The sequence below is a fragment of the Pseudophryne corroboree genome, chromosome 10 (assembly GCF_028390025.1).
Source record: "Pseudophryne corroboree isolate aPseCor3 chromosome 10, aPseCor3.hap2, whole genome shotgun sequence".
NCBI lineage: Eukaryota > Metazoa > Chordata > Amphibia > Anura > Myobatrachidae > Pseudophryne > Pseudophryne corroboree.
In genome coordinates this window covers 287923825-287995913 of record NC_086453.1, presented here as the reverse complement: position 1 = coordinate 287995913, position 72089 = coordinate 287923825, and positions in this window count along the sequence as shown.

The following is a 72089-nucleotide window of genomic DNA, read 5'->3' as shown; positions in this document are numbered from 1 at the left end:
CTTTGGCCACGTCCAACAGCCCTCTGGGGTGTCTACCATACAACAAATCAAATGGAGAAAACCCCGTAGAGGACTGAGGAACTTCTCTGACGGCCATTAACAAGTAGGGCAACAAACAATCCCAGTTTTTCCCATCTTTATCAACCACCTTTTTTAACATACTTTTAATGTTTTATTAAACCTTTCCACCAACCCATCAGTTTGGGGATGGTAAATGGACGTCCTGAGATGAGTGACCTTAAATAATTTGCACAATTCTTTCATGACCCTTGACATAAATGGAGTACCTTGGTCAGTCAAAATTTCTTTTGGTATTCCCACTCTACTAAAAACCTGCACCAGCTCCCTAGCTATCGCCTTGGTTGTGATAGTGCGTAAAGGGACAGCCTCAGGATATCGAGTGGCATAGTCCATTATTACCAGGATATACTGATGGCCCCGAGCGGACTTTAACAAGGGCCCCACGAGATCCATGGCTATTCTGTCAAACGGGACCTCTATAATAGGCATGGGAACTAGTGGGCTCCTGAAATGGGGTCTAGGGGCATGATACTTGCATTCAGGACAGGAAGAACAATATTCAGACACTTCTTTATAAACCCCTGGCCAAAAGAACCTTTGTAAAACTCTTTCAGTGGTTTTTTCTGCCCCTAAATGTCCTGCTGTAACGTGACTATGAGCTAAATCTAGTACCGTTCTCCGATAAGGCTGGGGTACTACCAGCTGTTCCACCACATCCTCACCCTTTTTGACAATGTGGTACAAGAGCTCATTACAGATGGCCATGTGGGGATACGTAACCCTGTCACCTGGTACCACAGGCTCCCCATTAACAATCTTAACATTCTCTCTAGCCTTTATCAAGGTAGGATCCTTTAACTGTTCAGATGCAAACAGATCCTTTTTTACCTCCAGGTCAGGCACACTTTCGTTTCTAACCACTATGTCTCTGTTCCCAGCAAGAGGGTCCTCACTGGACTCCCCGTCTGTCACTTCCCCAGCCAAACTGGCAAAAGGCAAAGGGTCAGAAAGTTCCGAAGACACACGTACATCCATACAATCACCGGTATTACCAACTGGCTCTTCACTTCTCACATCTGTTGATAAACGTGATTCCCACAGTTTCCAAAAATGAGGAAAATCCCTCCCTATTATGGCCTTATGCACCAAGGTGGGGACCAGTCCTACTTTAACCATTGCTGACCCACAACAAATTTCTATATTCACTTCAGCAGTGACATAATATTGGGTATCCCCATGTATGCAAGTTACCCCAATAGGTATTTGCTGGACCTTTAAGGGGTTCACTAACCCAGCTTTCACGAGGGTAACTAAACTTCCTGAATCTAGCAAGGCCTCTACTCGGTTACCCTCTAAGAACACATCACACATTTGTTTTTCCAGCTCAGGTGAAGGTACCACAGTACAGGCTAACCTAGCAAAGAAAGACATTCTGCGACATTCAAAGGCAGCATCACATTGCATGGGTTCTTGCATGACTGGGCAATTGGCAATAACATGACCTGGCATACCACATCTAAAACATTTAACCACACGATTATCAACCCGTTTGGGCAACATAGACCGTTCTAGCCCCATTGGCCTGTCTCCAGGGCCAGTGTTTACAGTCTCTCCAGCCATGCGTTCTCTTAACCGCCCAGCAACGTTTTCCCACGGAACAGTCTTACCAGTCTTTACTGAAGGGCGCTGTCGAGGATCTATGGGTTGCTGGGTGGTCATCAGTAGTTCCTCTGCTGCCAAATACCGCTCTACCATGTCCACTAATTGGTCAGCAGTACCCGGGTTTCCATGGCTCACCCACTTGCGCAGGACCATGGGCAAAGATCTCAAGTAGCGGTCCATGACGACTCTTTCAACCATCTGGGGACCAGTTAATGTCTCTGGCTGTAGCCATTTTTTTGTTAGCTGAATAAGGTCGTGCATCTGGGAGCGCGGAGGCTTCTCCACGGCGTACACCCAACGGTGCACCCGTTGTGCTCGTACTGACAGCGTGACTCCCAGGCGGGTCAGGATCTCAGTCTTTAGTTTATCATAGTCCCGAGCCTCAGCAGGGCTTAAATCAAAGTACGCTTTTTGGGGCTCACCTGACAAAAAAGGTGCCAGCAGACTGGCCCACTGCGCTTTCGGCCAGTTCTCATGCTCGGCAGTCCTTTCAAACGTGGTCAGGTAGGCCTCTACATCATCAGCCTCTGTCATTTTCTGCAGGAAGTGACTGGCCCGTATAGAACTAGAGCTGGTCGGAGCACTGACGGCCACACCTCCAACCCGAGCTGCAAGTCTCTGCACCACTTCTGCTAAGGCCTCTCTATCCTGACGCTGTTGCCTCCAATTTTCCTCCATTGCCACCTGCTGCTGTCTGTTGGCCTCCTGCTGTAGTCTACAATTTTCCTCCATAGCCACCTGCTGCTGTCTGTTGGCCTCTTGCTGAGCCGCTGTAGCTTGCAGCAGGGCTTTAAGCAGTTCCTCCATGTCGACAGATTTTTCAGGCGGCTTTGTAGCTGCTTTCACCCAGGACATATATCAAACCCCCGGGGTGAGTCTCAGCAACTTCACACTGGGCTGTATCTGCATAAACCACCGTTTTCTGCAGGCCTCATAAAGCTGCTGCTTTCACTTATGCGCAGAGCGGCATGCTCGCATTCTCCACCAAGTTGTAACACTGTAGGGGTGCAAGGCGCCTCTTCCTGGGGAATATGGCAGCACGCAGCAGCTGAGGAACAACACAAGTCCAGTTTCTGGTACAACTGGCCCCGGCCAGTTTTATTGAAACAGAAAATAAAACAAACACCAAAAGAAAATACCTTGCCTGTCCGGCACTAACTAAACACAAGATGTTCCTAACTATCACTAAACAAAACACAGGGTTCTCCAGTAAACACTGTATAGCTCACTTGTATCCGGAAGCGTGTTTCTCTCACACAGATCCCTCCAGTCTTCCCAGGCAGTCTCTCATACTAATCAGGCTAGCAGCTCTATAACACTCTTACACAGCTGAAACCCTGATTAGCCCTCTGTGAGGCCAAAGACCCGAACTGGGCCCAATGTCTAGAACTCGCCTTATCTCTCTCTCAGAGCCTTTACCCAGCTTTTTCAGCAAACTGAAAAGGTTCTGACAAAACAAAAGCATTTTTCCTAGAAGTTTTCATTTTCTAAAACATGTAAGACAAGAACCTGGGACAAACATACTTGCCCTCAAACACTATCCCAGTGTTCTTGTCACAATACACATAAATGTCTTCTTCCTGTCAATCTCCTTGCGATCGGTTGTGCGAATGGATTCTTCGCTAGAAGCATTGCCCAGCTACGATGCTGTTTGTACCCGTACGACGCGCCTGCGCATTGCGGTGCATACGCATGTGCAGTTTTGCCATTTTTTAACTGCTCGCTGCACTGCGAAAATCGGCAGCTAGCGATCAACTCGGAATGACCCCCAATATTCCTACATTGGAGGTATATACCAGGCAGTAAGGTTCTCCAGCACATGGAAAACTATTGTTAATGTATGTACCGGACGGGATCCGACGGTCGGGATCCCGGCAGTCGAAATGGCTATTACCCTCAGGGTGGGACTGGCCCACAGGGGTACAGGGAAACCACCGGTGGGCACCACTGCCTGGGCCCCCACCTCGTCCTCTAGGGATCAGGTTCCAGACTGTGCACTTGAATTGTACATTATACATATTATCTACAGTGCATTGCAGTTATTAATCTGGTACATTATCATGCATGCACTAGCAATATTTACTATATATATTTGTCATGGGGCCCATACCATGGTTAGCCAAGCCTCTGCGGCAGTTGGCCACATCCCTAAGCACGGGCCTCTACCACTGCATTCCCCCGGTGGGCCCTCCGTGCCCCAGTCCCACACTGATTACCCTGCAAATCACAGAAGCTGGAAACTAGTGATTTCTGCAGTTATGGGCAATTGACAAGAGACTTGAACAAGAAAAGCTCCAGAATACGGTGATCTGGGGGGTAGCATCCCACCATCATTGGATACTTCAGTGGCAGGCAAGTGGCCTTGTTAGTTGTCACTAGTTCCCAGGTAGCCAGCATCCCTAAAAATATATTGAAAAATGATCTCTTACTATTAGTAGTGTAATATTTTATTTATACAACACCACAAGTTGCCCGCAGTGCCATACATTATTAAGCAAACAGGGTACACAGGGTAACTAGAATACAATGACATAATCAAAGACAAGGTAATGGGGAAGGGAAAGTAGAGATTTGGGAAAACCGACAGGATCATTTAATAGATGGGAAAAGGAAGAAAGGGAAACAAGTGTTATGCACACCAGTGCCTGCAGGAATGTACTGGTGTCAGAACTGCTATGCACTCCAGTGCCTGCAGGAATGTACTGGTGTCTGAACAGAGAGGGATGCAAAACAAATGAACTCACAGACAGACTGGGAAATATGACACAACGCACACAGAAGGTGATAGGGTAACAAAACCAACACAGAGTGAACAGCGAAGCCCAGAGGCTAAGAAACTGGGTGTCTCCCTAGTATTAGAAATGCTCAGATGGGAAAAGCAAGATGTTGTGTTTTAATACGTAGAGAACCCGAAATGCTGTTGCTAAGGGCAACAGCAAAACCCTAAAGGGTTACCAACGGGTGTGGCAGTAAGCTCCTTGGTCAGAGATGGAATAATAGACACAAGGAGAGTCTCCACAATCCTTATTCTCACTTGCAGGGCCCAGGTTCAGCTTACTGCCACTAAACTGACACATGGACGCCCTGCACAGTGAGAGAGGATTAAGCAGGCAGGTCTAAAAGTACAGCCACAAACCTGCTGGGTTCACAGAATAGCAATAGAACCTCAGCAGGCTAAATGACTGACTCCAGTCTTACTGCTAGGTCTGGATTGGCAGAGTGTAGTACCAAATTCCCAGGCCTATTTGCAGTAAGCAACAACGAATACAAAGCTACACAGTACTGGCTAACTTTCAGGAACTGACTAACCAACAAAGATTCAGCAGCATCTGCTTACCCTGAGAAGAGGCCTTATAAAGCAGGTGCTGACCACGCCCCCCTCAGACCTCACAGACTGTGAGCACAAAAACCAGCACCGGATCCCCTGCCTGTAACCACTGCACAGCAAAAGACCCGAACCGGAGTATCAGCTGCGCTCAGGTTACTCCGCTAGCACTTGTCTCCCGGTTGCCATGACGACGTGGCAGCACAGGGCAGGAGACCCTAACAGTACCCCCCCTCTGATGAGGGGTCAAAGAACCCCTACCACCGGGTTTATCGGGGAACTGCGAGAAGAAAGAGCGTATCAGTCTGGGGGCATGAAGATCACAACTGCGCACCCACGACCGCTCCTCCGGGCCATACCCCTTCCAGTGCACCAAAAATGACAGCCGACCCCGAACCATCTTGGAGTCAAGAATCCTTTCAACAACAAACTCCCTCTGGCCACGTATCAGAAGAGGGGAAGGTCTTCCTCTGGAAGAAGGATTACTAATCGCCCGTTTTAAAAGGGAACAATGAAATGTTTTATTGATACCCAAAGAACGGGGCAGATCTAACTGAAATGCCACCGGATTGATAACCCTGGTGATCTTATAAGGGCCGATGAACCGGGGGCCTAACTTATGAGATGGCTGTTTCAACTTCAAATTCTTGGTAGACAACCAGACGAAGTCTCCTAATTTGAAGCTGCAGGGTCTTTTCCGCTTATCAAAAACCCTTTTGGTCACTAATGACACAGACACAAGGGCTTTCTTCACTTTCCTCCAAATACCTCTAAGGACCGAAACGACAGAGGAACCACCAGGCGTGGAGTCCAGGGGGTCAAAAGAATTTGCCTTAGGATGATGCCCATACACACAAAGGAAGGGAGAGATCCCTGTAGCAGAGTGAGCCGCGTTGTTATAGGCAAACTCCGCCATGGACAGATGAGCAACCCAGTCAGTCTGACACTTGGAGACATAACACCTGAGGAACTGCTCCAAGGACTGGTTCACCCTTTCAGTCTGCCCATTAGACTGCGGATGGTAGCCTGACGACAAGCTGACAGAAATCTGGAGATCGGAACAAAATGCCCTCCAGAATTTGGCCACAAACTGGGATCCGCGGTCAGAGACCACATCAAGTGGCAACCCGTGGAGACGCACAACATGCAGCATAAATAATTCAGACAGGCGTCTGGCCGATGGCAGCCCAACCAGTGGAACGAAGTGCGCCATCTTCGAAAACCTGTCAACGACAACCCAGATGGCTGTCATCCCCGAGGATTTGGGCAAGTCCACAACAAAATCCATTGAAATGTGGGTCCATGGCTTAGATGGAATAGAGAGTGGATGTAATGGGCCAACAGGAACCCCTCTAGGAGTCTTATTTCGGGCACAGATGTCACATGCCCGAACCCACTGATCCACATCCTTAGCCACCGAGGGCCACCACACCGCCCTAGATAGCAACTCCCGAGTTCTGGCAATACCCGGGTGACCTGCCGACTTCTTGGCATGGAATTCCAGGAACACTCGCTGTCTTAACCTAGGAGGCACAAACAAAAGACCTACCGGAAGATCTGGAGGAGCTTGCTCCTGTGCTCTAAGGACTAATGATAAGAGGTCCTGGGTAATGCCCACTTTAATACATGATGGGGACACAATGGGCAACGGCTCCTCGGTGGTCTCCTGGATTGGAGCAAAACTCCGCGAGAGCGCATCAGCCTTGATGTTTTTTGACCCAGGGCGATATGTTATCAAAAAATTAAAGCGAGCAAAAAACAAAGCCCATCGTGCCTGCCTGGCATTGAGACGCTTCGCTGACTCTAAATATGCCCGATTCTTATGGTCGGTGAGAATTGAGACCACAAACTTAGCCCCCTCAAGCCAGTGTCTCCACCCCTCGAGTGCATCCTTAATAGCCAACAATTCCCGGTTACCCACGTCATAATTCATCTCGGCAGGCGAAAATTTACGGGAAAAGTAAGCACAGGGATGAAGGCGATTATCAGACACTCCCATCTGAGAAAGCACTGCCCCAATACCCATCTCAGAGGCATCCACCTCCACCACAAAAGGACGCTCTGGATCTGGGTGTCGCAGCACCTTGGCCGATACAAATGCCCTTTTGAGACGGGCAAAAGCCGCTTTAGCCTCACAAGACCAGTGAGCAACATCCGCCCCTTTCTTAGTGAGTGCCACCAAGGGCGCCACTATAGACGAAAATCCAGCGATAAATCGTCTATAAAAATTCGCAAAGCCCAGGAAACGCTGAAGCGCCTTCAAACTAGTGGGCTGCACCCAATCCAGGACTGCCTGTACCTTGGAACCCTCCATTTGGAAACCTTCTGGGGAGATTATATATCCTAGAAATGCGATTTGCTGAACTTCAAATTCGCACTTCTCCAGCTTCGCCCCAAGCCGGTGGTCTCTGAGTTTCTGGAGGACTAAGCGTACATGCTTCCGATGTTCCTCCAGGGAATGGGAGAAGATTAGGATGTCATCTAAGTATACAACTAAGAATCTATCCAAATATTCCCTGAGCACATCATTCATGAAATCCTGGAAGACTGCCGGGGCATTACAGAGCCCAAAAGGCATCACCAAATATTCATAATGCCCTGAGTGGGTATTAAAGGCAGTCTTCCATTCATCCCCCTCTCTTATTCGGATTAGATTGTACGCACCGCGTAGGTCAATCTTAGAAAAAATAGTGGCAGTACGAAGCTGGTCAAACAAGACCAAAATGAGAGGCAGTGGGTATGAGTTTTTAATCGTGATACGGTTCAATTCCCTGAAGTCGATGCAGGGTCGCAACGAACCGTCCTTTTTACCCACGAAGAAGAACCCCGACCCAACTGGAGACTGTGAAGGTCTGATAAATCCCTTAGCCAAGTTCTCCTGAATGTACTCTGCCATAGCCTGAGTCTCAGGACGTGACAGGGAGTACAACCTGCTCTTGGGAAGCTTAGCATTTGGCAACAAATCAATGGCACAGTCATAGGGGCGATGGGGAGGTAGTACCTCTGCAACTCTTTTGGAGAACACGTCCGCAAAATCTGCATAACACCCTGGCAATCCTGGCAAACTTAGCTGCGAGAGCCTGACTGGAAGGCTCAAGCAACTCCTGAAACAATCAGTACCCCAACTAAGAATCTCCCCAGAGACCCAGTCAAATTGAGGATTGTGGGCCCTTAACCAGGGTAACCCCAACACCAATGGGGCAAAAGTACAGACAGTCACATAAAAGGACAATTTTTCAGAGTGTGTGGCTCCAATAAACAAAGAAATCTGGCTAGTGCAAGAGGTAATTTTACCTTGGGATAATGGTTCCCCGTTTAACCCACAAATCTCAATTTCCGATGCCAAGGGTACTAAGGGAACAGAGTGTTTCAGGGCGAATTGGCGGTCCATAAAAACCCCGTCGGCCCCACTGTCCACAAAGGCCTCAGTCTTGACAGTTTGACCGAGGATCTTCAAGGTCACCGGAATGATAAAAGTCTTCTTGGGAAATTCTGACTTCTGGCCTGACAGGATATTTCCCATCACCCTCAGGCCCTGAAGTTTTCCGGCTTTTCTGGGCATGATACTACCACATGACCTTTATTCCCACAGTACAAACACAACCCCTGCTGTCTCCTCCGCGTCTTCTCACGCGAGGAGAGGCGGGTAGCCCCAATCTGCATAGGCTCCTCGGAAAATTCCTCAGAGTCTGAGGTTCCCTTGGGAAAGAAGGAAATCTCAGTCTCCCTTTCAAGCCTACGCTCTCTCAGCCGTCTATCCACCCGGATGGATAACTGCATGAGCTGATCCAAGCTATCAGGCAAGGGATATTGTACCAGTTGGTCCTTTATCTGGTTAGAAAGACCTCTTCGGTACTGGTGTCTCAGGGCTGGTTCATTCCACTGGGTATCATGGGCCAACCTCCGAAACTCCGTACAGTAAACCTCAACTGGCCTTCGCCCTTGCTTAAGGATCGAAATCTGAGCCTCGGCTGAGGCCGTCTTGTCAGGGTCATCATACAACATGCCCAGTGCCGTAAAAAAAGCATCAACACTTTTAAGCGACAGACAGTCAGGCTGCAACCCATATGCCCAGACCTGTGGGTCTCCTTGTAGCAAGGAAATCACTATGCCCACCCGCTGAATCTCCGACCCAGAAGACTGAGGCCTAAGCCGGAAGTATAGCTTGCAGCTCTCATTAAAACAAAAGAACTGCGAGCGATCTCCAGATAAACGATCCGGGAGATTTACTTTCGGCTCCTTAACCCCTGAAGGTGCTGCTGCTGCGGGAGCTCCGCCAGCGGCCTGGGAGGTGTGCATTTTAATGGACAAATCATTAAATTGTCGAGTCAGGACCTGCACCTGATCGACCACCTGTTGCAACGTATTTTGAGGGGTATGCTCCATATTCCCACAAAATTTCAACAGGAGTATGAGGCTGCTGAATATGTTATGCACACCAGTGCCTACAGGAATGTACTGGTGTCAGAACTGCTATGCACTCCAGTGCCTGCAGGAATGTACTGGTGTCTGAACAGAGAGGGATGCAAAACAAATGAACTCACAGACAGACTGGGAAATATGACACAACGCACACAGAAGGTGATAGGGTAACAAAACCAACACAGAGTGAACAGCGAAGCCCAGAGGCTAAGAAACTGGGTGTCTCCCTAGTATTAGAAATGCTCAGATGGGAAAAGCAAGATGTTGTGTTTTAATACGTAGAGAACCCGAAATGCTGTTGCTAAGGGCAACAGCAAAACCCTAAAGGGTTACCAACGGGTGTGGCAGTAAGCTCCTTGGTCAGAGATGGAATAATAGACACAAGGAGAGTCTCCACAATCCTTATTCTCACTTGCAGGGCCCAGGTTCAGCTTACTGCCACTAAACTGACACATGGACGCCCTGCACAGTGAGAGAGGATTAAGCAGGCAGGTCTAAAAGTACAGCCACAAACCTGCTGGGTTCACAGAATAGCAATAGAACCTCAGCAGGCTAAATGACTGACTCCAGTCTTACTGCTAGGTCTGGATTGGCAGAGTGTAGTACCAAATTCCCAGGCCTATTTGCAGTAAGCAACAACGAATACAAAGCTACACAGTACTGGCTAACTTTCAGGAACTGACTAACCAACAAAGATTCAGCAGCATCTGCTTACCCTGAGAAGAGGCCTTATAAAGCAGGTGCTGACCACGCCCCCCTCAGACCTCACAGACTGTGAGCACAAAAACCAGCACCGGATCCCCTGCCTGTAACCACTGCACAGCAATAGACCCGAACCGGAGTATCAGCTGCGCTCAGGTTACTCCGCTAGCACTTGTCTCCCGGTTGCCATGACGACGTGGCAGCACAGGGCAGGAGACCCTAACAACAAGGCACAATGGTGTCAGGCATATAGTGCTATGAAGAGAGAACAAGGCAAGGAGACCTTGCCCGTATGGGCATACAGGGGGTTATTCAGAGTTGTTAGCAAACAAAAATGTTAGCAATTGGGCAAAACTACTATATGTTGCACTGCAGGTGGGGCAGATAGATGGCTAGATTTGGGTGGGTTATATTGTTTCCACATGTTATATCTGCCCCCCCCCCCCCCCCCCCCTGCAATGCACATGGTTTTGCCCAACTGCTAACAAATTTGCTGCTGCTATCAACTCTGAATTACCCCCAATGTCTCTTTCTTCAATATGGAAAGATAATTGATGATGAGTTTATGCTGTCACATAGTTACATTTCCTGTGGTTCGGTTCTGACCCCGCTATTCTGAGTTTCTGGCGTTCTTATCCTGCAAACCTGAGTTCATGGCACCCTGTCCCCAGTAGGCAATCCTGAGTTCCTGACAACCCAGCCCCAATGTGATATACTGAGATTCCGACATCCTGCTCCATTGTGCTGTCTTGAGTTGCTGACAAACTGTTCCCATAATGCTATCCAGAGTTCCTGACATGCTGTTACCAGTGTGCAATCCTGAGTTCCTGGAAAACTGTTCTTCTGAGTATGCAGTCATGAATTTCTTGCAATGAAGAAACTGCAGAGGAGAACTATTTAAGTTCCAACTTGGCAAAGTGTTTATACCTGTATAGGTTAAAAGTAAACCCATAGATGTTTGCAGAATTGTAGAGTTTAGAGGCCTTGTATTTGATTTGTACAAATGCTGAACTTATTGTGGCTTGAGGTTTAGTGATGGTAAAAGAGTTCCAAACTAGCTAATTTGGCAACACATCAAGTTGAGTAACCGTAAAGTAGCCCAGTGTGATCCAATCAAGTGACTGCTGAAAAAGTTTCAAAAAAAGGGTCTGACTTCCCGGTAGGTGCGCAAAGTGGTAAGGAGCAGCCTATATCCAATACACAATAGGGGTATTCCCTTCACCCCCAAAACTGACTACAATGATACAAAGATATGTGGATTGGAGAATGGCGCCCTTCTATTTCTATGTGATACGTGATCTTTATAAATATAAAAGAATATACGTTCCTTTATATAACTTGTATCATCAGCATGTAATACGTCAGGCTTCTCTTCTGTCCATACAGCATTCCTTCTTTTGTTCTATTTTCTCTCCAAATGCCCAGAAATAGAGGGAAATGGACAAACGATAGTATAATACTGTTTTATTTAATTTAAAACACATCAAATTTCCAATCCAAATAAAAACTGACACACAAGTGATAGAGAAAATCCCAGATAGTGGAGGTAATGCAATTACCGGATAGTAGGAGAACCGGTCAAAGTTCTCAAACTCGCATAAGATGTGATAGCTATCACAGGCAGCCACCCGGGTAACAGCTCCCTGGAACCGGCAATCACCCACGTCCACAATCGTCTGGATAGTCCTCCTCACAGCACCAACGCGTTTCAGGTCTGTTCTAGACCCTTTTTCAAGGACACTTACCTTGAAAAAGGGTCTAGAACAGACCTGAAACGCGTTGGTGCTGTGAGGAGGACTATCCAGACGATTGTGGACGTGGGTGATTGCCGGTTCCAGGGAGCTGTTACCCGGGTGGCTGCCTGTGATAGCTATCACATCTTATGCGAGTTTGAGAACTTTGACCGGTTCTCCTACTATCCGGTAATTGCATTACCTCCACTATCTGGGATTTTCTCTATCACTTGTGTGTCAGTTTTTATTTGGATTGGAAATTTGATGTGTTTTAAATTAAATAAAACAGTATTATACTATCGTTTGTCCATTTCCCTCTATTTCTGGGCATTTGGAGAGAAAATAGAACAAAAGAAGGAATGCTGTATGGACAGAAGAGAAGCCTGACGTATTACATGCTGATGATACAAGTTATATAAAGGAACGTATATTCTTTTATATTTATAAAGATCACGTATCACATAGAAATAGAAGGGCGCCATTCTCCAATCCACATATCTTTGTATCATTGTAGACTGCTGAAAAAGTGTTTTCATGATAAACTGTTCAAATAGAAGTCTGTAAACTATAATAATTTCTAGTGACGTGCACCGGAAATTTTTCGGGTTTTGTGTTTTGGTTTTGGATTCGGTTCCGCGGCCGTGTTTTGGATTCGGACGCATTTTGGCAAAACCTCACCGAAATTTTTTTGTCGGATTCGGGTGTTTTTTTCAAAAACCCCTAAAAAACAGCTTAAATCATAGAATTCGGGGGTCATTTTTATCCCATAATATTATTAACCTCAATTACCATAATTTCCACTCATTTCCAGTCTATTCTGAACACCTCACACCTCACAATATTATTTTTAGTCCTACAATTTGCACCAAGGTCGCTGGATGACTAAGCTAAGCGACCCAAGTGGCCGACACAAACACCTGGCCCATCTAGGAGTGGCACTGCAGTGTCAGACAGGATGGGCGATTTAAAAAATAGTCCCCAAACAGCACATGATGCAAAGAAAAAAAGAGGAGCACCAAGGTGGCTGTTTGACTAAGCTAAGCGACCCAAGTGGCCGACACAAACACCTGGCCCATCTAGGAGTGGCACTGCTGTGTCAGGCAGGATGGCACTTCCAAAAAATTGTCCCCAAACAGCACATGATGCAAAGAAAAAAAGAGGCGCACCAAGCTGGCTGTTTGACTAAGCTAAGCGACACAAGTGGCCCATCTAGGAGTGGCACTGCAGTGTCAATCAAGACAGGATGGCACTTCCAAAAAATTGTCCCCAAACAGCACATGATGCAAAGAAAAAAAAAAGGCGCACCAAGGTGGCTGTTTGACTAAGCTAAGCGACACAAGTGGCCGACACAAACACCTGGCCCATTTAGGAGTGGCACTGCAGTGTCAATCAAGACAGGATGGCACTTCCAAAAAATTGTCCCCAAACAGCACATGATGCAAAGAAAAAAAGAGGCGCACCAAGGTGGCTGTGTGACTAAGCTAAGCGACACAAGTGGCCGACACAAACACCTGGCCCATCTAGGAGTGGCACTGCAGTGTCAATCAAGACAGGATGGCACTTCCAAAAAATTGTCCCCAAACAGCACATGATGCAAAGAAAAAAAGAGGCACACCAAGGTGGCTGTTTGACTAAGCTTAGCGACACAAGTGGCCGACACAAACACCTGGCCCATCTAGGAGTGGCACTGCAGTATCAATCAAGACAGGATGGCACTTCCAAAAAATTGTCCCCAAACAGCACATGATGCAAAGAAAAAAAGAGGCGCACCAAGGTGGCTGTTTGACTAAGCTAAGCGACACAAGTGGCCGACACAAACACCTGGCCCATCTAGGAGTGGCACTGCAATGTCAATCAAGACAGGATGGCACTTCCAAAAAATTGTCCCCAAACAGCACATGATGCAAAGAAAAAAAGAGGCGCACCAAGGTGGCTGTGTGACTAAGCTAAGCGACACAAGTGGCCGACACAAACACCTGGCCCATCTACGAGTGGCACTGCAGTGTCAGGCAGGATGGCACTTCCAAAAAATTGTCCCCAAACAGCACATGATGCAAAGAAAAAAAAAGGCGCACCAAGGTGGCTGTTTGACTAAGCTAAGCGACACAAGTGGCCCATCTAGGAGTGGCACTGCAGTGTCAATCAAGACAGGATGGCACTTCCAAAAAATTGTTCCCAAACAGCACATGATGCAAAGAAAAAAAAAAGGCGTACCAAGGTGGCTGTTTGACTAAGCTAAGCGACACAAGTGGCCGACACAAACACCTGCCCCATTTAGGAGTGGCACTGCAATGTCAATCAAGACAGGATGGCACTTCCAAAAAATTGTCCCCAAACAGCACATGATGCAAAGAAAAAAAGAGGCGCACCAAGGTGGCTGTTTGACTAAGCTAAGCGACACAAGTGGCCGACACAAACACCTGGCCCATCTAGGAGTGGCACTGCAGTATCAATCAAGACAGGATGGCACTTCCAAAAAATTGTCCCCAAACAGCACATGATGCAAAGAAAAAAAGAGGCGCACCAAGGTGGCTGTTTGACTAAGCTAAGCGACACAAGTGGCCGACACAAACACCTGGCCCATCTACGAGTGGCACTGCAGTGTCAGGCAGGATGGCACTTCCAAAAAATTGTCCCCAAACAGCACATGATGCAAAGAAAAAAAAAGGCGCACCAAGGTGGCTGTTTGACTAAGCTAAGCGACACAAGTGGCCCATCTAGGAGTGGCACTGCAGTGTCAATCAAGACAGGATGGCACTTCCAAAAAATTGTTCCCAAACAGCACATGATGCAAAGAAAAAAAAAAGGTGCACCAAGGTGGCTGTTTGACTAAGCTAAGCGACACAAGTGGCCGACACAAACACCTGGCCCATTTAGGAGTGGCACTGCAGTGTCAATCAAGACAGGATGGCACTTCGAAAAAATTGTCCCCAAACAGCACATGATGCAAAGAAAAAAAGAGGCGCACCAAGGTGGCTGTGTGACTAAGCTAAGCGACACAAGTGGCCGACACAAACACCTGGCCCATCTAGGAGTGGCACTGCAGTGTCAATCAAGACAGGATGGCACTTCCAAAAAATTGTCCCCAAACAGCACATGATGCAAAGAAAAAAAGAGGCGCACCAAGGTGGCTGTTTGACTAAGCTTAGCGACACAAGTGGCCGACACAAACACCTGGCCCATCTATGAGTGGCACTGCAGTATCAATCAAGACAGGATGGCACTTCCAAAAAATTGTCCCCAAACAGCACATGATGCAAAGAAAAAAAGAGGCGCACCAAGGTGGCTGTTTGACTAAGCTAAGCGACACAAGTGGCCGACACAAACACCTGGCCCATCTAGGAGTGGCACTGCAATGTCAATCAAGACAGGATGGCACTTCCAAAAAATTGTCCCCAAACAGCACATGATGCAAAGAAAAAAAGAGGCGCACCAAAGTGGCTGTGTGACTCAGCTAAGCGACACAAGTGGCCGACACAAACACCTGGCCCATCTAGGAGTGGCACTGCAGTGTCAATCAAGACAGGATGGCACTTCCAAAAAATTGTCCCCAAACAGCACATGATGCAAAGAAAAAAAGAGGCGCACCAAGGTGGCTGTTTGACTAAGCTAAGCGACACAAGTGGCCGACACAAACACCTGGCCCATCTAGGAGTGGCACTGCAGTGTCAATCAAGACAGGATGGCACTTCCAAAATATTGTCCCCAAACAGCACATGATGCAAAGAAAAATGAAAGAAAAAAGAGGTGCAAGATGGAATTGTCCTTGGGCCCTCCCACCCACCCTTATGTTGTATAAACAGGACATGCACACTTTAACGAACCCATCATTTCAGCGACAGGGTCTGCCACACGACTGTGACTGAAATGACTGGTTGGTTTGTGCCCCCACCAAAAAAGAAGCAATCAATCTCTCCTTGCACAAACTGGCTCTACAGAGGCAAGATGTCCGCCTCATCATCATCCTCCGATTCCTCACCCCTTTCACTGTGTACATCCCCCTCCTCACAGATTATTAATTCGTCCCCACTGGAATCCACCATCTCAGGTCCCCGTGTACTTTCTGGAGGCAATTGCTGCTGGTGAATGTCTCCACGGAGGAATTGATTATAATTCATTTTGATGAACATCATCTTCTCCACATTTTCTGGAAGTAACCTCATACGCCGATTGCTAACAAGGTGAGCGGCTGCACTAAACACTCTTTCGAAGTACACACTGGAGGGAGGGCAACTTAGGTAGAATAAAGCCAGTTTGTGCAAGGGCCTCCAAATTGCCTCTTTTTCCTGCCAGTATACGTACGGACTGTCTGACGTGCCTACTTGGATGCGGTCACTCATATAATCCTCCACCATTCTTTCCATGGTGAGAGAATCATATGCAGTGACAGTAGACGACATGTCAGTAATCATTGGCAGGTCCTTCAGTCCGGACCAGATGTCAGCACTCGCTCCAGACTGCCCTGCATCATCGCCAGCGGGTGGGCTCGGAATTCTTAGCCTTTTCCTCGCACCCCCAGTTGCGGGAGAATGTGAAGGAGGAGATGTTGACGGGTCACGTTCCGCTTGACTTGACAATTTTCTCACCAGCAGGTCTTTGAACCTCTGCAGACTTGTGTCTGCCGGAAAGAGAGATACAACGTAGGTTTTAAATCTAGGATCGAGCACGGTGGCCAAAATGTAGTGCTCTGATTTCAACAGATTGACCACCCGTGAATCCTGGTTAAGCGAATTAAGGGCTCCATCCACAAGTCCCACATGCCTAGCGGAATCGCTCTGTTTTAGCTCCTCCTTCAATGTCTCCAGCTTCTTCTGAAAAAGCCTGATGAGGGGAATGACCTGACTCAGGCTGGCAGTGTCTGAACTGACTTCACGTGTGGCAAGTTCAAAGGGTTGCAGAACCTTGCACAACGTTGAAATCATTCTCCACTGCGCTTGAGTCAGGTGCATTCCCCCTCCTTTGCCTATATCGTGGGCAGATGTATAGGCTTGAATGGCCTTTTGCTGCTCCTCCATCCTCTGAAGCATATAGAGGGTTGAATTCCACCTCGTTACCACCTCTTGCTTCAGATGATGGCAGGGCAGGTTCAGGATTGTTTGGTGGTGCTCCAGTCTTCTGTACGCGGTGCCTGAATGCCGAAAGTGGCCCGCAATTCTTCGGGCCACCGACAGCATCTCTTGCACGCCCCTGTCGTTTTTTAAATAATTCTGCACCACCAAATTCAATGTATGTGCAAAACATGGGACGTGCTGGAATTTGCCCAGATGTAATGCACGCACAATATTGCTGGCGTTGTCCGATGTCACAAATCCCCAGGAGAGTCCAATTGGGGTAAGCCATTCTGCAATGATCTTCCTCAGTTGCCGTAAGAGGTTGTCAGCTGTGTGCCTATTCTGGAAAGCGGTGATACAAAGCGTAGCCTGCCTAGGAACGAGTTGGCGTTTGCGAGATGCTGCTACTGGTGCCGCCGCTGCTGTTCTTGCTGCGGGAGGCAATACATCTACCCAGTGGGTTGTCACAGTCATATAGTCCTGAGTCTGCCCTGCTCCACTTGTCCAGATGTCCGTGGTTAAGTGGACATTGGGTACAACTGCATTTTTTAGGACACTGGTGAGTCTTTTTCTGAGGTCTGTGTACATTTTCGGTATCGCCTGCCTAGAGAAATGGAACCTAGATGGTATTTGGTACCGGGGACACAGTACCTCAATCAAGTCTATAGTTGCCTCTGAATTAACGATGGATACCGGAACCACGTTTCTCACCGCCCAGGCTGCCAAGGCCTGAGTTATCTGCTTTGCAGCAGGATGACTGCTGTGATATTTCATCTTCCTCGCAAAGGACTGTTGGACAGTCAATTGCTTACTGGAAGTAGTACAAGTGGTCTTCCGACTTCCCCTCTTGGATGACGATCGACTCCCAGCAGCAACAACAGCAGCGCCAGCAGCAGTAGGCGTTACACTCAAGGATGCATCGGAGGAATCCCAGGCAGGAGAGGACTCGTCAGACTTGACAGTGACATGGCCTGCAGGACTATTGGCTTTCCTGGGTAAGGAGGAAATTGACACTGAGGGAGTTGGTGGTGTGGTTTGCAGGAGCTTGGTTACAAGAGGAAGGGATTTAGTGGTCAGTGGACTGCTTCCGCTGTCACTGACTTATGATGAATGCGCTGCAGGTGACGTATAAGGGAGGATGTTCCGAGGTGGTTAACATCCTTACCCCTATTTATTACAGCTTGACAAAGGCAACACACGGCTTGACACCTGTTGTCCGCATTTGTGTTGAAATAATTCCACACCGAAGAGCTGATTTTTTTTGTATTTTGACCAGACATGTCAATGGCCATATTCCTCCCACGGACAACAGGTGTCTCCCCGGGTGCCTGACTTAAACAAACCACCTCACCATCAGAATCCTCCTTGTCAATTTCCTCCCCAGCGCCAGCAACACCCATATCCTCATCCTGGTGTACTTCAACAGTGACATCTTCAATTTGACTATCAGGAACTGGACTGCGGGTGCTCCTTCCAGCACTTGCAGGGGGCGTGCAAATGGTGGAAGGCGCAAGCTCTTCCCGTCCAGTGTTGGGAAGGTCAGGCATCGCAACTGACACAATTGGACTCTCCTTGGGGATTTGTGATTTAGAAGAACGCACAGTTCTTTGCTGTGCTTTTGCCAGCTTAAGTCTTTTCTTTTTTCTAGCGAGAGGATGAGTGCTTCCATCCTCATGTGAAGCTGAACCACTAGCCATGAACATAGGCCAGGGCCTCAGCCGTTCCTTGCCACTCCGTGTCGTAAATGGCATATTGGCAAGTTTACGCTTCTCCTCAGACGCTTTTAATTTTGATTTTTGGGTCATTTTACTGAACTTTTGTGTTTTGGATTTTACATGCTCTCTACTATGACATTGGGCGTCGGCCTTGGCAGACGACGTTGCTGGCATTTCATCGTCTCGGCCATGACTAGTGGCAGCAGCTTCAGCACGAGGTGGAAGTGGATCTTGATCTTTCCCTATTTTAACCTCCACATTTTTGTTCTCCATTTTTTAATGTGTGGAATTATATGCCAGTATCAATAGCAATGGCCTACTACTATATTTACTGCGCACAACTAAAATGCACCACAGGTATAGAATGTAGATAGATAGTATACTAAATGGATGACGAGTGACGACACAGAGGTAGGTACAGCAGTGGCCTACCGTACTGCTATAAGTATATATATAGTATACTGGTGGACACTGTCAGCAAACTGCAAAACTAAAATGCACCACAGGTATAGAATGTAGATGGATAGTATACTTAATGGATGACGAGTGACGACACAGAGGTAGGTACAGCAGTGGCCTACCGTACTGCTATAGTATATATAGTATCTATATATAGTATCAGTGGCGGATCCAGCGAGCGGTGGGCCCATGTGCGACAAAATGGCTTGGGCCCCCCCCCCATCCCATCCCATCCAAGTTCACCCCCTCACCCCTGGAGAGGATCTGGTGAGGGGGACCTGCTCAGGGCCAGAGAAATGGTTGCCTAGCAACAGTGCCGTTACTAGACATTTTAGCACTGTGTGCAAGAAACGGCATCGGAGCCCCACCCCTGCATGCAAAACAGGGGCAGTGCGCGCCGTAGGCGCGCGCAAAAATACATAGTGGCGTGGCTTCGTGGGGAAGGGGTGTGGCCACAAAATAATACCAATTCATAAAACGGTGCACAGTAGTCTCCATTATTCAAATTACGCCGCACAGTAGCACCACTACACCAGGTAGAGACCCTTTGACACCTTACGGCGGACAGATTCCTCTTTTCACACATTACAGCAAACAGCGTCCCCTTTTTACACATTACGGCAGACAGCGTCCCCCTTTTTTACACATAACGGCAGACAGCGTGCTCTTTTTACACATAACGGCAGACAGCGTGCCTTTTTTACACATAACGGCAGACAGCGTGCCCTTTTTACACATTACGGCAGACAGCGTGCACTTTTTACACATAACGGCAGACAGCGTGCACTTTTTACACATAACGGCAGACAGCGTCCCCTTTTTACACATAACGGCAGACAGCGTGCCCTTGTTACACATAGCGGCAGACAGCGTACACTATTTTCACATAACGGCAGACAGCGTGCCCTTGGTAAACATAGCGGCAGACAGCGTACACTTTTTTCACATAACGGCAGACAGCGTGCCCTTGTTACACATTACGGCAGGCAGATTCCCCCTTTTTACACATTGCGGCAGACAGCGTGTCCTTGTTACACATAGCGGCAGACAGCGTACACTTTTTTCACATAACGGCAGACAGCGTGCCCTTGTTACACATTACGGCAGACAGATTTACCCTTTTTACACATTGCGGCAGACAGCGTGTCCTTGTTACACATAGCGGCAGGCAGATTCCCCCTTTTTACACATTGCGGCAAGCAGATTCCCCCTTTTTACACATTGCGGCAGGCAGATTCCCCATTTTTACACATTACCGCAGGCAGATTCCCCATTTTTACACATAGCGGCAGGCAGATTCCCCATTTTTACACATTGCGGCAAGCATTCCCCCTTTTTTGTAGGAAAGAAAGAAAGAAAGACAGAAAGAAGAATTATACTTACCCTCTCCGCTGGCTCAGGCTCCTCGGTGCAGCTTCTGACGATTCCCGGGCAGTAGAGAATGAGGAGGAGGGAGGTGGAGGAGGGAGCCACAGCAGCACTGTGTCATTGGTGGAGGCGCTGCTGCTGCTGCCCCTCTGCTTCACTATAGGCTGTTCTCGGAAGACAGCCTATAGTGAAGCAAAGGGGCAGCAGCAGCAGCGCCTCCACCAGTAACAAAGCGCTGCTGCGGCTCCCTCCTTCACCTCCCTCCTCCTCCTTCCCCCGTCCGTGCCGCTGCTCCTCTCCTCTGTGGGCGGCTGTGCGCTGCGGGCAGCGGTTGCCCGCAGCGCACAGCGGCATGTAATGAGTCAATTTGACTAATTACATGCTTGGGCCCCTGGACAGAGGCGGGCCCCAGTGCGACGCACTGCTTGCACTGGCGGTAGTTCCGCCTCTGTATAGTATACTGGTGGACACTGTGTCAGCAAACTGCAAAACTAAAATGCACCACAGGTATAGAATGTAGATGGATAGTATACTTAATGGATGACGACACAGAGGTAGGTACAGCAGTGCACTCTGCACTGTACTCCTCCTATATAATATTAATTATACTGGTGGTCCCCAGTCCCCACAATAAAGGAGCACACTGAGCACAGATATGGAGTGTTTTTCAGGCAGACAACGTATACTGGTGGTCACTGTCAGCAAAACTCTGCACTGTACTCCTGCTATAGCTGCTCCCCAGTCCCCACAATTAAGCAGTGTGAGCACTCAGCACAGATATATTATGCAGCACACTGAGCACAGATATGGTATGGAGCGTTTTTTTCAGGCAGAGAACAGGTAAAAACTGGTGGTCACTTATCAGCAAAACTCTGCACTGTACTCCTCCTAACAGCTGCTCCCCAACCCTCCCCACAAATAAGAAATAGACCAATCAACTTCTACAATAAACGGAGAGGACGCCAGCCACGTCCTCTCCCTATCATCTCCAATGCACGAGTGAAAATGGCGGCGACGCGCGGCTGCTTATATAGAATCCGAATCTCGCGAGAATCCGACAGCGGGATGATGCCGTTCGGGCGCGCTCGGGTTAGCCGAGCAAGGCGGGAAGGTTCTAACCTGCCTCGGACCCGTGTAAAAAAGATGAAGTTCGGGGGGGTTCGGTTTCCGAGAAACCGAACCCGCTCATCACTAATAATTTCCAGTTGAGTACTGAACAGAAACACAAATGAAGACTCCTGAATGGGGAAGGTTTCGTGCAAAAATTCTAGCTTGGGGAAATAATGGTTGACAGGTGAAAAAGCAAGAAGTATAACAAAAAATATTATATGTTCACTATCCATGAGCAGAACTGTACTATCAATATCTATACATAGTATAATAAAACTGCAAGGGTTGTGCCTGTACATAGACTTTTTTTTTTTTTTTTTTTTTTAGAAATATACTTCTAGGGACCAAAAGAAAAATTCTGAATTTTTGTCTGTTTGTCTCGTTCGTTCTGGCATCACTCCAAAACTATTGGATGAATTTGGATGGCATTTTCACTATTATATACAGTAGCTTAGTGACCTAGAAAGAACCTTGGTTATGTATGATGTTGATGTGACATCAGGTAGATGAGCAATAAAGGAAAAACCAGACGCTTGACACTCACCGCGTGCAGTGTGCAGGATCCTCAACTCCAATATGACTATGGGCCTAATTCAGACCTGATCGCAACAGCACATTTTTTTTCTGTAATGGGCAAAACCATGTACAATGCAGGTGGGGCATATATAACATGTGCAGAGAGAGTTAGATTTGGGTGGGGTGGGTTCAAACTGAAATCTAGATTACAGTGTAAAAATAAAGCAGCCAGTATTTACCCTGCACAGAAACAAAATAACCCACCCAAATCTAATTCTCTCTGCACATGTTATATCTGCCCCACCTGCAGTGCACATGGTTTTGCCCATAAGAGAAATATTTTGTTGCTGCGATCAGATCTGAATTAGGCCCTATATGTATGGAATTTCTGAAATCAGTGCAGCTGGACTTCCAACGCACAGCATTGCACTGAAAGTTTGTGTTCAGATCATGCTTCTGTGGAACTTGACTCAAGTTATGCAACAGAACCCAACTTAGAGTGACTGTTCTACAGAGGAACCTAACTTAGGCAGAGATTCTAACGGGATGTGGCGCAGGTGTGACTGTGTTTATACCAAGTATACCCCTTATCCCCAACACTTTTCCTTTCAATTCAAGCACCTGCAATTTCCTGTAAGCGTCTGCTTTGCTATAACGATCAACAAGTCACAGGGGCAAATGGTGAGGACTTTAGGCATAGATCTCAGGACCAGCTGCTTCTCCCATTGGCAGCTTTATGTGGCTTGCTCACGAGTTAGTAGCCCAAAGCATCTTTTTGTGTTTATCCCTGAAGGAAAAACAGCAAATATTGTTTATGGAGAAATTTTGTGATCAATATGTACAATATAAAACATACATAACAATAGTAATTGGCACTACTCTCTTTACTACTGAAAAATTAGTTCTGCAAGGCAATAACAGACATCCATGCGAGCGAAGTCGTGGGCAAATGCTAGTTTGTAATGAGTTGATGATTATAATGAGACAGGAGCTGTATTCCCAGTATCCCAGTATTTCCAGCACATTCCACCTGCCTTATATGAAGGAATGGTGCAAAACAAATGTTGGACCACATAGTGATACATGAGAGTAAGAGTCGCCCCTAACTCTTGAGATGCTCCTATCGTGCTTATGATAAAGAAAAATGGAGCATCTAGATTTTAAGTGGAATACAGCAGAGTTTCCCAAACTTTGTTAATACATTCCAGATTTTAAGGACAGCCATGCTTGAATTCAGATTGTTAAATCAAATTGACTGAGGTGCTGATAAAGGAGGTAATTCAGACCTGTTCGCAGCAGCAAATTTGTTAACTAATGGGCAAAAACATGTGTACAGCAGGTGGGGCAGATAAAACTTTTGCAGAGAGAGTTAAATTTGGGTGGGTTATTTTATTTCTGTGCAGGGTAAATACTGGCTGCTTTATTTTTACACTGCAATTTAGATTTCAGTTTGAACACACCCCACCCAAATCTAACTCTCTCTGCACATGTTATATCTGCCCCCCTTGCAGTGCACGTGGGGCCTAAGTCAGACCTGATCCTTAGCAGGTGATTTTTGCACTGCTGCGAACAGATAGTCGCCGCCTACAGGGGGGAGGGTATTTTAGCTTTGCAAGTGTGCGAACGCATGTGTGGCAGAGCTGTACAAACAGATCTAGTGCAGTCTCTGCACAGCCCAGGACTTACTCAGCCGCTGCGATAACATCAGCCTGTCCGGGGCTGGAATTGACGTCAGGAACCCTCCCTGAAAACTCATGAACATGCTTGCGTTTTTCCAACCTCTCCCTGAAAACGGTCAGTTGACACCCACAAACGCCTTCTTCCTGTCAATCTCCTTGCGAATGCCCATGCGAATGGATTCTTTGCACAAACCCATCGCTAAGCGGTGATCCGCTTTGTACCCGTGCAATGCGCCGGCGCATTGCAGTGCATACGCAAGCACAGTTTAGACCTGATCGCAGGCTGTACGAAAACACAGCCTAGCAATCAGGTCTGAATTAATTAGGCCCATGGTTTTGCCCATTTGCTAACAAATTAGAGATGAGCGCCTGAAATTTTTCGGGTTTTGTGTTTTGGTTTTGGGTTCGGTTCCGCGGCCGTGTTTTGGGTTCGACCGCGTTTTGGCAAAACCTCACCGAATTTTATTTGTCGGATTCGGGTGTGTTTTGGATTTGGGTGTTTTTTTTAAAAAACACTAAAAAACAGCTTAAATCATAGAATTTGGGGGTCATTTTGATCCCATATTATTATTAACCTCAAAAACCATAATTTCCACTCATTTTCAGTCTATTCTGAATACCTCACACCTCACAATATTATTTTTAGTCCTAAAATTTGCACCAAGGTCGCTGGATGACTAAGCTAAGCGACACTAGTGGCCGACACAAACACCTGGCCCATCTAGGAGTGGCACTGCAGTGTCACGCAGGATGTCCCTTCCAAAAAACCCTCCCCAATCAGCACATGACGCAAAGAAAAAAAGAGGCGCAATGAGGTAGCTGACTGTGTGAGTAAGATAAGCGACCCTAGTGGCCGACACAAACACCGGGCCCATTTAGGAGTGGCACTGCAGTGTCACGCAGGATGTCCCTTCCAAAAAACCCTCCCCAATCAGCACATGACGCAAAGAAAAAAAGAGGCGCAATGAGGTAGCTGACTGTGTGAGTAAGATTAGCGACCCTAGTGGCCGACACAAACACCGGGCCCATTTAGGAGTGGCACTGCAGTGTCACGCAGGATGTCCCTTCCAAAAAACCCTCCCCAATCAGCACATGACGCAAAGAAAAAAAGAGGCGCAATGAGGTAGCTGACTGTGTGAGTAAGATTAGCGACCCTAGTGGCCGACACAAACACCGGGCCCATTTAGGAGTGGCACTGCAGTGTCACGCAGGATGTCCCTTCTAAAAAACCCTCCCCAATCAGCACATGACGCAAAGAAAAAAAGAGGCGCAATGAGGTAGCTGACTGTGTGAGTAAGATTAGCGACCCTAGTGGCCGACACAAACACCGGGCCCATTTAGGAGTGGCACTGCAGTGTCACGCAGGATGTCCCTTCCAAAAAACCCTCCCCAATCAGCACATGACGCAAAGAAAAAAAGAGGCGCAATGAGGTAGCTGACTGTGTGAGTAAGATTAGCGACCCTAGTGGCCGACACAAACACCGGGCCCATTTAGGAGTGGCACTGCAGTGTCACGCAGGATGTCCCTTCCAAAAAACCCTCCCCAATCAGCACATGACGCAAAGAAAAAAAGAGGCGCAATGAGGTAGCTGACTGTGTGAGTAAGATTAGCGACCCTAGTGGCCGACACAAACACCGGGCCCATTTAGGAGTGGCACTGCAGTGTCACGCAGGATGTCCCTTCCAAAAAACCCTCCCCAATCAGCACATGACGCAAAGAAAAAAAGAGGCGCAATGAGGTAGCTGACTGTGTGAGTAAGATTAGCGACCCTAGTGGCCGACACAAACACCGGGCCCATTTAGGAGTGGCACTGCAGTGTCACGCAGGATGTCCCTTCCAAAAAACCCTCCCCAATCAGCACATGACGCAAAGAAAAAAAGAGGCGCAATGAGGTAGCTGACTGTGTGAGTAAGATTAGCGACCCTAGTGGCCGACACAAACACCGGGCCCATTTAGGAGTGGCACTGCAGTGTCACGCAGGATGTCCCTTCCAAAAAACCCTCCCCAAACAGCACATGACGCAAAGAAAAATAAAAGAAAAAAGAGGTGCAAGATGGAATTGTCCTTGGGCCCTCCCACCCACCCTTATGTTGTATAAACAAAACAGGACATGCACACTTTAACCAACCCATCATTTCAGTGACAGGGTCTGCCACACGACTGTGACTGATATGACGGGTTGGTTTGGACCCCCCCCCCAAAAAAGAAGCAATTAATCTCTCCTTGCACAAACTGGCTCTACAGAGGCAAGATGTCCACCTCATCATCACCCTCCGATATATCACCGTGTACATCCCCCTCCTCACAGATTATCAATTCGCCCCCACTGGAATCCACCATCTCAGCTCCCTGTGTACTTTGTGGAGGCAATTGCTGCTGGTCAATGTCTCCGCGGAGGAATTGATTATAATTCATTTTAATGAACATCATCTTCTCCACATTTTCTGGATGTAACCTCGTACGCCGATTGCTGACAAGGTGAGCGGCGGCACTAAACACTCTTTCGGAGTACACACTTGTGGGAGGGCAACTTAGGTAGAATAAAGCCAGTTTGTGCAATGGCCTCCAAATTGCCTCTTTTTCCTGCCAGTATAAGTATGGACTGTGTGACGTGCCTACTTGGATACGGTCACTCATATAATCCTCCACCATTCTTTCAATGGTGAGAGAATCATATGCAGTGACAGTAGACGACATGTCCGTAATCGTTGTCAGGTCCTTCAGTCCGGACCAGATGTCAGCATCAGCAGTCGCTCCAGACTGCCCTGCATCACCGCCAGCGGGTGGGCTCGGAATTCTGAGCCTTTTCCTCGCACCCCCAGTTGCGGGAGAATGTGAAGGAGGAGATGTTGACAGGTCGCGTTCCGCTTGACTTGACAATTTTGTCACCAGCAGGTCTTTCAACCCCAGCAGACTTGTGTCTGCCGGAAAGAGAGATCCAAGGTAGGCTTTAAATCTAGGATCGAGCACGGTGGCCAAAATGTAGTGCTCTGATTTCAACAGATTGACCACCCGTGAATCCTTGTTAAGCGAATTAAGGGCTCCATCCACAAGTCCCACATGCCTAGCGGAATCGCTCCGTGTTAGCTCCTCCTTCAATGTCTCCAGCTTCTTCTGCAAAAGCCTGATGAGGGGAATGACCTGACTCAGGCTGGCAGTGTCTGAACTGACTTCACGTGTGGCAAGTTCAAAGGGCATCAGAACCTTGCACAACGTTGAAATCATTCTCCACTGCGCTTGAGACAGGTGCATTCCACCTCCTATATCGTGCTCAATTGTATAGGCTTGAATGGCCTTTTGCTGCTCCTCCAACCTCTGAAGCATATAGAGGGTTGAATTCCACCTCGTTACCACTTCTTGCTTCAGATGATGGCAGGGCAGGTTCAGTAGTTTTTGGTGGTGCTCCAGTCTTCTGTACGTGGTGCCTGTACGCCGAAAGTGTCCCGCAATTTTTCTGGCCACCGACAGCATCTCTTGCACGCCCCTGTCGTTTTTTAAATAATTCTGCACCACCAAATTCAAGGTATGTGCAAAACATGGGACGTGCTGGAATTTGCCCATATTTAATGCACACACAATATTGCTGGCGTTGTCCGATGCCACAAATCCACAGGAGAGTCCAATTGGGGTAAGCCATTCCGCGATGATCTTCCTCAGTTGCCGTAAGAGGTTTTCAGCTGTGTGCGTATTCTGGAAACCGGTGATACAAAGCGTAGCCTGCCTAGGAAAGAGTTGGCGTTTGCGAGATGCTGCTACTGGTGCCGCCGCTGCTGTTCTTGCGGCGGGAGTCCATACATCTACCCAGTGGGCTGTCACAGTCATATAGTCCTGACCCTGCCCTGCTCCACTTGTCCACATGTCCGTGGTTAAGTGGACATTGGGTACAACTGCATTTTTTAGGACACTGGTGAGTCTTTTTCTGAGGTCCGTGTACATTCTCGGTATCGCCTGCCTAGAGAAGTGGAACCTAGATGGTATTTGGTAACGGGGGCACACTGCCTCAATAAATTGTCTAGTTCCCTGTGAACTAACGGCGGATACCGGACGCACGTCTAACACCAACATAGTTGTCAAGGCCTCAGTTATCCGCTTTGCAGCAGGATGACTGCTGTGATATTTCATCTTCCTCGCAAAGGACTGTTGAACAGTCAATTGCTTACTGGAAGTAGTACAAGTGGGCTTACGACTTCCCCTCTGGGATGACCATCGACTCCCAGCAGCAACAACAGCAGCGCCAGCAGCAGTAGGCGTTACACGCAAGGATGCATCGGAGGAATCCCAGGCAGGAGAGGACTCGTCAGAATTGCCAGTGACATTGCCTGCAGGACTATTGGCATTCCTGGGGAAGGAGGAAATTGACACTGAGGGAGTTGGTGGGGTGGTTTGCGTGAGCTTGGTTACAAGAGGAAGGGATTTACTGGTCAGTGGACTGCTTCCGCTGTCACCCAAAGTTTTTGAACTTGTCACTGACTTATTATGAATGCGCTGCAGGTGACGTATAAGGGAGGATGTTCCGAGGTGGTTAACGTCCTTACCCCTACTTATTACAGCTTGACAAAGGGAACACACGGCTTGACACCTGTTGTCCGCATTTCTGTTGAAATAGTTCCACACCGAAGAGCTGATTTTTTTGGTATTTTCACCAGGCATGTCAACGGCCATATTCCTCCCACGGACAACAGGTGTCTCCCCGGGTGCCTGACTTAAACAAACCACCTCACCATCAGAATCCTCCTGGTCAATTTCCTCCCCAGCGCCAGCAACACCCATATCCTCCTCATCCTGGTGTACTTCAACACTGACATCTTCAATCTGACTATCAGGAACTGGACTGCGGGTGCTCCTTCCAGCACTTGCAGGGGGCGTGCAAATGGTGGAAGGCGCATGCTCTTCACGTCCAGTGTTGGGAAGGTCAGGCATCGCAACCGACACAATTGGACTCTCCTTGTGGATTTGGGATTTCGAAGAACGCACAGTTCTTTGCGGTGCTACTGCTTTTGCCAGCTTGAGTCTTTTCATTTTTCTAGCGAGAGGCTGAGTGCCTCCATCCTCATGTGAAGCTGAACCACTAGCCATGAACATAGGCCAGGGCCTCAGCCGTTCCTTGCCACTCCGTGTGGTAAATGGCATATTGGCAAGTTTACGCTTCTCCTCCGACAATTTTATTTTAGGTTTTGGAGTCCTTTTTTTACTGATATTTGGTGTTTTGGATTTGACATGCTCTGTACTATGACATTGGGCATCGGCCTTGGCAGACGACGTTGCTGGCATTTCATCGTCTCGGCCATGACTAGTGGCAGCAGCTTCAGCACGAGGTGGAAGTGGATCTTGATCTTTCCCTAATTTTGGAACCTCAACATTTTTGTTCTCCATATTTTAATAGGCACAACTAAAAGGCACCTCAGGTAAACAATGGAGATGGATGGATACTAGTATACAATTATGGACGGACTGCCGAGTGCCGACACAGAGGTAGCTACAGCCGTGAACTACCGTACTGTGTCTGCTGCTAATATAGACTGGTTGATAAAGAGATGTCGTAGTATGTATGTATGAAGAAGAAAGAAAAAAAAACCACGGTTAGGTGGTATACAATTATGGACGGACTGCCGAGTGCCGACACAGAGGTAGCCACAGCCGTGAACTACCGTACTGTACTGTGTCTGCTGCTAATATAGACTGGTTGATAAAGAGATGTCGTAGTATGTATGTATGAAGAAGAAAGAAAAAAAAAACACGGGTAGGTGGTATACAATTATGGACGGACTGCCGAGTGCCGACACAGAGGTAGCCACAGCCGTGAACTACCGTACTGTACTGTGTCTGCTGCTAATATAGACTGGTTGATAAAGAGATGTCGTAGTATGTATGTATGAAGAAGAAAGAAAAAAAAACCACGGGTAGGTGGTATACAATTATGGACGGACTGCCGAGTGCCGACACAGAGGTAGCCACAGCCGTGAACTACCGTACTGTACTGTGTCTGCTGCTAATATAGACTGGTTGATAAAGAGATGTCGTAGTATGTATGTATGAAGAAGAAAGAAAAAAAAAACACGGGTAGGTGGTATACAATTATGGACGGACTGCCGAGTGCCGACACAGAGGTAGCCACAGCCGTGAACTACCGTACTGTACTGTGTCTGCTGCTAATATAGACTGGTTGATAAAGAGATGTCGTAGTATGTATGTATGAAGAAGAAAGAAAAAAAAACCACGGGTAGGTGGTATACAATTATGGACGGACTGCCGAGTGCCGACACAGAGGTAGCCACAGCCGTGAACTACCGTACTGTACTGTGTCTGCTGCTAATATAGACTGGTTGATAAAGAGATGTCGTAGTATGTATGTATGAAGAAGAAAGAAAAAAAAACCACGGTTAGGTGGTATACAATTATGGACGGACTGCCGAGTGCCGACACAGAGGTAGCCACAGCCGTGAACTACCGTACTGTACTGTGTCTGCTGCTAATATAGACTGGTTGATAAAGAGATGTCGTAGTATGTATGTATAAAGAAGAAAGAAAAAAAAACCACGGTTAGGTGGTATACAATTATGGACGGACTGCCGAGTGCCGACACAGAGGTAGCCACAGCCGTGAACTACCGTACTGTACTGTGTCTGCTGCTAATATAGACTGGTTGATAAAGAGATGTCGTAGTATGTATGTATGAAGAAGAAAGAAAAAAAAACCACGGTTAGGTGGTATACAATTATGGACGGACTGCCGAGTGCCGACACAGAGGTAGCCACAGCCGTGAACTACCGTACTGTACTGTGTCTGCTGCTAATATAGACTGGTTGATAAAGAGATGTCGTAGTATGTATGTATAAAGAAGAAAGAAAAAAAAACCACGGTTAGGTGGTATACAATTATGGACGGACTGCCGAGTGCCGACACAGAGGTAGCCACAGCCGTGAACTACCGTACTGTACTGTGTCTGCTGCTAATATAGACTGGTTGATAAAGAGATGTAGTAGTATGTATGTATAAAGAAGAAAGAAAAAAAAACCACGGGTAGGTGGTATACAATTATGGATGGACTGCCGAGTGCCGACACAGAGGTATCTACAGCCGTGAACTACCGTACTGTGTCTGCTGCGACTGGATGATAAATAATGATATAAAAAATATATATATATCACTACTGCAGCCGGACAGGTATATATATTATATAATGACGGACCTGCTGGACACTGTCTGTCAGCAGAATGAGTTTTTTATAGAATAAAAAAAAAAACACCACACAAGTGAAGTCACACGATGAGTGTTTAACTTTTTCAGGCAATCACAATATAGTATACTACTAACTATACTGGTGGTCAGTGTGGTCAGGTCACTGGTCAGTCACACTGGCAGTGGCACTCCTGCAGCAAAAGTGTGCACTGTTTAATTTTAATATAATATGTACTCCTGGCTCCTGCTATAACCTATAACTGGCACTGCAGTGCTCCCCAGTCTCCCCCACAATTATAAGCTGTGTGAGCTGAGCACAGTCAGATATATAATATATACATAGATGATGCAGCACACTGGGCTGAGCAGTGCACACAGATATGGTATGTGACTGTCTTGTACTCCTGGCTCCTGCTATAACCTATAACTGGCACTGCAGTGCTCCCCAGTCTCCCCCACAATTATAAGCTGTGTGAGCTGAGCACAGTCAGATATATAATATATACATAGATGATGCAGGCATGCAGCACACTGGGCTGAGCAGTGCACACAGATATGGTATGTGACTGAGTCACTGTGTGTACCGTTTTTTTCAGGCAGAGAACGGATATATTAAATAAAACAACTGCACTGCTGGTGGTCACTGTGGTCAGTCACTAAACTCTGCACTCTCTTCTACAGTATCAGCCTCAGGTCAATCTCTCTCTCTCTCTCCTAATCTAAATGGAGAGGACGCCAGCCACGTCCTCTCCCTATCAATCTCAATGCACGTGTGAAAATGGCGGCGACGCGCGGCTCCTTATATAGAATCCGAGTCTCGCGAGAATCCGACAGCGTCATGATGACGTTCGGGCGCGCTCGGGTTAACCGAGCAAGGCGGGAAGATCCGAGTCGCTCGGACCCGTGAAAAAAAACATGAAGTTCGTGCGGGTTCGGATTCAGAGAAACCGAACCCGCTCATCTCTATAACAAATGTGCTGCTGCGATCAGATCTGAAATAGGCCCAAAGTCACCTGTACTCATGCATGAATATTGTTAAACCTGGACTGTAATGACGGAGTTTGGAAAACTCTGGATTATGGGAAAATCAACACCTCCACTATAATGAATGGTTTCCTTCTACCCAGAATAGGAGCCTGGGGGGAGGGTTTAGCTAGAAACTACGGGTCATGCAGTGAGAATAGTGGGGATGGCGGTAGTAAACGAAATGGGGGAGAAGTTGGGGAGAGGGTAAGAGCAGGCGGTAAGGTTACTAACATGGGTACTAAAAGAGATTTTACCAAAGCACTAACCAATGACGATTACAGGTCTTCATTGCTACATAAGGTGAAAGATGTCCATAACGCAAGGGAAAATACTTATCTTAGTTGTATGTATGAAAACGCCAGAAGCATTACTGGTACAAAGGGCGAACTAGAAATACTTGCAGCAAGCAAACAGTTTGATATTATAGGCATTACTGAAACTTGGTGGGACAAATCTCATGATTGGACAGTCAATCTAGAGGGCTATACACTGTTTAGGAGAGACAGACTAAATAAAAAGGGTGGAGGGGTGTGTCTTTATGTAAAGCCGTTTTTAAAACCTGATATACGGGAAGATATTCAGGAGGGGACTGTAGACACTGTCGAGACATTATGGGTAGAAATTGCATGCAGGGAAAAAGGAATAAAATAGTATTGGGTGTATGCTATAGGCCGCCTGGTATCAACGTATCTGATGAGGAATTGTTACTAAAGCAAATTGAAAGAGCAGCAGGAGTAGGAGACATAGTAGTGATGGGAGATTCATGTGATACTGCTAGGGACAATATGTTTTTAAACACACTTAATGATAACTACTTAGTTCAACTAATTGAGGAACCAACTAGGTAGGTACAATGCAATCTTAGACCTGGTATTAACAAACAATGGGGATTTGGTATCAGGTATTATAGTAGGGGAACCCATAGGAAACAGCGACCACAACATGGTCACATTCAATATCAGTTTTCATAAACAGCCCTATATAGGCTCAACTAGGACTCTAAACTTTAGCAAAGAGAATTTTGAAATGATGAGGGTATTTTTCAGGGATATTGAATGGGAAGGTTTTTTTTTAGGAAAAAATACTACAGAGAAATGGGAGGTACTAAAATTCCTGCTAGCTAAAAATACTCTCAAATGTATTCCTACGAGCAGCAAAAAAAGGAATAAAAATCATAAACCGATGTGGCTTAACAAAAAGATAAAGGAACTTATGGGCAAGAAAAGGCGAGCATTTAAAAAATACAAATCTGACGGGGAGGCAGAGTAATTTCAGCACTATAAGGAATGTAACAAAATATGCAAAAAGGAAATAAGAGCGGCTAAAGTAGAAACTGAAAAACTAGTAGCAAAGGAAAGCAAATCGAATCCCAAAAAATTCCTTAAATACATTAATAGCAAGAGATTAAAGAAGGAGAGTATAGGCCCTTTAAAGACAAGTTGGAAGTCTTAAGCAGAAATGATAATGACATAGCGGACAAACTAAATTAGTTTTTTTCAACAGTATTTACCAGGGCCGTAACTAGGTGTGCGCCGATGGTGCCTTGCCCACAGCGCATATGCACTGTAGGCGCACCATCTGGCATCACCACCCGCACGGCCGCTCAATAAGAATGAATCTACCAGGACCCAGGAGGCGCCCACCGCACCGCAGCTCCACACGAGTGAAGAAACAGGAAATAATCTACAGCACCCAGCAGCCCTTGCTGCAGGAAGCTCTAGTTTATTTCCTGTTTCATCACTCAGTCAGAGTGGGCACCGGTATGTGATGCTGCCCCCGTGCTCTTACTATTGCTGGCCCCTCAGCGCAGCACTGCAGGAGAGGAGACAGAGATACAGACCTCACTGCTGGGAGCTGAGCTTTCTGGCTGTCAGGGGGCGGAGCCAAGCTCAGGCAGACGTTACAGACAGAAGGCCCACACTCCGGAGGAGCAGAGGTGACAGGAAGTGTGTAAGTCTGTCACTCTCTTCCAGCTCTCTCCTTCATCTCTACCTCTGATTACCACTCTCTCCTCTCTCTTATCTTTCTTATCTCTCCCCCCTGTGTAACTCTCCCCCTCTACCTTATCTCTCCCTCTGTGTAACTCTCCCCCCTACCTTATCTCTCCCCCTGTGTAACTCTCCCCAGTACCTTATCTCTCCCCATGTGTAACCCTCCCCCCACCTTATCTCTCCCCCTGTGTAACACTTCCCCTATCTTATCTCCCCCCATGTATAACTCTCCCCACTACCTTATCTCTCCCCATGTGTAACATTTCCCCTACCTTATCTAGCAAAAAATTAAGAAACTAATATTACAGCGCATATAGATTAGAACGAAAAAAATTTTTTTTATTAAAACACATACAAACATGTATATAAATTTATATCTATGCAATTTGTACCACCGGCCGGTCAATATACTCATTCAATAGTATATTTATAAACAGACTATGTGCAGCATATAATGTAGCATATTATCTCTTTAGCCACTTAAAAAATTTTACCAACACATATTACTGTGATAGCTGGAATGTATCTCTTCTGATGTTTACTGAGACATAATGGCACACAGAGTTCTTCTTTGTGTAACTATAAAGCAGTCACTTTTGGAAAATAGCTTTTCTCCACAATAAACATGTGCTTAAGATCTGTTTGACTGTCCCATTTTTGTAGACAAAGTCCATTGTTATAGTGGAAATATATTTCCTTTAAAAGCGTGTCTGGCCAGACAAATAAACAGTTACGATCTCACCACTCCTTTTTGTGTGGATTCTTTCACCAAAAGCGTCCTTCCTGGCTGCTGATGCTCTACCTTTATCATGCAGTCATCTCCGGGGGATCGTAAATGAAGTGAAGGATCCGTGGAGCGTTATGGCTGGCTAAAGAGATCTCCGGATACAGTAGTGCAAACGGCAACTAGATGAGCAAATGACGCGTTTCCCCGCCTCCCTCCGGGTTCAGCGGCTTCATCAGAATGCTACCTTATCTCTCCCCGTGTATAACTCTCCCCTCTACCTTATCTCTCCCCCTACCTTATCTCTCCCCCTGTGTAACTCCCCCCCCTACCTTATCTCTCCCCCTGTGTAACTCTCCCCCCTATCTTATCCCTCCCCCTGTGTAACTCTCCCCCCTATCTTATCTCTTCCCCTGTGTAACACTTCCCCTACCTTATCTCCCCCCGTGTGTAACTCTCCCCACTACCTTATCTCTCCCCATGTGTAACACTTCCCCTACCTTATCTCTCCCCATATGTAACCCTCCCCCCACCTTATCTCTCCCCCTGTGTAACTACCCCCTGTGTAATTCTCCCCCCTACCTTATCTCTCCCCCTGTGTAACTCTCCCCCCTACCTTATCTCTCCACCTGTGTAAAGGCCCATATAGACGGGCCGATGCGGGAGAGATGTGTGCTGAGCGAACCGCTCAGCACACATCTCTCCCGCCGCTCAGCACAGCGCGATCTGTGCTGAGCGTGCGGGGGGAGACAGGGGGCCGCTCATTTCACCCAGCGGGTGAAGTGAGCGACCCGCTAGATTGGCCTGCATGCAGGCCAATCTAGCACCAGCGATAGCGATGCGCGGGGTTACGCTATCGCTGTAGGGGGTACACACGGAGCGATAATGCTCAAATTCTAAGCAATCTAGTCAGATTGCTTAGAATATCGCTCCGTGAGTACCCCCTTAACTCTCCCCCCTATCTTATCTCTCACCCTGTGTAACTCTCCCCCTATCTTATTTCTCCCCTCTATCTGATCTCTCCCCCTGTGTAACTCTCCCCCTACCTTATCTCTCCCCCTATGTAACTCTGCCCTACCTTATCTCTCCCCCTGTGTAACACTTCCCCTACCTTATCTCTCCCCATGTGTAACTCTCCCCCTACCTTATCTCTCCCCCTGTGTAACACTCCCCCTACCTTATTTCTCACCCTGTGTAACTCTCCCCCCTATCTTATCTATCACCCTGTGTAACTCTCCCCCTATCTGATCTCTCCCCCTATCTGATATCTCCCCCTGTGTAACTCTCTCCCCTACCTTATCTCTCCCCCTGTGTAACTCTCCCCCTACCTTATCTCTCCCCCTGTGTAAGTCTCCCCCCTATCTTATCTCTCCCCCTGTGTAACCCTCCCCCCACCTTATCTCTCCCCCTGTGTAACTCCCCCCTGTGTAATTCTCCCCCCTACCTTATCTCTCCCCCTGTGTAACTCTCCCCTACCTTATCTATCCTCCTGTATAACACTCTCCCCTATCGTATCTCTCCCCCTGTATAACACTCTCCTCTACCTTATCTCTCCCCCTGTATAACACTCTCCCTTACCTTATCTCTCCACCTGTGTAACTCACCCCTACCTTCTTTCTCCCCCTGTATAACACGCTCCCCTACCTTATCTCTCACCCTATATAACACTATCCCCTACCTTATCTCTCACCTTCTTGTATAACACTCTCCGCTATCTTATCTCCCCCCTGTATAATCTCCCCTATCGTATCTCTCCACCTGTATAACACTCTGCCCATAAAATCTCTCCCGCCATATAACACTCTCCCCCACCTTATCTCTCCCCCTGTATAACTCTCCCCTACCTTATCTCTTACCCTGTATAACACTTCCCCTATATTATCTCTCCCCCTGTATAACACCCTCTCCTTCATCGTTCCATCTGTATAACACCCTCTCCTTCCTTCTCTCTACCTCTGTATAACACACTCTCCTTCCTCCTCACTCCCTCTGTATAACACCCTGTCCTTCCTTCTCTCTACCTCTGTATAACACTCTCGACTTCATCTTCTCTCCCTCTGTATAACACTCTCCTTCCTCCTCTCTCCCTCTGTATAACACCCTCTCCGCGCTCCCTCCGTATAACACTCTCTCCTTCCTCCGCGCTCCCTCCGTATAACACACTCTTCCTCGTCTCTCCCTCTGTATAACACTCTCTCTCCTTCGTCTTCTCTCCCTCTTTATAACACCCTCTTCTTCCTCTTCTCTCTCTCTGTATAACACTCTCTTCTTCCTCCTCTCTCTCTCTCTGTATAACACTCTCTCCTTCCTCCACGCTCCCTTCGTATAACACTCTCTCCTTTCTCATCTCCTTCTCTGTATAACACCTCTTCTTCCTCCTCTCTCCCTCTGTATAACACCCTCTCCTTCCTCCACGCTCCTTCTGTATAACACTCTCTCCTTCCTCCACGCTCCCTCCGTATAACACTCTCTTCCTCGTCTCTCCCTCTGTATAACACTCTCTCATTCCTTCTCGCTCCCTCTTTATAACAGCGCCACCTTTCTCCTGGATCTGATGCTCCGCTCCCCTGCAGTGTCTCTATGGAGAGACATGATGACATACTGTAGGGGTTTGAGAAGGAGGCATTCCAGCTCACAGTGCAGCAGCAGCAGCCCAGTGGGTCCGGAGTCAGACCTCCGGTGACCTTTTCCCCACCTGCCGTCAGTCACAGAGCTTGGGGTGGTGAGTGATGTTTGAAACATGAATGTCATTTTATATTTCTCTACCTGGAGTAATGTGTAAAATGGGACTCTATCTGGTGTAAAGTGTGTAAGTGGCGCTACTGTGCGGTGTAATTTGAGTACTGGAGACTACTGTGCAGCGTAATATGAACTGATATTATTTTGTGGTTACACCTCTTCCCCTAGAAGCCATGCCCCTATAGTCTTGGCGCGCACCTACGATGCATGCTGGCCCTGTTTTAAATATTGGGGGGGGGGACTAACACATAATCTCAATAATGAGAATATCCCACTGATAGGTACTTATTTAAGCGAGGAAGTAGTCTGTGACCAATTAAAACATTTAAAGATTAATAAGTCAACAGGTCCTGATGGTATTCACCCAAGGGTTCTAATGGAGCTTCACGCTGAACTAGCAAAACCGCTATTTTTGATCTTTAAGGATTCAGTAATATCAGGTATGGTTCCCAAAGACTGGTGTATAGCGGAAGTAGTGCCTATATTCAAAAAGGGAAGTAAAGCTGAACCAGGTAATTATAGACCAGTTAGTCTTACATCTATAGTGGGGAAAGTATTGGAAGGTATTCTAAGAGATAGTATTCAGAAGTTCCTTAAAGTCAATAAGGGCATTAAAAGGAATCAACATGGGTTTATGAAGGACAGATCCTGTCAAACCAACTTACTTGGCTTTTATGAAACAGTAAGCGCAAACCTAGATCAGGGTAAAGAGGTGGATGTAATCTTTTTAGATTTTGACAAAGCATTCGACACTGTACCACACATGAGACTTATCTACAAGCTACAAGAAACAGGGTTAGGAAGCACAATATGCACTTGGGTCAAAAACTGGTTAGATAATAGGGAGCAGCGCGTTGTGGTTAATGGATCTTTTTCAAATTGGACTGAAGTGCCATGTGGTGTGCTGCAAGGCTCAGTACTAGGACCGCTATTGTTCAATATTTTCATTAACGACCTAACAGAAGGTCTAGAGAGCATGGTGTCAATTTTTGCAGATGATACCAAATTGTGTAAAGTTATAAAGTTAGTTAAATTAGAAGCTTGGGCAGCAAAATGGAGAATGCGCTTCAATACAGACAAGTGTAAGGTAATGCACTGTGGTAACAAGAACAAAAATAACACCTACCTACTAAATGGGGTAAAATTAGGGGATTCTGTACTTGAAAAGGACTTAGGAGTCCTCATAGATAGCAAACTAAGCAGTAGTACCCAAAGTAGGACTGCAGCAAAGAAGGCTAATAAGATATTAGCATGCATAAAACGGGGAATTGATGCTAGGGACGAGAGTATTATACTCCCGTTATATAAATCACTTGTGAGGCCACACCTTGAATACTGTGTACAATTCTGGGCACCATACTACAAAAAGGATATCCTGGAGCTAGAAAAGGTTCAGAGGCGGGCACCCTAACTAATTAAGGGTATGGAGATGCTGGAATACGAGGAAAGGCTTGCAAGACTAGGCATGTTTACACTGGAAAAGAGGAGATTAAGAGGGGACATGATCAACATTTACAAATATATAAGGGGACAATATACAGATCTTGCGCAGGACCTGTTTTTGGTTAGATCAACACAGAGAACTCGTGGACACTCGCTCAGGTTAGAGGGAGGAGATTCCGCACAATACGACGTAAAGGCTTTTTTATGGTAAGGACGATATGTGTTTGGAATTCCCTGCCTGAGGGAGTTGTAATGGCTGACTCAGTCAACACCTTTAAGAATGTGTTAGATAAATTCCTAATGGATAAGGATATCCAGGGTTACGGGGCATAGTCACACACTATAGTTATTATAAAAAAGAGGGGTAAAACGTAACGGCAGTCATCAACTTCAGTCAAAATTTTATACAAAATAATCGTGCATAGGAGACCACAAATAGCTTGAACTCGATGGACAATTGTCTTTTTTCAACCTTAGATACTATGTTACTATGTTACAGAATGAAAAAAGTCACAAACAGCCTTTGGTCATGAAGAATTCTAAAAAAAACACATTTATAGGTGTTGCAACTAAGGAAATGAGAAACAAACATTAAATAAAAGAAAAAGTCACACTCACATAATAGTGGAAATACATTTAGTTTACATATATACAGGTGATAATAAACTAGTTTCAGTTAAATATTAAAGTATCATTTGGTATGATAAGGAACAGTATTAATGCTTCTCTAAGGCCTTCTAATAGAGACCCAATCAGCTACTGGCGGTTGACACTCGGGGTGAGCCGTCTTCACCAGATAATGGGACATTGCTGCTAGTCAGTCCAGAATATCCATACCCTGGTAATGGGCCTTAGCCATACCTCCCAGGTGTCCTGCTTTTCGCGGGACAGTCCCGTTTTTTGGGGACTGTCCCGCTGTCCCACCCGCGGGCCGCAGTGTTCTGCGTGGGGGGGGGGCGCAGTTGGGAGGCTCCTGTCACTGCTGCTCTGCTTAGAGCATGCGCACAGCGTCTATTTATGGAGACAAGAGGGAGAGGGGGCATGCCAGCAGCTCACAGAGTGCTGGGCATTCCCCCATAGGGCAAGGGACCCCCCCAGGCCAGCACAGCCCAACCCAACCCAACCGCCCCAAGGTATCACACTAGTGAGAAGTAGCTGTTTAAGTTTTGAAAGGCGTTACATATATAAGAAGTAGCAACTAAGTGCTGAAAGTGTTACATACTAGTAGGTGAGAAGTAGTAATTACAGTAGGGTGTTAAAAAGTGTTATATTAGTGAAAAGCAGTTCAGGTACTAAAAGTGTTAAATTAAGTGTTACAACAATGATGTCCTGACGCAGCCCAGCCACACCAACCCAGGGGGCCCCATGTCCCAAACCCATTCCTAATAATGACATATTACTGTATATAAAGTTATCTAGGACTTACTGTAACATTCATAGTGCCTATTCCAATATGTAGTCTGCAAATGCAAGGACCCTATACTAATTAAAAACACCCAAGGGCAGGTGGGAGGGTGCTAGTTCCAAGCTGAAGGAGTCTCCGCCTTCATGTATACACACATTTAGAATATATAGGAGGGGGGCTGGTCTGCACACCATAATTCTAAACATAGATAAGGAGAGGGCTGCCTAGGCACGAAATCTATATAAGGGTGAATTTTCGTGATTGGTTGAAGTTGTCATCTGTTGCTAGGCAGATCAAGGTTTGTAGTGAGTTGTAATTGGTTAGGGCCAGCCTATCGGTGAGTATAGGGGCAGTGATTTTAGGGTATGTAGGGAGAAGCTTACCAGGATCCTTCCTCTTGTCGGTTTGGAAGCCCACACACCCACCATATTGGCTCTTTAATTTGTCTATTTTCAATTTGGCTTACTAATATAATTTGTTTCAGAATTAGTGGGCGGGAAGGCGCTACTGGCCAGCAGTCACGTGTAGTATAAGTGGTGTTGTGGGGCACTTACTCCTTTTGAAGGACGGCGAGTGTGTCCTGCCCTTGTGGGGGGGCGATGGGCACTTCCTTGGGGAGCGTCCTCACTGTGCTATAGTAAGAGGTGGTGAGACCTTCACAACACAGGTTATGCTGATATATATATAGATGGGGCGTTTCAGTTGTCACCATGTCAGTTGGGGCGTTTAGTCGTCGCCATTTTGGAAGGTCTGTGACTAGAGCTGGTTAGTGGTAGCGTCTTCCTGGCCACCCACTACGAGTGAGGTCATTCCAATTAATAAATTCAATGACCATTTAATCCAACGCAGTTGTGTTCGTGTCGTTAGTTTAGTGATAAGCTTGCTTAAAGTGTATAGTTAATGTCAAGCACAATAAATTAATAGACGGCTTAATAATAGTTGCTAGCGCGCTGAGACTTGTAGTGCCACACAGAATAAAGAGAAAATGCAGGTGCACACTCTAAACATTAAGAACACTGGCAATCAGAACAATTATAATAAACTAAGCAATTTAACATGGAGTTCTTAGCATAATTTTTGGCCAAAAAATATGGGACCACCCACCATGTAACAGTGACCTCATCAGGTAGGTCCCTAACATTCGTAAAGTTCAAGTGCTAAGAACCTCAATTTAACTCCATGTTAAATTGCAGCGTTTATTATAACTGTTATGATTGCCAATGTTCTTAGTGTTTACAGTGTGCACCTGCATTTTCTCTTTATTCTGTGTGGCACTACCAGTCTCAGCATGGTAGCACCTCTTATTATGTTTAGAATTAGGATGTGCATTCTATATTGTGTACATATGTGTAAACTTGAAAGTGTAGTTTTATGGCACTACCAGGCATATCTGGAAATTATAACAGATTGTGCTACAGAATTTTTGGGAGGCCGAAAGAGTAATCATACACTACAATTAATAAGACAATGGGACCAATTCAAACATGGATTTAGCTGCGTTAGTTCTTGCGCCTGTTGCCACAGTCCCGGCTGCAAGTATATGCAAATGCTTCCTACAGCATTCCCCTGGTGTAGATGCCTGCATCTGAATTGTCAAACACTGAGATGCCCACTTCCTGTGTCCAGAGCAGCCATCAGGGGGGGACTGTGGGGACTGGTGTCCCGGGCCCTTACAGAGAGAGAGGCCCACCCCTGGGTCTTACTGCCGATACCTGGAGAGCTTCACCAGGTGTGTACAACAACAGCAAGCTGAAGCGCAGAGACGACGTCTTAAATCAAGCCTTCCCTGTGCATCAGCTCTCTGTGAATCATTCATGCAGGTCCGTAATGCTCCGCCCTTATGTAACTTCATGATGTATGACATAGGGGTGGATCGGTGCAGCAGAATTTTTTTTCTGATATTTTGTCAGTCCCAGGCCCCACAATTTCTGATGGCAGCCCTGCCTGTGTCTCTGCACGCTGTAACACCGCTGGTAATTAGTTATGCCACCATTGACGCACTATATGCACATACACCAGCCCAATGGCAGGTGCAGTTTCTCCATCTGAATATTGACCCCGTGGAAGCAGCTGTGTGTCTGAGAACACTGCCACTCCCACTGCATGCCACTTTTTTGTGTTCACTTCTAGCCACCGGCCACTTTTCCATCCCATTTCTGACCCCATCTGACCCCATCAAAACAGCACCTTCGTGCGTACACTTGGCGTAATCATACCTACGAACTTTGAAGCTGTAATTGGTATCTGAGCAAAAATGGCTGGTTCCTCTGTGGAAGGGGGCGTGGCTTTGTGTCATATAGGCCACGCCCTGTGTGTGCTGTGTGTTAGCTTGTCATGACGGAGCAGCCCAGCACTACAGCAGCGGCTGGGCTACCCCCAACCTACTCCAAACCAGTGAGAGCCACACGAATGTGCGCAGTGTCCATTCACCGCTGCTCTGCACAAGCTGCAGCTAGAGCAGCATTGCACACAGTGTTTCCCAGCCTCCCACCTACCCCCGGGGCACTTCGGCCAGCAGGTGGGACAGAGGGACAGTGCCTGAAAAATGGACCAGTACCACTGAAATGGGGATGGTTAGGAGGTATGGAGCAACTCATATGCCACAGTGGTTTTTAGATCTCTCTGCGCTGGAGCAGTTGCGAAATATCGCTCAACTACGTGAACATTGGGTGTTGCCTGCGGATTGCTTGCAAAACATAATCAGGCCCAATATTCTTGACACTAATGTCACCTTGTACCTTTCACAGCGTAGGACAGTCCAATGTCCAATATAAAAGGCAATCTGAAGAAGATAAAATAGGACGGCTAATTGCTGAACTGATTCTGAAGTGCACAAAGTTAAAACAGGAACAAAAAATTCTCAGGAAAGAATCATTACAAGAAAATGATTTATTTTAGTGGCAGAATTTCTCTGGGACATTTGGGTAATATACATGCACCTATTACTAATAACAGCTTGTGGAACTACTTTAAGGAAACATGACATTTTCTGATTGATGGCTCACCTTCCCTTAATGGCAAGCATCCACCTTTGTAAGACTGCACATTCGACAGTAAGTCGGTAACAGATGTCCACGGAAACTTCAAAATACCTAACCACAGACAACATCTCAAGTAGCCTGCGTTAAGAGCCGTCTGACATTTCCTGCAAGCTAAGAGCTTCTTGTAACAAGCTCTCCGATAGGTCACCACTCGCAAAATGTTTTGCAAGCCATTACACAGGCTGAACTCCAGCACAGTAATACAATTGCAGTGCAGCTGCTCACAGCAAGAGACAAAGGTCATGGCACTGTGTACATTAGCAAGCTGTGAAGGTTCTAGCAGTCCAAATCTCACCTCTTGCATCTTAAACACAACACAAGCAAGAAAAAAAAAACAGCAATGTGCTTCTTTCAGCCCTGGGGGGGGGGGGGGGGGGGGGGGAATTAAAAGCATGGTAAGATTTTTTTTTTCTTTTCACAATTTGACTCCTATTACTCCATCCTGATCTGGGGCCCTTTGCATTATTGGAAATGGTTCAGAAGGGCTGATTTTGGAAGTGACAGTGTTTATTGGAAAATTGCAACTTGCCCAGCAAATACTGATGGCGAGAATTGTCAAACCTATTTAAATGGCTATAGAAGACAGTATTAAGAATTTATTAGATTATTGTAACCAATCATGCTTTGCAGAAGACATTTTATTTTATTTTTATTTTTTTAATCATAGAGACTGCCTCAGTTGGGTTGGTGAATGCAATTTCCCCACCTGGCAGGTCTCCAAGCAGAGATAGATTTTGTGAAATTGAATTAAAATGTAACAAATGCCAGGATGTAAGAGGCACAGTCTCATAATTCAATTAAATCAACATTCTGCAGCAGGTACAAGCCGGGCTAAGTCCTTGTCTGGTGCCAGTTCCCTCTCAAAAACAACAGGTTTGAAATATGTAATATAGATTTCAAATATACATAAGGCTTTCATTATTAGCTGTACGGCTTTTATTTAAAAGTAAAGTACTATAAAATTGTTTATTGACTGTAGTGCCAAGGAGGAATTTGCACCCATGTTTTTGTTGCATTGTATGTGATGAAGGTTTTTAATTTTCTAAAAAAAAAGTTCTGCTTGCCAAGTTGCCATTCAGGTTGTCTTCTTCAGCTATTTAGGCATCCTGGTCTACAGAGTGGCAAATCTAAAAAATAAAAAAAAATGAACTTGTACTGATCTGCTAAATTTGCCTCAATTAAAGCCATCTGTCCCAGGTGGGACTCAGTACAAGAAACACAGTTGTTCCGGGCCCTGGAAGGGCCCACAGATAAATCCATCTATAACCACTGACTGCACCCTGCTGATTACCGCAGCAGCACAGGCAGCAGTTATAGATGGATTTCTGTGTGCTTGATGTACTGGCACTGCAAGCGGCTGGTACAGTAAAGTTTTTATTTTTGTTAATTGCAACGATGTGTCACACTGCTGAAATGCAGAGAATTTGTGGCACGAACAGGAGCAGCCAGAAAACACAGAAGAAGGTAAGTATATGTGATCTGAGATAGAGGGATGCCATGGCTGGAGATGGAAGGGGGTTGCATAGGTGGTGGGGGAGGGGGGGTTCTGGTTGCCTGGAAACCCCCCTCCTATTGGCCAGCAGCTCAGCTGATAACAACGATTGCATATAATACGGTTACTAGAGCATGCAGCATGCATTTTGAGGAACAGAGCAGAGCTGCTGCACATGCCTAGTGATAGCAGCTTCTTCTACCATGTTTCCCCTATATGTGTGGATCTCAGTGCTCAGCCAGTGCACTGGACTAGAGTAGCTGCAAGGAAGACAAGACAGGTACTTTACCATGAGGTGGGAGAATGCATGCTTAGAGAGTGCAGTTCTGTCTCTACTAGTTCTGTTATGTTTAAGTATTTATTATGGGATGTTTAACCTTTTACTGAGCACTTATGTAATTTATATTGGTAAAATATGTTTGATACAGTCTATACTATACACTATCTACAGTGTTAGTTATTAATACTGTATTCCATATACTAATGTTTAAAAAGACTAATGTGCACATATATGTTCCAGGGTCAGTACTAGTTTCTTTTACTGCTCCCTCAAACTCCCACACTTGCTCCTGTGTTCTGCAGAGTGGGAGATTTTGGATTGCATTTGAAAACCCCCCTCTAGAAATCCTGCATCTGCCACTTGGCTGGCTGAGAGACAGTGGGAGACTGGAGAGACAGAGGGGGCTGGCTGAGCTGGAGAGACAGAAGAGGACTGTGGGAGGTTTAAAGACACTGGTGGACTAGAGAGCAGGGGGCACTCCCCATTTAAAGAAAAAAAACATTAAAAAAATCTTCATCATTGACACCATGCATCCCTCAGACAGGGACAGATCCAAGGAGGGGGCAAAATCAGTGCGATCTCATATGCCCTCCTCAAGAGCCTCCCTGGACACACTGCAGCCCAGCACACAGCAGCTTATGCTGGGAAGTGAGAAGGGGGAGGTGGACACGGGCCTCCACCGGACCTCTCCAACAAGCCCAGGCCTGGGTAATTTGTACCCACCACTCTCTGCATCATTACAGGAGAGGTAGAAGGGGACTGTAGCTGGAGAGATACTGGGGGGGCTGGAGAGACAGAAGTGTGCTGGCTGGAGCTGGAAAGATACTAGGGGGCTGACTGGAGCAGGAAAGACACTATGGGGCTGGCTGGAGCTGGAGAGACACTAGGGGTCTGGCTGTAGCTGGATAGTTACTAGGGGTCTGGCTGGAACTGGAGAGATAGAAGGGGGCTGGCTGGAGAGACACTAGGGAGCTGGAGTGACACTAGGATGGAAAGATTAGAAGGAAAAGTAATCTGCATTAAGGCACCATACTGATATAAATTAGCAAATATAGTTTCAAAAAGTTCATATTTTGCCTTGCACCAAAACCTTTGTTACTATGTATTATCTGATTGATCCTCTGCAACATGATGATGACATTGGTTATATCCCTACACAAACAGGCATCTTGCAGAATTTGGGAGTTATTCAGGTCGCAACGCATTCACAATGCGAGTGCAATTTACCCTGTCCGGAGCCAATGCACACGTGAAGGTCACGTCCTGTGCATGCATAGCCCAGCCAATGCACCCACCTTTGCCTGATTGCCATTCTCAATTGGTTGGATATCTTTTTATATCCCTTTCCTGTTTTATACAGTTCAATTACCTTTTCATGCAGATCCTTTGACAATTCTTTTGCTTTCCCCATGACTCAGAATCCAGACACGTCAGTGCAGCACTGGATGAAAGATGCAAGGGTCTTTCAGGAGTCCAGAAACTCACTGACCTTTCATACACACACACTGATTACAAGCAAACAGATCACAGGTGAGGATGGTTACCTTTAGTAGCCATTCAAACCTGTTTGTGTCAACTTGTGTGCATGTTATCAGTCCAAAATCTCCAGGGTATGTAAACTTTTGATCAGGGTCATTTGGGTAGTTTCTGTTGTCATTATGATTTAAAAAGAGTAAACACAGTTGTTTGACAATAAATGGCTTCACCCAACCACTAACCATGAGTGAAAGAAAAGTTTGTGAGTTATCATTCATATTCTCTGACAAATGGCCAGAAAATCACAAATTCTGCTAGGGTATGTAAACTTATGAGCACAACTGTATGTATTAAAATGTAAAATTAAAAATGAATTTGATATTTTTAACCCTAAAATCTCTACTAATCTCTTATTTTTAGGGAATAAGTCAATTGTGGTGATCAATCGGGTGAAATATTAATTTGTGTAGAGGTTTCCAGCTGAATTTTAATATAGCTATATATACCTCCACTTGGCTCTTATTTGGCAACGACGTACGTTTCACCCATAATAGGGCTTGGTCACCATTGTGAGTCAGGAATCCCCACACTGTTTCTAATAACCGGCTGTGAGCCAATCAGAAGTTTAGCTGGTGTTTGAGTGACAATTGTTTCAACCTATTGGTTAGAAACAGTGTGATTAGAAACAGTGTGGCGATTCCTGACCCACAACGGTGACCAAGCCCTATTATAGGTGAAATGTATGTTGTTGCCAAATAAGAGCCCAGTGGAGGTAAATAGCTATATTAAAATTCAGCTGGAAACCTCTATACAAATTAATATTTCACCCGATTGATCACCACAATTGACTTATTCCCTAAAAATAAAGGCTTAGTTAGAGATTTTAGGGTAAAAATATCAAATTCATTATTTATTTTAATACATATCAATTAAAAGTTAATTTTTAATTAAAGAGTGCCCCCACAAAGAGGCAAATCTTTCTATTTCCCAATTTCTTTAAGGGAAAACCTTGTTCTTTGATACAATTATCAATTCCCGCGGGGGAACACATCATGAAATATAGCAGTGTGGAATCTACCACATAGTACATACTTTACGTGTTGGTACTTAATTAAGTCAGCTACAATTATTAATGGCAGTGCAGGATTACCCCAATGCCTTTTCAGGTACAGTAATGCCCAAATTTCCAGTATCATTTGTCACAAAGCTTATGTGTATGAGTACACTTCTATTCATTTGCCAATTATGAGTGAAGATGAGGTGTTTATTAGACAATCATGTTTAGGTGTATTTTGTATGAATTTTATTCTAAAATTTTAAACAATACCTACTGTAATATACATTTAATTGAAACCAAAATATTTTTCAATGTCCGGGTCAATATGTATAACAGAAGTGCATCTCCATTAGGACAGCATTGGTACATGGGATGTTTTTCCCAAAGTAAAATTCATATTTAATTTGCTAAAGTTATACACAAAATAGCAGATAGAATTGTTAATTTCAGTGACTGTCACGTTTGTCTAGTGAGGTTCATTTTTATACAGCTTTTCAACACATTTGCATGTGGTCACGTAATTGTTTCTATGGTAAATTTAGTTAATTCTGTCCATTGACCAAAATTCTTTTGCTCATATTCCAGCGAATCACAACCAGGCGTACATCGCCATTTGCGAATAAATCAATGGAATGTTTTGCTCTTCAGTTTCATTATCATTCATAATGCCCATCAAAACAGATTTTTTTTTGAGACATTAATCTATGTCTAGGTGAGGATTATGTGCCACTGTTGTTTCACATCAACCTCATAGCTGGGTCAGTGGCACAAGATTGGTGGAAAGATAATGCGGTACTGATTTTACCGAAATGAACACAATAAATGTTAAACTGTGAACGTGACTTCTGCTCTAAATAATTGTTTAAAGGGATTCTGCTGTTCTGAAATTTATTGCTAAAGGTAATTGGATAACGTACTGTAGTGTCAGCATGGTTTCACGAAGGGCCAGCCAAGCATACTAACTGTAATTAGCTTTTGCTAGGAGGCAAACTTTAAACCAGTTCTTCGCTGGGCAAATGCTGTGATATACGTTGGAATTTTCAAAAGCATTGGATGCTGGTCCATAAAGTGGGGCAAAAAAGTATTTGGACAGCCACCGATTGTGCAAGTTGACCCACTTAAAAAGATGAGAGAGGTCTGTAATATCCATCATAGGTACACTTCAACTGTGAGAGACAGAATCTGAAGAGAAAAAAAAAACAGGAAATCACATTGTATGATTTTTAAACAATTTACTTGTATATTCTTGTGGAAAATAAATATTTGGACACCTACCAAGCAGCAAGATTTCTGGCTCTCACAGACCTGTTACTTCTTCTTTAAGAAGCTCTTCTATCCTCCACTCATTACCTGTATTAATGGCACCTGTTTGAACTGGTTATCTGTATATAAGACACCTGGCCACACCCTCAAACAGTCAGACTGCTGCCTCTCCACCATGGCCAAGACCAGAGAGCTGTCTAAGGACACCAGGGACAAAATTGTAGAGCTGCACAAGGCTGGGATGAGCTATTCGACAATAGGCAAGCAGCTTGGTGAGAAGAGATCAACTGTTGGAGCAATTATTAAAAAATGGAAGAAATACAAGATCACTGACAATCTACCTCGACCTGGGGCTCCATGCAAGATCTCACCTCGTGGGATATCAATGATCTTGAGAACGGTGAGGAATCAGCCCAGAACTACATGGGGGGACCTGGTCAATGACCTCAAGAGAGCTGGGACCACAGTCACAAAGGTTACCATTAGTAACACATTACGTCGTCATGGATTGAAATCCTGTAGCGCCTGAAAGGTCCCCCTGCTTAAGCCAGCCCGTCTAAAGTTTGCCAGTGACCGCCTGGATGATCCAGAGGAGGATTGGGAGAATGTGATGTGGTCAGATGAGATCAAAATCAAACTTTTTGGTATAAACTCCACTCGCCGTGTTTGGAGGGAGAAGAATGATGAATGTCATCCCAAGAACACCATACCCACTGTGAAGCATGGGGGTGGAAACATCATGCTTTGGGGCTGATTTTCTGCAAAGGGGACAGGACGACTGATCCGTATTAAGGAAAGGATGAATGGGGCCATGCATTGTGAGATTTTGGGCAAAAACCTCCTTTCCTCAGTAAGAGCATTGAAGATGGAACGTGGCTGGGTCTTCCAGCATGACAATGACCCCAAACACACCGCCCGGGCAACTAAGGAGTGGCTCCGTAAGAAGCATTTCAAGGTCCTGGAGTGGCCTAGCCAGTCTCCAGACCTCAACCCAATAGAAAATCTGTGGAGGGAGTTGAAAGTCCGTGTTTACTGGTGACAGCCCCAAAACATGACAGATCTAGAGAAGATCTGCATGGAAGAGTGTGTCAAAATACCTGCTACAGTGTGTGCAAACCTGGTCAAGAACTACAGCAAACATTTGACCTCTGTAATTGCCAACCAAGGTTATATTACAAAGTATTGAGTTAAACTTTTTGATTGTCCAAATATTTATTTTCCGCAAGAGTATACAAATAAATTGTTTAAAAATCATACAATGTGATTTCCTGTTTTTTTTTCAGATTCTGTCTCTCACAGTTGAACTGTACCTATAATGGAAATTACAGACCTCTCTCATCTTTTTAAGTGGGTCAACTTGCACAATCGGCGGCTGTCCAAATACTTTTTTGTCCCATCTAAAATACAAGAGTAGGTCTAGAGTAAAAATGATGTAAATTGTTAGAGAACGGGTTGAAGGATAGAAGACTAAGAACAATTACAAATAAAATATATTCAGACCAGGCTATGTATTAATGGCGCATCACAGGAGTCAGAATTGGGTTATTTTATTAGTGTAGGTGGCCAAGAAAGTAAGATGGCCATATTTGCTGATTGCACCAAGAATTACAGGGCTTCTTCTAACACAGAGCAGAAATGGTTTTGAAAAAGTATTAAACTGGGCTGTGGAAATAACAGATGAAATGTAATGTAGATAAATGTAGAGTCAGGCACCCTGTCTGTAGTATAACAATGCTACTCTCACATTAAAGGGATTTTAATTAGAAAAGGATAAAATGGAAATGTCCTGGGAATACTAGTTGTCAGGAAGCTAATTAGCTGCACAAATTTGTGAGAAGGTACCCGATGGTGGGAACAGAGGTTATTATTCACCTGCCCACAATGTTGGGTACTCCGGTGGAAGCTGACATTTTTGATGGTGCCAGTGCATATGCCATTTCATGTGGTGCCACTGCATATGAGCCTGAATCTGCAAGGGTTCAGGCCCATTTAATACAGTCAAAGCATTTTTCGTGAGCCAATCGCAGCTTGCAGACCTGCAGCCAATCAGAAGCATCCATGGCAAGCCAATTATGGCTCACAGAGCCGGCCTTCCCAATATGATGCCCTAGGCAAGATTTTGGCTGGTACCCCCTAGCACCACCGCTAGTTCCGTCCCTGCACCCCTTTCCCAGCACCATCACCCCTTACGCAAAGCAGTCCTCATTTTGCTGCTCCTACAATACCCCCTATATTTTAAGTAGGAACAGTGTGCACATTCAGCGCACAGCACAAAGAGGGAAGGGTTCTTGCTGGGAAGGGGCATGGCCACACAATAGTACCCCAATTCAAATTACACCACACAGTAATGCAACTTTATTCACATTTTATCATGCAATAGTGTCCCTTATTCATGTTACATCACACATTAGTACCACTTTACCTTATATATGTTACTCCTCAGAGTAGTGCCCCTTTTTCACATTACATCACACTGAATTGCTCCTTATTCACATTACATCACACTGAATTGCTCTTTAGTCACATTAGACCACACAGTAGTGCCCTTTCTATATGTTACGCCACACAGTAGAGCACCTTATACACATAATGCCACACATTAGTAATGCATTTATACACATAATACCACACAGCAATGTCCCTTACACATATGACACACATTATTAATGTCCTTATAAACATAATGCATCTTACACATTATGCCAGCCTTTATTAGTGTAAATACTGTATTTACAGTATTACACATACTGTAATGTCCCTTACAAATATGCTGCACATTATTAATGCCATTATACTAGTGATGAGCGGGTTCGGTTCCTCGGAAACCGAACCCACCCGAACTTCACCCATTTTACACGGGTCCGAGGCATACTCGGATTCTCCCGTATGGCTCGGTTAACCCGAGCGCGCCCGAACGTCATCATCCCGCTGTCGGATTCTCGCGAGATTCGGATTCTATATAAGCAGCCGCGCGTCGCCGCCATTTTAACTCTTGTATTGGAAATGTTAGGGAGAGGACGTGGCTGTCGTCATCTCTGTTTATTGTTGAACTTGATTGTGCTTTATTGCTTAATTGTGGGGAGGACTGGGGAGCAGCTGTATTATATAGGAGGAGTACAGTGCAGAGTTTTGCTGATCAGTGACCACCAGTTTTATCCGTTCTCTGCCTGAAAAAAACGCTCCTTATCTGTGCTCAGTGTGCTGCATATATCTGCTCAAACTGCTTAATTGTGGGGACTGGGGAGCAGCTGTATTATATAGCAGGAGTACAGTGCAGAGTTTTGCTGACAGTGACCACCAGTATACGTTGTCTGCATGAAAAACACTCCATATCTGTGCTCAGTGTGCTGCTTTATTGTGGGGACAGAGGACCACCAGTATAATATTATATAGGAGGAGTACAGTGCAGAGTTTTGCTGACCAGTGACCACCAGTTTACGTTGTCTGCCTGAAAAACACTCCATATCTGTGCTGCATTGTAGACAGTATATAGTAAGAGTACAGTGCATAATTTTGCTGACCACCAGTATATAATATATAGGAGTACGGTACAGAAGGCCACTGCTGTACCTACCTCTGTGTCGTCAAGTATACTATCCATCCAGAGGCGGAACTACCGGCAGTGCAGGCAGTGCACTGCACTGGGGCCCGCCTCTGTCCAGGGGCCCAAGCATGTAATGAGTCAAACTGACTCATTACATGCCGCTGTGCGCTGCGGGCAACCGCTGCCCGCAGCGCACAGCCGCCCGGCGAAGAGAGGAGAGGAGCAGCGGTACTACAGACGGGGGAAGGAGGAGGAGGGAGGCTGAGAAGGGAGCCGCAGCAGCGCTTTGTTACTGGTGGAGGCGCTGCTGCTGCTGCCCCTCTGCTTCCCTATAGGCTGTCTTCCGAGAACAGCCTATAGGGAAGCAGAGGGGCAGCAGCAGCAGCGCCTCCACCAGTAACACAGCGCTGCTGCGGCTCCCTTCTCAGCCTCCCTCCTCCTCCTTCTCTCCAGCCCGGGAATCGTCTCTGACGCTGCACCGAGGAGCCTGAGCCAGCGGAGAGGGTAAGTATAATTCTTCTTTCTTTCTTTCTTTCTTTCTTTCTTTCTTTCTTTCTTTCTTTCTTTCTTTCTTTCTTTCTTTCTTTCCTTCTTTCCTTCTTTCTTTCCTTCTTTCCTTCTTTCTTGTGCCTGCCTGCCGCAATGTGTAAAAATGGGGGACTACCTGCCGCACTGTGTAAAAATGGGGGACTACCTGCCGCACTGTGTAAAAATGGGGGACTACCTGCCGCAATGTGTAAAAAGAGGGGCATACCTGCCGCAATGTGTAAAAAGGGGGACTGCCTGCAGCAATGTGTAAAAAGGGGGGACTGCCTGCAGCAATGTGTAAAAAGGGGGGACTGCCTGCCGCAATGTGTAAAAAGGGGGGACTGCCTGCCGCAATGTGTAAAAAGGGGGGACTGCCTGCCGCAATGTGTAAAAAGGGGGAATCAGCCTGCCGCAATGTGTAAAAATGGGGGACTGCCTGCCGCTATGTGTAAAAAGGGGTAATCTGCCCGACGCAATGTGTAAAAAGGGGAATCTGCCTGCCGTAATGTGTAAAAAAGGGGGACTGCCTGACGCTATGTGTAAAACAGGGGGACTGCCTGACGCTATGTGTAAAAATGGGGAATCTGCCTGCTGCTATGTGTAAAAATGGGGAATCTGCCTGCCGTAATGTGTAAAAATGGGGACGCTGTCTGCCGTAATGTGTAACAAGGGCACGCTGTCTGCCGTAATGTGTAAAAATGGGGACGCTGTCTGCCGTAATGTGTAACAAGGGCACGCTGTCTGCCGTAATGTGTAACAAGGGCACGCTGTCTGCCGTAATGTGTAACAAGGGCACGCGGTCTGCCGTAATGTGTAACAAGGGCACGCTGTCTGCCGTAATGTGTAAAAAGGGCATGCTGTCTGCCGCTATGTGTAACAAGGGCACGCTGTCTGCTGTAATGTGTAAAAAGGGCACGCTGTCTGCCGTAATGTGTAACAAGGGCACGCGGTCTGCCGTTATGTGTAAAAAGGGCACGCTGTCTGCTGTAATGTGTAAAAAGAGGAATCTGTTCGCTGTAAGGTGTAAAAGGGTCTCTACCTGGTGTAGTGGTGCTACTGTGCGGCGTAATTTGAATAATGGAGACTACTGTGTTGGTATTATTTTGTGGCCACACCCCTTCCCCACGAAGCCACGCCACTATGTATTTTTGCGCGCGCCTACGGCGCGCACTGCCCCTGGGGTGGACTTGGATGGGGGGGGCCCAAAGCATTTTGTCGCACCTTGGCCCACCGCTTGCTTGTTCCGCCACTGTTTCCATCCATACCTGTGGTGCATTTCAGTTTTGCACAGTTTGCTGACCACCAGTATATAATATATAGCATTACGGTACAGTAGGCCACTGCTGTACCTACCTCTGTGTCGTCAAGTATACTATCCATCCATACCTGTGGTGCATTTCATTTTTGCACAGTTTGCTGACTACCAGTATATAATATATAGCAGTACGGTACAGTAGGCCACTGCTGTACCTACCTCTGTGTCGTCAAGTATACTATCCATCCATACCTGTGGTGCATTTCAGTTTTGCACAGTTTGCTGACCACCAGTATATAATATATATAGCAGTACGGTACAGTAGGCCACTGCTGTACCTACCTCTGTGTCGTCAAGTATACTATCCATCCATACCTGTGGTGCATTTCAGTTTTGCACAGTTTGCTGACCACCAGTATATAATATATATAGCAGTATGGTACAGTAGGCCACTGCTGTACCTACCTCTGTGTCGTCAAGTATACTATCCATCCATACCTGTGGTGCATTTCATTTTTGCACAGTTTGCTGACCACCAGTATATAATATATAGCAGTACGGTACAGTAGGCCACTGCTGTACCTACCTCTGTTTCGTCAAGTATACTATCCATCCATACCTGTGGTGCATTTCAGTTGTGCGCAGTATATATAGTAGGAGGCCATTGCTATTGATACTGGCATATAATACCACACATTAAAAAATGGAGAACAAAAATGTGGAGGTTAAAATAGGGAAAGATCAAGATCCACTTCCACCTCATCCTGAAGCTGCTGCCACTAGTCATGGCCGAGACAATGAAATGCCATCAACGTCGTCTGCCAAGGCCGATGCCCAATATCATAGTAGAGAGCATGTAAAATCCAAAAAACAAAAGTTCAGCAAAATGACCCAAAAATCAAAATTGAAAGCGTCTGAGGAGAAGCATAAACTTGCCAATATGCCATTTACGACACGGAGTGGCAAGGAACGGCTGAGGCCCTGGCCTATGTTCATGGCTAGTGGTTCAGATTCACATGAGGATGGAAGCACTCATCCTCTCGCTAGAAAAATGAAAAGACGTAAGCTGGCAAAAGCACAGCAAAGAACTGTGCGTTCTTCTAAATCACAAATCCCCAAGGAGAGACCAATTGTGTCGGTTGCGATGCCTGACCTTCCCAACACTGGACGGGAAGAGCTTGCGCCTTCCACCATTTGCACGCCCCCTGCAAGTGCTGGAAGGAGCACCCGCAGTCCAGTTCCTGATAGTCAAATTGAAGATGTCACTGTTGAAGTACACCAGGATGAGGATATGGGTGTTGCTGGCGCTGGGGAGGAAATTGACAAGGAGGATTCTGATGGTGAGGTGGTTTGTTTAAGTCAGGCACCCGGGGAGAAACCTGTTGTCCGTGGGACGAATATGGCCATTGACATGCCTGGTCAAAATACAAAAAAAATCAGCTCTTCGGTGTGGAATTATTTCAACACAAATGCGGACAACAGGTGTCAAGCCGTGTGTTGCCTTTGTCAAGCTGTAATAAGTAGGGGTAAGGACGTTAACCACCTAGGAACATCCTCCCTTATACATCACCTGGACCGCATTCATCAGAAGTCAGTGACAAGTTCAAAAACTTTTGGTGACAGCGGAAGGAGTCCACTGACAACTAAATCCCTTCCTCTTGTAACCAAGCTCCTGCAAACCACACCACCAACTCCCTCAGTGTCAATTTCCTCCTTACACAGGAAAGCCAATAGTCCTGCAGGCCATGTCCCTGGCAAGTCTGACGAGTCCTCTCCTGCCTGGGATTCCTCCGATGCATACTTGAGTGTAACGCCTACTGCTGCTGGCGCTGCTGTTGTTGCTGCTGGGAGTCGATCGTCATCCCAGAGGGGAAGTCGGAAGACCACTTGTACTTAGAGATGAGCGGATTCGGTTTTACTCGGATTTACTCGGTTCTCAAAACGGCATCTTATTGGCTCACGGATGTCACGTGTTTTGGATAGCCAATCAGATGCCGTTTTGAGAACCGAGTAAATCCGAGTAAAACCGAATCCGCTCATCTCTACTTGTACTACTTCCAGTAAGCAATTGACTGTCCAACAGTCCTTTGCGAGGAAGATGAAATATCACAGCAGTCATCCTGCTGCAAAGCGGATAACTCAGGCCTTGGCAGCCTGGGCGGTGAGAAACGTGGTTCCGGTATCCACCGTTAATTCACAGGCAACTAGAGACTTGATTGAGGTACTGTGTCCCCGGTACCAAATACCATCTAGGTTCCATTTCTCTAGGCAGGCGATACCGAAAATGTACACAGACCTCAGAAAGAGTCACCAGTGTCCTAAAAAATGCAGTTGTACCCAATGTCCACTTAACCACGGACAGGTGGACAAGTGGAGCAGGGCAGACTCAGGACTATATGACTGTGACAGCCCACTGGGTAGATGTATTGCCTCCCGCAGCAAGAACAGCAGCGGCGGCAACAGTAGCAGCATCTCGCAAACGCCAACTCATTCCTAGGCAGGCTACGCTTTGTATCATCGCTTTCCAGAAGAGGCACACAGCTGACAACCTCTTACGGAAACTGAAGAACATCATCGCAGAATGGCTTACCCCAATTGGACTCTCCTGGGGATTTGTGACATCGGACAACGACACCAATATTGTGCGTGCATTACATCTGGGCAAATTTCAGCACGTCCCATGTTTTGCACATACATTGAATTTGGTGGTGCAGAATTATTTAAAAAACGACAGGGGCGTGCAAGAGATGCTGTCGGTGGCCCAAAGAATTGCGGGCCACTTTCGGCATTCAGCCACCGCGTGCCGAAGACTGGAGCACCACCAAACATTCCTGAACCTACACTGCCATCATCTGAAGCAAGAGGTGGTAACGAGGTGGAATTCAACCCTCTATATGCTTCAGAGGATGGAGGAGCAGCAAAAGGCCATTCAAGCCTATACATCTGCCCACGATATAGGCAAAGGAGGGGGAATGCACCTGACTCAAGCGCAGTGGAGAATGATTTCAACGTTGTGCAAGGTTCTGCAACCCTTTGAACTTGCCACACGTGAAGTCAGTTCAGACACTGCCAGCCTGAGTCAGGTCATTCCCCTCATCAGGCTTTTGCAGAAGTAGCTGGAGACATTGAAAGAGGAGCTAAAACAGAGCGATTCCGCTAGGCATGTGGGACTTGTGGATGGAGCCCTTAATTCGCTTAACCAGGATTCACGGGTGGTCAATCTGTTGAAATCAGAGCACTACATTTTGGCCACCGTGCTCGATCCTAGATTTAAAACCTACGTTGTATCTCTCTTTCCGGCAGACACAAGTCTGCAGAGGTTCAAAGACCTTCTGGTGAGAAAATTGTCAAGTCAAGCGGAACGTGACCCGTCAACATCTCCTCCTTCACATTCTCCCGCAACTGGGGGTGCGAGGAAAAGGCTAAGAATTTCCGAGCCCACCCGCTGGCGGTGATGCAGGGCAGTCTGGAGCGAGTGCTGACATCTGGTCCGGACTGAAGCACCTGCCAACGATTACTGACATGTCGTCTACTGTCACTGCATATGATTCTCTCACCATTGAAAGAATGGTGGAGGATTATATGAGTGACCGCATCCAAGTAGGCACGTCAGACAGTCCGTACATATACTGGCAGGAAAAAGAGGCAATTTGGAGGCCCTTGCACAAACTGGCTTTATTCTACCTAAGTTGCCCTCCCTCCAGTGTGTACTCCGAAAGAGTGTTTAGTGCAGCCGCTCACCTTGTCAGCAATCGGCGTACGAGGTTACTTCCAGAAAATGTGGAGAAGATGATGTTCATCAAAATGAATTATAATCAATTCCTCCGTGGAGACATTCACCAGCAGCAATTGCCTCCAGAAAGTACACAGGGACCTGAGATGGTGGATTCCAGTGGGGACGAATTAATAATCTGTGAGGAGGGGGATGTACACAGTGAAAGGGGTGAGGAATCGGAGGATGATGATGAGGTGGACATCTTGCCTCTGTAGAGCCAGTTTGTGCAAGGAGAGATTGATTGCTTCTTTTTTTGGTGGGGGCCCAAACCAACCAGTCATTTCAGTCACAGTCGTGTGGCAGACCCTGTCGCTGAAATGATGGGTTCGTTAAAGTGTGCATGTCCTGTTTATACAACATAAGGGTGGGTAGGAGGGCCCAAGGGCAATTCCATCTTGCACCTCTTTTTTCTTTAATTTTTCTTTGCATCATGTGCTGTTTAGGGACAATTTTTTTGAAGTGCCATCCTGCCTGACACTGCAGTGCCACTCCTAGATGGGCCAGGTGTTTGTGTCAGCCACTTGGGTCGCTTAGCTTAGTCACACAGCTACCTCATTGCGCCTCTTTTTTTCTTTGCATCATGTGCTATTTGGGGACAATTTTTTTAATCTGCCATCCTGTCTGACACTGCAGTGCCACTCCTAGATGGGCCAGGTGTTTGTGTCGGCCACTTGGGTCGCTTAGCTTAGTCACACAGCTACCTCATTGCGCCTCTTTTTTTCTTTGCATCATATGCTGTTTGGGGACTATTTTTTTAATCTGCCATCCTGTCTGACACTGCAGTGCCACTCCTAGTTGGGCCAGGTGTTTGTGTCGGCCACTTGGGTCGCTTAGCTTAGTCACACAGCTACCTCATTGCGCCTCTTTTTTTCTTTGCATCATGTGCTGTTTGGGGACTATTTTTTTGAAGTGCCATCCTGTCTGACACTGCAGTGCCACTCCTAGATGGGCCAGGTGTTTGTGTCGGTCACTTGTGTTGCTTAGCTTAGTCACACAGCGACCTTGGTGCGCCTCTTTTTTTTCTTTGCATCATGTGCTGTTTGGGGACTATTTTTTTGAAGTGCCATCCTGTCTGACACTGCAGTGCCACTCCTAGATGGGCCAGGTGTTTGTGTCGGCCACTTGGGTCGCTTAGCTTAGTCACACAGCTACCTCATTGCGCCTCTTTTGTTCTTTGCATCATGTGCTGTTTGGGGACTATTTTTTTGAAGTGCCATCCTGCCTGACACTGCAGTGCCACTCCTAGATGGGCCAGGTGTTTGTGTCGGCCACTTGTGTTGCTTAGCTTAGCCATCAAGCGACCTCGGTGCAAATTTTAGGACTAAAAATAATATTGTGAGGTGTTCAGAATAGACTGAAAATGAGTGTACATTATGGTTATTGAGGTTAATAATACTATGGGATCAAAATGACCCCCAAATTCTATGATTTAAGCTGTTTTTGAGGGTTTTTTGTAAAAAAAAAACCGAATCCAAAACACACCCGAATCCGACAAAAAATTTTTAGGGAGGTTTTGCCAAAACGCATCCGAATCCAAAACACGGCCGCGGAACCGAACCCAAAACCAAAACACAAAACCCGAAAAATGTCCGGTGCACATCACTACATTATACACATAATGACACACGTAATGTCTTTTACACGTATGCCGCACATTATTAATGCATTTATACCCATGACACACATAATGCCCCTTACACATATGCCGCACATTATTAATGCATTTATACACATGACACACATAATGCGCCTTACACATTTGCCGCACATTATTAATGCATTTATACACGACACACATAATGCCCCTTACATATATGCCAAACATGACTGCACAACTAACCCACCCACAAACAGCACTCACATAGCCGCTAACACTGTGGCCTCTGCTTGGATACAGATGTGTCCTCATACATCTTGCCTCAATACGCCATGCAGCAGGAGATGTCTGGCGTGAGTCAGCTGGCAGCTCTGCTAACGTCGGGCACCTTTTTTGATGAAAATGCGTCTTATTTGCATTACTATGTTGCTAGGATGCACAAGTAGCTTCTGCTGATTAAAATTATATGCAGCATGCTTATATTCTGTGTGCAACTGTGGCTGTGATTTCCAGGAATACACTGTAACGTAACGTTTCGTAGGCAGATACAGCCGCAGTCACACACAGACTATAGGCATGCTGCATATCATTTTAATCAGCAGAAACTGCTTGTGCCCCTAGGCATACCGAATGCCCTGGGCATTTGCCTAGTTTGCCTATGCCTAGGGCCGGCTCTGATGGCTCGCCATGTCATAGCGCCATCCACTTACAGTGTATTATATTAGACACTGCAGATTGGGAGCAGTCAGTCCAACGGTAGAGGTTAAAGAATGAGGACCTCAAGAGAGGAGCTCCAGTGGCCACGCATGAGGCCAGAAGGCGGCAGGATCAAGCAAGAAGATGTGGGGGACGCAGCCACTGAAGATCTGGAGGTGGAGTCTGAGCCTTTAGGACAGGGGCAGATGGTGAGAGTCAAGGCAGGAGCTGAGGGCCAGAGAGCAGCTTGGGGACACAAAATAGCTATACAAAGCTCCCTACTGCAGCTTCTTCCTCCGATACTGGTAGGTGGCCTTGGGCCACCACCACCTACATTTAGCACCTCCCTAGACCACCAGGGTTCTCGGGCACTAGGCCTATGGCCACACTCAGGCCTCAAACTTATGCATCATAATGCAGGCCTTACGCCTGAGCCCCAATTAGTGACCTAGTTCGATAGACCCAGGTCTCTTGTCAAAGGCCCCACAATTAAAGTCACTAGGCAGGATAAAAATCCTGAGCCCCTTTATAAAATATCTCTGGGTATTAGGCCCAGGTCTCTGTACAGAACCATTTATGCAGGCCCAAGGTCTGAGCCCTGTGAAAAGTGGTCTGGGTGTTATAGTAGGTCCGGATCACTCATTGAACCTGGCAGTCAGTATATTGAATAAAGCCCTCTGATAATGAATTGCCCCATTGCTGGTTTTAATTGATTACATTTAGGCATTTAGCCCTGTCAGTCACATAGCGGTCCCTTAGTGAGTATGAGTGAGACCAGGGATGTTTATTCCATTAAACCAGGATGTTTGTGTGAATAGTTGACTGGCTCTCATGCACAGATCCCTTCCTTGTTCCCGTACCTCAAAGTAGCCAACTCACAGATGAAAAGCTGACTGGTTTGCATCCTCTAAAACAGAGCGAGTACAAACCCCAAACGTGTTCGTCCAATTAATCACAGAACAGCTTTGCTCTGTGTCACAAAGTCACAGATGGATCGTGGATGCAACCCGTATCTTTGGATTGGCGGAGACCAGGAACAGAGGGGCAGAGTCTAATGTGCTGGTGGTATTCACCAGGGACCCTCGCAAGGAGGTTTGAACTTAGCTGCACCCAACATGCAGGTCGCAACACTCTGTCTGGGTTCCAGGAATGAGGGCTGGTATGCATTGGAGCAGCCACTGGAATATGCTGAATGACTTGTAGACACTGGAAAGGAAGACAGCAGAGGAGCCGGTCGGCGGAACACGTAATGAAACACATAGAGATGGGTACCAGAGACGGAACAGGAAAAAGGAATGGAGCACGGATGACAGGAATCCAGGACGGCACAGGGAACAGGAACCAGGAACGTACAGTAGTTTGCAAAGGAAGCACAATAGCAAAAGACTGACGCTGGAGTATGGTTTGGGAGCCTATACTCTGGTGCATGAATGCTCCCAGAAACTTCCTTATATACTGTAGGTGGCAATGTGATGCCACCAAGCCAGCAAACGCAACATGACATACTTCATGGGCTACAGTATGTGCCGCTGACATCAAATGTAGGAGGTGGTCATAATAATGTGACTAGACTGTAAATATATACATATATATATACATATATATATAAATATATATATATATATTATATATACAGTTATGAGAGATTGTAGAAGTTAGTTTTATTACAGTACATTTGTGATCTGTTTATAAATACACTTGCTTTTAAACATAAGGTGATCCATTGTCCGTGCCGTGCTGCATGGTAGGTGGACAAGAAGTGTGTTGTTGTATCCTCCCGTAAGCTGCAGCAGATCTGCTATCTGACTCGTGAAAAATAGTGAGGTGAGTTAAAGGGTAAAAATAATTTCCTTTTCTGAGTGCTGAAAACTTTTCCATTCAGCAAAAGAAAAATTAACCCACTCATTTCCAGACTGTTATTACTGGCTTACAGCCTCTGCGTGTAATACATTTTTTAACAATTGTATAAGAACTTCTTACTTAGTCATACATTTAAATCTATTAGAAATAATTATATTATACCCATCTTTGTTTCCCGATTCACTGAATTAACCAAATGTTTTTAAATCAACCTAATCTGATTGGACGTTTTAAAGGAGCTTTTTAAATTATACCTAAGGAGGAAGAACAGATAAATGTTATTTATATTAGTTCTGCTTAGCTCCACCAAGGCATTTTAAATAAAAGACATGAGAAATGTATTATATTTAATTGCCTTTATTCGGTTTAAGGAAGCATAAATATCAGAAACACACCAGCTCCATACAGTCAGTAGTAGATTCAGTTCTATATTTTATTAAAGGATTTCTGCTTTAATTTCCCAATGAAGAGCTACATGAATTAAGTGGAGTTTCCAGTAGTGCTTGTGAAATTTTATCTGATGCAGCTTAGACATTTGGAGGAAGTATTTAATATAAAAAGTAGCAGCAGAACCCTGTGAAAGCTGATCCTTCCTCACTGGCGAAATTTATGCAGATGTGTCCGGTGAGCATTGCAGCTGATGCTTAGCAACATTCTCAGAAATTGGTTCAGTTTTTACTTGCTGAAGTATAATTAATAAAGTACAATTGGTGCTATAGATGTGTACTATGATGAATATAATTATTTTTTCATTTATTATTATTATTAATAATAATAATAATAATAATATTAATAATAATAATATAAGTAGTCCATCTTGTAATTATGTAAAATGTATAAAAATAGTAATAAAGTGTTCCAAGCAATTATTCAAACACCATTTATTTTAAAACTAATTGTTTACCTTATAATAATAATAATAATAATAATAATAATAATAATAGTAGTAGTAGTAGTAGTAGTAGTAGTAGTAGTAGTAGTAGTAGTAATAATAATAATAATTAAAAAAAATAATATTAATATAGCTCATTTTAATCCATTTACAAAAATTAGTAAAAAAAACATACCAATACAAGTTTGCAGTTATTTACAGTTTAGATCAGACTTTCTTGAATTATGGTGCCTTAGAGAATCAGCATTTTTTTCACGCCATCCCAAGGATAAAAGTTTATTATTGATATATTTGGGGAAAAAATATAAAATTAAGTAAATTGTGCCAATCTGTCATCCTTAGGCTCAGTTATGTGGTGGTAGACAGGGCTCTGCTTCTGATTGTCCATGTTTTATGATTGGAAGCCACTAGCACTGGCTTTGCCTATCACTTAGGCCATAAATAATTTGATTTGTTCCTGAACCACCAACCCAAGGCACCCCTGCAAGAACCTTGCGTAACCCCAGGGTGCCTAGGTAGTGGCACATAGTTTATGAACCACTGGTTTAGAACAGATCATTTACAGCCACTTATGATATAAACAGGTTTCAAATAAAATGAAGTCAATATTAATCACATACAATAATAATAATAATAATAATAATTATTATTATTATTATTATTATTATTTAAATTAATATTTAAGAGTGGGATTGTCCATCATGAGAATCGAGAGTGTAGTAATACTATATACTGCATACATTAAGACTGAAAAGAGCAAATCTAATAATATAATTTATGTCTGAAAGTAATATAAAATGTATTGCTTTGTTACAATATTTTCTTTCATGTAGGATACATTCCGAGTACACTGTGGTTAATATATAAATACCTTTGGAAATATCTTGGCAAGTTAAAGCATAATCTGCTCAGTGATCCAACCTGAGGAGTTATTTCTAATCTAAATAAATAGATTTCAATGTTATTCTTATTTAAGTTTAACAGCTAACATCAGTTAAATTATGAGCCTAATGTATTATCTGCTGGCTAAAAATGCTATATTGTTAGTATTGTATCAATTTTCATTAAAAAATATTATTGCAAAGTAAGTATATCTTGCTTTTAAAAATGATTTACGGCTATGTCTAGAAATATGTGTGAATTTTATCATACATTACACCAATGATAAGAACAAATAATACTTGTTTTAATGATAGGACTGAGAGATGCCATTTATAAGCATCCTTAGTAAGCTTCAAGCATTAAAACAGATGTACATGTATATAGAGCTATAGTAAATGTTGTGTCCCTGTAAAGACCAGTCTTGTTTTACACGCAGTATCCTGCCAGTTTAGTGAATTGGCTCCCAAACTGCACTCTTAAATCTTTTTAACGTTATTACACCTTTGCTGCACAGTAGTGCTACAATAACATTTGGATAGTGTAGGACAAGCCTTAGTAAATGTGGGGGCATATGCAAGTATGCAACATCCAGGGGCAAAAAGCAGGATTTCTAGAGGGGGGTTTGCAAATGCAATCCACAATCTCCCACCCTGTGGAACATTGGTACAACTGCAGGATACTGGGGGAGCGGTAGAAGAACCTAGTACCGACCCTGGACATACATATGTACCTCTTGGTCTTTTTATACACTAGATAGTGTCATGGAGTACTGTTTTAATAATTACAATATTTATAGTGCATGTTATACGCTGTATCAAATGTATTAAACTAATATAAATAACATAAGTGGTCAGCAAAAGGTTAAACATCCCATAATAAATAACTACACAAACATACTAGAACCAGTAGGAGACAGAACTGTCCCTTACACTGCATGTTGTGGTGGCAGCTCTAGCTATTGTATTATATACTATTGCTATAGTGGTCATAACTTAAGCTTCTGGCCAGGTGGAGGGGGGTTTCTGGGCAACCAGAAACCCCCCCTGCATGTGCCTATGACATCCTCCCTATATAAACAGCTGTGTGCATGGCTACTGGTACTGGACTGCCATTGTACTTTCACCTTCTCCATGCACTCTGACCACCTTGGTTTTCTCTCTATTCTTTATCTTAATATTTTACCTGTTATTCATAAAAGATGAAAGTTTTCTATACTTACATCTCTGTGACTCTCTCCTCTACCTTCTATAGTTGTCTTCCTTCCTCTCTGGCTCTCTGCTCTTCCCTAACCTCAGTTCTCTTTCCTGAAACAGTGAATATGATAGGGATAGACTAGAGGGTGAAGTTTAGAACAATGTATATACAATGAGTACACAGATTAAAACAATTGATATGTTATTGTTTTAAAAATGTAAATAAAGTTTTCCTTTATGTCCACTTTGACACGGAGATCGGATGTGGCTGTCCCCAGTCCGATCTCCATGTCAAAGTGGACACCCACATCGTGGGCACCCGGGGAAGAAGGAGTTTTTCACCGGCTCTTTACTGCTATCAAGATACAAACGACAATATCAGAGAGACATTAACCATTTCTTTATACAGTGAGTGAGCGGGACGCCACCACTCACTCCCTTTCTCTGACGTCCTAGTGGATGCTGGGAACTCCGTAAGGACCATGGGGAATAGCGGCTCCGCAGGAGACTGGGCACATCTAAAGAAAGCTTTAGGACTATCTGGTGTGCACTGGCTCCTCCCCCTATGACCCTCCTCCAAGCCTCAGTTAGATTTTTGTGCCCGACCGAGCAGGGTGCAATCTAGGGGGCTCTCCTGAGCTTCTTAGATAAAAGTTAGTTTTAGGTTTTTTATTTTCAGTGAGACCTGCTGGCAACAGGCTCACTGCATCGAGGGACTAAGGGGAGAAGAAGCGAACCTGCCTGCTTGCAGCCAGCTTGGGCTTCTTAGGCTACTGGACACCATTAGCTCCAGAGGGATCGAACACAGGCCCAGCCTCAGAGTCCGGTCCCAGAGCCGCGCCGCCGGCCCCCTTACAGAGCCAGAAGCAAGAAGAGGTCCGGAAAATCGGCGGCAGAAGACATCAGTCTTCATCAAGGTAGCGCACAGCACTGCAGCTGTGCGCCATTGCTCCTCATGCACACCTCACACTGCGGTCACTGATGGGTGCAGGGCGCTGGGGGGGGCGCCCTGAGCAGCAATATTAACACCTTGGCTGGCAAAAATACATCACATATAACCCCCAGGCTATATGGATGTACATTAACCCCTGCCAGAATCCATAAAAATGCGGGAGAAAAGTCTGCGAAAAAGGGGCGGAGCTATCTCCTTCAGCACACTGGCGCCATTTTTCCCTCACAGCTCCGTTGGAGGGAAGCTCCCTGGCTCTCCCCTGCAGTTAATACACTACAGAAAGGGTTAAAAAGAGAGGGGGGGGGGCACAATTTAGGCGCAGTATACAATATATATGCAGCTATAAGGGAAAACACTTTTTTATAGGTGCTATTCCTGTGATATATAGCGCCCTGGTGTGTGCTGGCATACTCTCCCTCTGTCTCCCCAAAGGGCTTTGTGGGGTCCTGTCCTCTATCAGAGTATTCCCTGTGTGTGTGCTGTGTGTCGGTACGGCTGTGTCGACAGGTATGTGGAGGATAATGAGGTGGAGGCGGAGCGAATGCCTGTAAATATGTTGTCACCCCCTGCGGGGTCGACACCGGTGTGGTTGAACTTATGGAAGGATTACGTGAAAGTGTCAACTCCTTACACAAAAGGTCGACGACACGGAACAGCCGGCTACTCAGCTTGTGCCTGTTCCAGCGTCTCAAATGTCATGGGGGGCTCTAAAATCGCCCGCTACCTCAGATAACAGACACAGATGTCGACACGGATACTGACTCCAGTGTCGACATCGATGAGACTGGTGTACCCTCCAAATAGGTCCACCCGTTACAGGATTGAGGCAATGAAAAATGTATTACACATTTATGATTATACCCCAGGTACCACATAAAAGGGTATTGTGTTTGGTGAGAGAAAACTATTAGTAGTTTTTCCTGCATCTGAGAAATTAAATGAGGTGTGTGAGGAAGAGTGGTCTTCCCCCGGTAAGAAATTGACAATTTCTACAACGGTTATTGGCAGCGTACCCTTTCCCGCCAGAGGATAGGTCACGCAGGGAAACACCCCATAGGGTAGATACAGCGCTTACACGCTTATCAGAAAAGGTGGCACTACCGTCTCCGGGTACGGCCGCCCTGAAGGAACCTGCTGATAGAAAGCAGGAGGTTACCCTATAAGATATGGTCACACACTAGGGCATTATATTGCGACCAGCCGTTGCTTCGGCATGGATGTGCAGTGCTCCCGCTGCGTGGTCAGATTCCCTGTCGGAAAATAACTATGGATAGGGACAATATTTTGCTGAAAATAGAACATATAAAAGACGTGGTCTTATACATGCGTGATGCACAGAGGGATATTTGCCGGCTGGCATCAAAAATAAGCGCTAGGTCCATTGCCGCCAGACGTGGGTTATGGACTTGGCAATGGTCAGGCGATGCCGACTCGAATCGGCACATGGAAGTTGCCCTATAAGGGGGTAAAACTGTTTGGGGATAGTTTTTTCAGACCTCGTTTCCACAGCTACTGCTGGGAAATTGATTTTTTTGCCACAGGCTACCCCACAACAAAAGAAAGCACCGTATCATCAAGTACAGTCCTTTCGGCCCCAGAAAAGCAAGAGGGCTAGAGGCTCATCCTTTCTGCCGAGAGGCAAAGGTAGAGGAAAAAGCTGCAACACACAGCTAGTTCCCAAGAGCAGAAGTCCTCCCTGCGTCCGGTAGGTCCACAGCATGGTGCTGGGGCTGCTCAGGCGGACCCGGGTACGGTGGGGGCCCGTCTCAGATATTTCAGCGGACAGTGGGCTCTCTCACATGGATCCCTGGGTCCTTCAAGTAGTATCTCAGGGGTACAGGCTGGAGTTTGAGACGTTCTTCCCCCGCCGTTTCCTAAAATCTGCCTTACCGGCACCTCCCTCTGCCAAGGAGACGGTGTTGGTGGATATTCAACACTATAATCACAACAAGTGATTGTCAAGGTGCCCCTCCTTCAGCAAGGAAGGGGTTACTATTCCACAGTGGTTGTGGTATCGCAACGGTTCGGTGAGACCCATCTTGAAATTAAAATACTTGAACTTTTATGTCAGAAGATTCAAGTTCAAGATGGAATCGCTGAGGGCGGTTATTACGAGCCTGGACGAGGGGGATTACAGGGTCTCCCTGGACATCAAGGATGCATACCTGTATGTCCCCATTTACCCCCCTCACCAGGAGTACCTCAGATATGTGGTACAGGACTGTCACTATCAGTTCCAGACGCGGCCGTTGGAGTTGTCCACGGCACCGATGGTCTTTACCTAGGTAATGGCCGAAGTGATGATACTCCTTTGCAAGAAGGAAGTTTTTATTATCCCGTACTTGGACGATCTCCTGATAAAGGCGAGGTCCAAAGAACAGTTGGTAGTGGGGGTAGCACTCTCTCGGGAAGTGCTACAACAGCACGACTGGATTCTCAATATTCCAAAGTCACAGCTGGTCCCGACGACACGTCTTCTGTTCCTGGGAATGTTTCTGAACGCAGACCAGAAAAGAGTGTTTCTTCCAGTGGAAAAAGCCGAGGAGTTGTCATCTCTAGTCAGAGACATCCTAAAACCAGGACAGGTGTCGGTACATCAATGCACACGAGTCCTGGGAAAAATGGTAGCTTCGTACGAAGCATAATTCCATTCGGAAGACTCCACGCAAGGACGTTCCAGTGGGACCTGTGGGACTAATGGCCCGGGTCCCATCTACAGATACAACAGCGGATAACCCTGTCAGCAAGAAACAGGGTGTCGCTGCTGTGGTGGCTGCAGAGGGCTCATCTACTAGAGGGCCGCAGATTCGGAATACAGGACTGGGTCCTGGTGACCACGGATGCCAGCCTTCGGGGCTGGGGTGCAGTCACACAGGGAAGAAATTTCCAAGGAGATTTCGCTTCACATAAATATTCTGCAGCTAAGGGCCATTTACAATGCCCTAAGCCAAGCAAGGCCCCTGCTTCAGAACCAGCCGGTACTGATCCAATCAGACGACATCACGGCGGTCGCCCATGTAAACAGACAGGGCGGCACAAGAAGCAGGATGGCGATGGCAGAAGCCACAAGGATTCTCCGATGGGCGACCTACACCCAGGAGAATGGGGACTTCATCCAGAAGTTTTCCAAATGCGGGTAAACCGTTGGGAATGACCACGGGTGGACATGATGGCGTCCCGCCTCAACAAGAAGTTGAAAAGATATTGCGCCAGGTCAAGGGACCCTCAGGCGATCGCTGGGGACGCTCTAGTGACACCGTGGGTGTACCAGTCGGTTTATGTGTCTCCTCCTCTACCTCTCATACCCAAGGTACTGAGAATAATAAGAAGGCGAGGAGTGAAAACCATACTCGGGGTTCCGGATTGGCCATGAAGAGCTTGGTACCCGGAACTTCAAGAGATGCTGGCAGAGGACCCTTGGCCTCTGCCGCTCAGACAAGACCTGCTGCAGCAGGGACCCTGTCTGTTCCAAGACTTACCGAGGCTGCGTTTGACGGCATGGCGGTAGAACACCGGATCCTAAAGGAAAAGGGTATTCCGAAGGAAGTCATCCCTACCCTGATCATAGCCAAGAAGGATGTCACCGCAAGACATTATCGCCGCGTTTGGCGAAAATTTGTTGCTTGGTGGGAGGCCATGAAGGCCCCGACGGAGGAATTTCAACTATGTCGATTCCAGCACTTCCTGCAAGCAGGGGTGACGTTTGGGCCTCAAATTGGGGTCCATCAAGGTCCAGATTTCGGCTCTGTCGATTTTCTTCCAGAAAGAACTGGCTTCACTGCCTGAAGTTCAGACTTTGGTTAAAGGAGTACTACATATTCAGCCTCCTTTTGTGCCTCCTGTGGCACTTTTTGGATCTCAACGTGGTGTTGGATTTCCTAAAGTCGCATTGGTTGAGCCACTTAAAACCATGGAGCTAAAGTATCTCGCGTGGAAAGTGGTCATGCTGTTGGCCTTGGCCTTGGCCAGGCGTGTGTCAGAATTGGCGGCTTTGTCATGTAAAAGGCCTTATCTGATTTTCTATATGGATAGGGCAGAGTTGAGGACTCGTCCTCAGTTTCTCCCGAAGGTGGTCTCAGGTTTTCACTTGAACCAACCTATTGTGGTGCCTGCGGCTACTGGGGACTTGGAGGATTCCAAGTTGCTGGACGTAGTCAGGGCCCTGAAAATTTTATTTTTTCAGGACGGCTGGAGTCAGGAAAACTGACTCGCTGTTTATCCTGATGGCACCCAACAAGCTGGGTGCTCCTGCTTCTAAGCAGTCTATTGCGCGCTGGATTTGTAGCACTATTCAGCTGGCGCATTCTGCGGTAGGATTACCGCAGCCTAAATCAATAAAAGCCCATTCCACAAGGACGGTGGGCTCATCTTGGGCGGCTGCCCGAGGGGTCTCGGCTTTACAACTTAGCCGAGCAGCTACTTGGTCAGGGGCAAACACGTTTGCAAAATTATATGAATTTGATACCCTGGCTGAGGAGGACCTGGAGTTCTCTCATTCGGTGCTGCAGAGTCATCCGCACTCTCCCGCCCATTTGGGAGCTTTGGTATAATCCCCATGGTCCTTACGGAGTTCCCAGCATCCACTAGGACGTCAGAGAAAATAAGAATTTACTTACCGATAATTCTATTTCTCGTAGTCCGTAGTGGATGCTGGGCGCCCATCCCAAGTGCGGATTGTCTGCAATACTTGTACATAGTTATTGTTAACTAATCGGGTTCTTGTTGTGAGCCATCTATTCAGAGGTTCCTCTGTTATCATGCTGTTAACTGGGTTTCATATCACAAGTTGTACGGTGTGATTGGTGTGGCTGGTATGAGTCTTACCCGGGATTCAAAATCCTTCCTTATTGTGTACGCTCGTCCGGGCACAGTATCCTAACTGAGGCTTGGAGGAGGGTCATAGGGGGAGGAGCCAGTGCACACCAGATACTCCTAAAGCTTTCTTTAGATGTGCCCAGTCTCCTGCGGAGCCGCTATTCCCCATGGTCCTTACGGAGTTCCCAGCATCCACTACGGACTACGAGAAATAGAATTATCGGTAAGTAAATTCTTATTTTCTGCTATATACTTAAATTGATTTTCAAACATCAATCCTGCTCAATATATACCGGGAACATTATTCATAAGTACCAATTTGTGCACACATCCTCATCGAACTATAATCTTTGGACGGAATACCATTTATTACATCAGGAAATAGACCTACCAAATTTTGGACATAAAGGAAACCTTTATTTACATTTTGAAAACAATAACATATCAATTGTTTTAATCTGTGCACTCATTGTTTATACATTGTTCTAAGCTCCTCCCTCTATCCCTATCATATTCACCTTTGCATAGGAATTTATACTGTGTCCTCATATGTGCACGTTTTACCTTTACAATGAAGTTAAATATTTTGTATCTTTATTTCCATGTTTTGTATCATTCATCGGTTACAAAAGACACAGAACAGACAAACACAAAAGGTTGAGCGCAGCACATAACCCCCTCCCCCCCCTTATTCTGAGAATGATGACATTTCATATGGCAACATATCAGATGTTGACATCGTGAACATGAAAATATTCTGAGGAACTTGTTGGCATTGTAGTGTTATGAATGCTGGCATGGTAACTGTCCACACTGTGACCGGATACCGCCGATACTATGTACAAAAAATACACCTGGGTTAACACAGAAAGTTAACCCACTTCTCTCTTCCTCCAGCTTCCTGCCGGTGCAAGGCATATGTGCAACTTTCTGTGTTAACCCACTGCTGAGCGGTCTCTTTTTTTGTGGATTGGTTCATAGAGTCAGTGATTAACTATAAACCACGTTGTATTTGGGTCACTCGGTTGACCATTAATTGCTTTCCGGATGTCTTGTGACCAGGGTTTTTTTAGCATTGAATCCTTCCCCCAGTCATATTGGTTTTATACCTGCTTTTATTGATATATTCAGTGAGCTTTCCATATACTTTTGGATTATCTTTATAAACATCTGGCACTTGAGATTACCCCTGAGGAAGTCCCAGTTAGGGATGAAACGCG